Genomic DNA, 72,089 nt, shown 5'->3' with positions numbered 1-72,089 from the left:
CCTGAACGTCATGCGGGCATGACTTAATTCGGTTGGGGAGGGGGGAGATTTCAGGGTTCTCAGTTTATAAACTGTAATGTTAATTGTTAACTGCTTAAATAAAATGGCTTATTTGTAACATTATAATGAAATTACTTCTTTGTGGGTAACTGATTTGGTAATGCTCTGTTTAGTTTAAATGTTTGGGTTATAATTATTAATAACGGAGGAACTAACCACAGGAACCTATGTTGTTCTGTTTGTATGTGTGGGAACCTGGAGTCAGTGCGCGGGTTTTTCGGGAGGAGAACCGAAGACGAAGGACGTGCTGGACCCTTTGGTCCCAGGTTGGTCCCAGCCGGCGGGTCGAGGAGGTCGGAGAAGATCGAATGGTGGACAGCAGGCTTCGATAACTGAGCTCCAACGGTTGTGCACGAACTCATTGAACTCTAAAAACGTTTTAGCCCTTTTTCTTTCTTTTTATATTGTATCGCTATGAATAACCTAGTTCCAGCAAAATTTATAAAGTGTACTCTGTAAAACGTACACTATGTGCTGACTGATATTGTGTGTGCGAGTTTGTACCAGTGTGCGTTAGACAGCATCTACTCAAACGGGAGACGCGGTTTAGCGGGAGGAGGAGGAGGGATTTTCCCCTGGACAAATACAAGCCGATAGCCCTAAGCGTTACACTAATCATTTCAAGTTTTTAACATTTTTACAGATGGATCGAAAGATAATTTAACTGGGAATGTTGGAGTAGCCCATTTTTGTGCATGAAGTATAGACAATGACAGAGAAATTACTTTGCAACCATTTATCAGTATATACAGCAGAATTGGTTGCCATCATTTTAAAATGAAGGTTGGTGGAGAAATTTCTTCACACGTAACATTATAATTGCTCAGATTACTTTTATGTTTTGATGACACTTAAACACGATATTACAGCAGTCGGTCAGATTTACTGTGCACCAGGCATTAATTCATATTCAGGTACTTGTTTATATATTTCCTTCTTATAGGTCCCTGAAGGAGATATTGATGGGAATGAGTGGGTTGACTGTAAGTTACAAAAATTGAACTCTGGATAAAGACCCTTCACTTAACAAATCGGAAGTTCAGAGTTCTGTATGTTGAGAATTAGGAGATTATGGAAAGGCTGATGGGAAAATGGGTACATCTTTACAGAATACATAAACGTGTAAAACAAGAACGGACGAAATTATATTGTCACGAACTGGAATGGGAACATGAATGTGCTGGGTTTATGTGAGAAACAAGAAGGGAAGGAATTATATCCCCATGACTTACTATACTTAATTATTCCTCATGCCATATTGAACATCATGCTTCTGAATCGTGTAGGTTTTTTTTTCATTGCTATTTCAGGGTGAAGCATGTCACGAAATAAATCATGCAGGCTTCATTGAAAATTTAGGGGGCTTGATTGATTTCATTTAACCGTTTTCTGAAGTCATGCCGTGACTTTAATGTAATTTGCATTACTGTGTTTCATTACGTATAATCGATCGGTTTTGTTGGGGGTAATGTACTTTTCATTGGAAAACAAAGACAGCGAAGATTTTATTTTCAAGTTCTCTACACCACAGTCCAGTCCACTTGATTATGGGAATGCGCCTTTAAGATGGAATGACTTCATATGGCCGCAGACGAAGCTGCGGGCGGCATTCTGGAGCAATTTGTAGTCTCCAGTCTATACTGTGTAGTCCCTAATCTCTTTCAACCCCATAGTGTATCGCCTCCAGTCTCTGTCACCCCTTTATTATATAATCCCCAGTCTCTGACTTCCCTATTCTCTATAGTCTCCAATCTCTGACTCCCCTATTCTCCATAATCTCTAGTCTCTGTCACCTCTATACTGTATTGTCCCTAGTCTCTGTCAACCGCATAGTGTACCTTCTCCAGTCTCTGTCACCCCTATTCTATGTAATCTCCAGTCTGTGTAATCTCCGATCTCTGCCACCTCTATACTCTATAGACTGCAGTGTCTGATTCCCCTATTCTCTATAATCTCCAGACTCTGTCACCTCAATACTGTATAGGCCCTAGTCTCTGTCAAACCCATAGAGTGTCGTTTCTAGTCTCAGTCGCCCCTACACTCTATAGACTCCAGTTTCTGTCAACCCTATACTCCATAGTCTCCAGTCTCTGTCAAACCCATAATGTATTGTTTCCAGTCTCTGTCACCCCTCTACTCTATAATCTCCAGTCTCTGTCACCACTATACTGCACAGTCAATAGTCTCTGTCACCCCTATACTCTCTAATCTCCAGTCTCTGTCACCCCTATACTCTACAATCTCCAGTCTCTGTCACCCCTATACTCTATAATCTCCAGTCTCTGTCACCCTTATACTGTACAGTCCCTAGTCTTTGTCAACCCCATAGTGTATCGTTTCCTGTCTCTGGGGTTGTGGACCTCAGTAATGGACCAAAAGCAATGTTGGTGAGGGTTCAGCGGAGGGTTGTCAGGGTGAACTTCTGAACCGTTACGATAGTAATTTTTGTGAAGGAACGGGAAAATAGGATTGGAGATCCTTGGAGAGCCCATTTGTTGTTTCTTCCCCGTATTGTTGAAGTAATTTTGCTGAATTTACCGGAACCGACAAGCTACTAACATTTGGTCACCTGGCTGCTGGAATATGGACACATTTACCAGACATGGAAATAACATTGAAATGCATTTGAACTCCTTCAAAGCTCACAATTGAACAGTGTTTTAGCTACAGAGTCGATCATATAACGTAACCAGATGTTTGACTACAGCCTTCAGTTCCTCCCTGAATTTCCTCTGTGCCAGAGTGTAGATACACGTGTTGGTGCAGGTACAGAGATATTGTAACATGAACCCAAACTGTTGCAGGATATACGTCGGGGTATTCAAATATCTGTTGGTGTAATAGTAATTCTGAACTTGCCAGTTCATAGTGTATACAATATAAGGGATCCACAACAATATGAAATTGGCTGACAGTGTGAACAACAAAGTTATTGACTTTCTCCGGTTCTCCACCTCTGGATCATTCTTTTTCTCTCTGCTGTTCCTGAGCCCCCGGCGAACTCTGTTTGCCGCGATAATATGACTGACTGTTAAAGTATTAAAAAGTAGAATCAAAGCGATCGGCAATAAAGGTGTAGTGATCGTGCTAAACAACTGGAATGCTTTCCACGCAGGGAAAGTTAGGTAATCCATTCCGAAAACGCATCGCCAGGGTATGTTGTCAATGATATCGTAAGGTTCTACCGCAAAGTAGAATGGAACACTTTTCGCAGAATTTCCTAAACACACAATTACTATCACAATAGTCGCAGTCCTCTCGGTGCAGTATCGTTCCCGCAGCTTTTGGCTGCAGATTGCAACGCAGCGATCGAACGTGAAAGCCACCGTGAGCCAAACAGAACAGTCCATGGTTACAACACTCAGGACAAGCGTCACGGCGCAAACCGGCGTAATGAGCAAAGGAAGGGCATAAACATAAATATTTTTGATCTGATCGATTACAACAGAAATAATAACACCCAGTAAGTCAGCTGCTGCCATTCCCACCAGGTACCGGGAGATGCATTTGGAGAGTCCGCAGTTTCTCAGAGACAGGATCACAATCGCCACTAAATTAACTGCAAGGAAGCAAAGAAGAGTGACGTTCATGCACAGACACCCAGATCATGTTAACTTGGATTACAGGCATAGAAATGTGTTAAATCGGATTGAGTGAATCTCAGACATCTGATCATATCCCGGGTGTGACAGGCTTCAATTCCGAGAGCGGAAATGTTCTTCGTACGGGCTCCGTCACTGTCCTTCGGTTGGATGACAACGACGGACCAGAGTAACAGTTGAGCTGCAACTTTACAGTTGTCGGCAAGTTATCGATGAGCGACTTATCGACTCACTCATCCGGACAGCTGAGAATGCTGAAGGTTTTATATATTGCAGGGATAAAATGGACTCAGGGAGATGACATTTTGAGTGGAGGGGCAGGACGGCTAAATGAGTTTCGATGTGCAGGTGGCAAATAAACTTCAATCTCGTACTTTGCGACTGAGAAGCAATATAAGGAATTTTGCTTCCTCATGTTGTATGCTGGATGGTTGAAATGAAATAAATATTGATGTAAATCAAAACTGGGCCTAAGAAGACACGGTGATATAAAAGAGTTTTTCAGTTTACCGTGGCGATTTCAGAGACATGTCGATAAATAAACAGTCGAGTCTTTCCAGTGACATTGAGACGATCTCGAGACATGTCGATAAATAAACAGACGAGTCTTTCCAGCGACATTGAGACGGAGAGAAAAGGAACTGGGTGTTGCCGAAAAACCGGGGCGCTGGCAAAGAGAGCTGCGGCGATGCTGTAGGGTTTGTTTAAATTTCAGTAAACATTTGGGGTTCTGTGTCGATGTGGAATCAGATTTGGAACAACACGTGATAGTAAAGCTGCAAAGACGAGAAAGGTAAAATGCCGGAACAGTATCAATATTAACACTCAGTCAATTGTTAATATTGACAAAGTGATCGGACATGAGAAAGGAGCAGCAATTCCAGGGTAAAATTAAAGAATAAAATAAAATATAACTTTGAACCTGAACCGGAGGAGGCACCGTCTGTAACGAATGCAAGAAGAACAAAACACACACATACAGTAGTAGCCAATTCCAGTTACTTACCAGGGATACCAATCGCTGCCAGTACAGGATAGTAAATACTCGCGATGTAGTAAATTGCTGGATATCCCATTTTCTGTGTGAGTTGGTGATCAGTTGAAAGCAGTCCAACTACTGATCGCTACTGTTGATTGCTTTGCAAGCTCTTATATAGGTGAGGAAAATGCCCTCTGACAATTAATCATACCACGTGGTCAGTCACATCAGTGACAGTCCACTAAACAAACACTTGAGGTAAGACATTTATATGAATTGCGTCATCGTGCAATGAAAATCGCTCTCTTGTTGGAATTACAAAATAACAATTATGTTCAATTCTGTTTATTCACACCTTCAAACGAGAACGTTGTACATTATATGTATTCTATGACAATTCTATGACACAGAGTTGGTGCTTTTCACATGAAATAATCCTCAGTCTCAATATCTTTACAAGGTGGACTATTACCCTCAAATAATCAACAATAGTAACAATAGGCGAAGCACATTAAGATTCTGAGGTCAAGGAAGGCATTTCGTTTGATTGTTCAATTCAATAATCTTTCCCGTATGGTCACACTTCCTTCTTGCTTTCAGATTGGTTTGGAGCCACAAAAGTGGTCAAACCGGAGGATAAATAACTCAGTACACAATAGACAAATGACAGTAGGTGCCCGGGTAGTCCATCCGGCCCTTCTAGCCAGCACCGCTATTCACTGTGACCAAGGCTTATCATACACAATCAGTATCCCGTTCCTGCCCTCTCCCCATATCCCTTCTCCCCGCTATCTATAAGACCTCTATCTGATTCTCTCCTGAAAGCATCCAGAGACTTGGCCTCTACTGCCTTCTAGGACAGAGCCACCTACATACCCACCACTCTCTGGGGGAAAAAGTTTTTCCGCATCTCTGTTCTAAATGGCCTACCCTTTATTCTTAAACTGAGGCCTCTAGTTCTGGACTCACCCATCAGCGGGAACATGCTTCCTGCCTCCAGCGTGTCAAATCCCTTAATAATCTTATGTTTTTCAATCAGATCCCCTCTCATCCTTCTAAATTCCAGTGTATACAAGCCCAGTCTCTCCAATCTTTCAACATATGAAAGTCCTATCTTTCCGGGAATTAACCGTGTGAAACTATGTTGCACTCCCTCAATAGCAAGAATGTCCTTTCTCAAATTTGGAGACTAAAACTGCACACAATACTCCAGGTGGGGTCTCACTAGGGCCCTGTACAGCTGCAGAAGGACCTCTTTACTCCTATACTCAATTCCTCTTGTTATAAAGGCCAGCATGCCATTAGTTTTCACTTCCTGCTTTACCTGCATGCTTGCTTTCATTGACTGATGTACGAGAACACCTCGATATCGTTGTACTTCCCCCTTTCCTAACTTATCTCCATTTAGATAGTAATCTGCCTTCCTGTTCTTGCCACCAAAGTGGACAACCTCACATTCATGCACATTAAACTGCATCTGCCATGCATCTGCCCACTCACCCAACCTGTCCAAGTCACCATGAATTCTCATAACATCCTCCTCACATTTCTCACTGCCACCCAGCTTTCTGTCATCGGCAAATTTGCTAATGTTACTTTTAATCCCTTCATTTAAATTTCTAATGTATATTGTAAACAGCTGCGGTCCCAGCACCGAACCTTGCGGTACCCCACTGGTCACAGCCTGCTATTCCGAATGGGACCCGTTAATCGCTACTCTTTGCTTCCTGTCAGCCAGCCAATTTTCAATCCATGTCAGTAGTCTACCCTCAATACCATGTGCCCTAATTTTGCCCTCTAATCTCCCATGTGGAACTTTATCAAAAGCTTTCTGGAAGTCCAGTTACACTACATCTACTGGATCTCCCTTGTCCATTTTCATAATTGCATCCTCACAAAATTCCAGAAGATTTGTCAAGCATGATTTCCCCTTCATAAATCCATGCTGACTCGGACTGATCTTTCTCCTGCTATCCAAATGTGCCGTAATTTCCTCTTTTATAATTGACTCCAGCATCTTTCCCACAACCGACATCAATAAACGAGTAGATTAGTTATGCATCTCGAAGTCCACCTCCACATAGAAACATAGAAAACAAACAGATAGTACAATACAGGTCCTTCGGCCACAAAGCTGTGCCGAACATGTCCTTTGGTGTCTGAACAGAGGATGCTGTCCAAGTTGCATGCCATCTCGGACAATGTCTTCCATCCACTCAATAATGTTCTGGTTAGGCACAGGCGTACATTCAGCCGGAGACTCATCCACCGAGATGTAACAGAAAGCGTCATAGGAAGTCATTTCTGCCTGTGACCATCAAGCATTACAACTCCTACCTCGGAGTATCAGACACTCTGAGCCAATAGGCTGGTCCTGGACTTATTTCCACTTGGCATAATTTACTTTAACGAAACCAAATTTCCCTCGGGATCAATAAAGTAAGTCTGTCTGTCTGTTTGTCTGACTGTATGTCTCTCTGTCTGTCTGTCCTACCTTAGAACTACCTAGGCATTACCCATAGCAAACTGCAAATAGCCATGTCGAAGACTCTTAAAAGATCCTATGGTTGCCGCCTCCACCGCCTCCGCCGGCAGCCCATTCCACGCACTCACCGCTCTTTGTGTAAAAAACCTACCACTGACATCTCCTCTGTACCTAATTCCAAGCACCTTAAAACTGCCTTCTCGTGCTAACCATTTCAGCCCTGGGAAAAAGCCTCTGATTATCCACACGATCAATGCCGCTCATTATCTAGTACACCTCTATCAGGTCACCTCTTATCCTCCGTCGCTCCGACGAGAAAAGACCGTGTTCACTCAAACTAGTCTCATACACCATGCTCCCCAACACAGAAAACATCGTTGGAAATCTCCTCTGCACCTTTTCGATATTTTCCACGCCCTTCCTGTAGTGAGGCGACCAGAATGAAGCACAGTACTCTAAGCTGGGTTCTCACCAATGTCCTATATAGCTGCAACATTACCTCTCGCCTTTAGACTCAATCCCACGATAGATGAAGGCCAATGCACTGTATGTTTTCTTAACCATAGAGTCAAACTGCGTAACTGCTTTGAGTGTCCTATGGACTCGGACCCCAAGATCCCTCTGATCCTCCATACTTCCAAGAGTCTTACTATTAATGCTATATTCTTCCATCATATTTGACTTACCAAAATGAACCGCCTTACACTTATCTAGGTTGAACTCCATCTGCCAATTCTCAGACCATTTTTGCATCCTATCAATGTTCCGTTGTAACATCTGACAGTCCTCCACATTATCCACAACACCCCCAACATTGTGTCATCAGAATCTTTACTAACCCATCCCTCCACTTTCTCATCCAAGTCATTTATAAAAATCATAAATAGTAGGGTTCCCCGAACAGTTCCCTGAGGCTCAGCAATGGTCACCGGCCTCCATGCAGAATATGACCCGACGACAATCACATTTGCCTTCAGTGGGCATGCCCGTTCTGGGTCCAGAAGGCAATGCCTCATTACTTTCTCCACAAGCCTTACATGGGCTACCTTATCAAATGCCTTGCGAAAATCCATATACTATACATCTGCGGCACTACCTTCATCAATGTGTTTAGTCATATTAACAAAAAAATGCAATCTTGCTCGTAAGGAATGGCTTGCCTTCGACAAAGCCATGCTGACTATGATCATATTATGCCTCTCCAAATGTTCATAAATCCTGCATCTCGGGATCTTCTTCATCAACTTACCAACCACTGAAGTAAGGCTCACAGGCCTATGATTTCCTGGGCCATCCCTACTCCCTTACATGAATAAGGGAATACCATCCGCAACCCTCCAATCCTCCGGAACCTCTCCTGTCCTCTTTGATGATGCAAAGATCATTACCAGAGGGTCAGAAATCTCCTCCCTCTCTTCCCACAGTAGCCTTGATCACAACCCGTCCCGTCCCGGTCACTTATCCAACTTGATGCTTTCCAGAAGCTACAGCACAACTTCTTCCTGAATATCTACATTGTCAAGCTTTTCAGTCCACTGCAAGGCATCTCTATAATCGCCAAGATCCTTTTCCGTAGTGAATACTGAAGCAAAGTATTCATTAAGTACCTTCGCTATTTCCTCCGGTTCCATACACACTTTTCTATTGTCACGCTAGACTGGTCCTATTCTCTCACGTCTGATCCTCTTGCTCTTCACATACTTGCAGAATGCCTTAGGTTTTTCCTTAATCCTATCCGCCAATGCCTTCTCATGGCCCCTTCTAGCTCTCCTAATTTTATTTTTAAGCTCCTTCCTGCCAGCCTTATAATCTTCTGGATTCCTATCATTACCTAGTATTTTGAATCTTTTGTAAGTCCTTCTATTTGTTTGGACTAGATTTACAGCAGCCTGTGTACACCACGGATCTTGTACCCCACCATCCGTTCCACGTCTCATTGGAACGTACCTACTTAGAACCTCACGCAAATATCCCCTGAACGTTTGTCACATTTCCTCCGTAAGTTTCCCTGAGAACATCTATTTCCAGTTTATGCTTCTAAGGTCTAATTTATGTTTCCAAGATCCAATTTATGATTCCAAACTGATATGGGGGTTACGGGCTCATCTCTAATTAATGTACAGAGTTTGTTTCACAAAACTATCTCTTATTTTATTACATTTTTTATTAAATTTTTAAGAGAATTTCATAAAATGAATAGAATAATGAAATGTTTATATTAGCCCTCTCCCTCCCCTTAACCCTTCCCCCCTTAAGATTCCTACCTAAAAAATAGAAAAAAAGAAAAAAAAAGAAAGAAAGAAGAAAGAAAGAAAGAAAGAAAGAAAGAAAGAAAGAAAGAAAGAAAGAAAGAAAGAAAGAAAGAAAGAAAGAAAGAAAGAAAGAAAGAAAGAAAGAAAGAAAGAAAGAAAGAAAGAAAGAAAGAAAGAAGGATTGAAGGATCCCCGCATGCTCCATGGAGTTCAAAATAACTTTACAATATATCTTTATTTTTCCCCCAAAAAACTAATAATTGTATCTTCAAAGGACCTATCTTTTGTAGATCCTATCTTTTGTAGATAGGGATGCCAAATTTTCAAAGATATGTCATATTCATTTCTTAGATTATAAGTACATATTTCATTATTCCAACGGTCCATAGTTAAATATGAATCTGGTTTCCAAGTAACTGCAATAGCTTTTCTGGCTACTGCCAATGTAATTTTTATAATTTTTTTTCTGATATTTATTCAATTTAGGTTTCAGTATTATCCCTTCAATATCGCCTATTAAAAATAATATTGGGCTATGTGGGAGTTGTATTCCCATAATTTGTTCCAGTAAAAGTCTTAAATTTATCCCAAAAGGTTGAATTTTAAAACAAGACCAAGTAGAGTATAAAAAAGTACGGATTTCCTGATTACATCGGAAACATTGGTCAGATAAATTTGGGTTTAATCTATTTAATTTTTGTTGTGTAATATATAATTAATGTAAAAATTGGATTGTACTAATCTAAGTCGGACATTTATTGTATTTGTCATTCTATCAAGACATAGTCTTGACCAATTTTTCCATCAACTTTAATATTCAAATTAATTACTCATTTTTGTCTTGACTTATGAATTCCTGATTTAATTATCTGATTTTGAATCTAATTATACATACAAGAGGTAATTTTTTGATTTTTCCTTTTTGAATTAAAGTTTCTATTTCATTAGGTTTTGGCATTAACATTGTTTGACCCAGTTTATCTCTTAAATAGGCCTTTAATTGAAAATAGCAGAAAAGAGTGTTATTTAATATTTTATATTTATTCTTTAATTGATCCAACGACATCAATATAACTCATTCAAAGCAGTCACCTATATATTTGATCCCTTTTTGAAACCAGTTGTATAAAAGTATAAAAGGAATAAGTCTATTTTGAATTAGGGTTCTCTTTGCTAATAAAGATTTCTTTATCTCATCATCCATATTCACCTTATTCCATAAATCAATCAAATGTTTTAATATAAGAAATTCTTTCATTTCCCGTATCCATTTGGATTCCCATTTATATATAAAATCTTCTTGTATATTTCCTCCTATCTTATCTAATTCTATTCTAATCCATGCAGGTTTTTCTTCATCAAATAAAGATGCAATGAATCTAAGTTGATTTGCTTTATAATAACTCTTAACATTTGGGAGTTGTAACACTCCTAGGTGAAATTTACATGTCAATTTTTCAAACGATATTCTTGACATCGTACCTTTCCAAAGATACTTCCTCACGCATTTATTCAACTCTTGAAAAAACTTCTAGGACAGTTGTATTGGTAATGTTTGGAATAAATATTGTACTCTGGGAAATATATTCATTTTTACAGCATTAACTCTACCTACTAATGTTATTGGTAACATCATCCATCTTTTCAAGATCTTCTTGTATTTTTTCAATAATGGCAAATAATTTAATTTATATAAATTCTTTATATCATTATTGACGTTTATACCTAAATATTTTATACCATTTGTCGGCCATCTAAATTGAGTTACTAATCGACATTGACTATAATCTCCTTTAGTAAGGGGTAGAATTTCACTTTTATCCCAGTTTACTTTATACCCTGATATTTTCCCATATTCTTCCAATCTAAAATATAATTTATGCAACGAATGCAATGGATTTGTTAAATAAATCAGAACGTCATCAGCAAATAAATTAATCATATATTCCTCCTGGTGAACTCTGAAGCCCACAATATCTGGATCCATTCCAATGAATTCAGCTAATGGTTCAATCGCCAATAAAAAATGGAACAGATGATAATGGACAGCCTTGTCTAGTTGACCTTGTTAAGTGAAATGATGTTGAAATTTGACCAATTATCACTACTTTAGCTTTGGGACTAGCATTTAAGGTTTTAATCCATTTTATAAAAGATTTTCCAAACCCATTTTTCCAATACCTTAAATTCCAATACCCATTCCAATCTATCGAATGCTTTTCCTGCATCCAAAGCAGCTGCCACACTCATTTCCTCCTTCTTTTGTGCCAGATGAATTATGCTAAGTAACCGAGGTACATTATCCGCCGATTATCTACTTTTAATAAAGCCTGTTTGATCGATATGTATTGATTTTGGTAAATATTTAGATAATCTATTAGATAAAATTTTTGCTATTATCTTATAATCCGTGTTCAACAAAGAGATAGGCCTAGATAGATAGATAGATAGATAGATAGATAGATAGATAGATAGATAGATAGATAGATAAATAGATAGATACTTTATTCATCCCCAAGTGGAAATTCAACATTTTTCCAGTGTCCCATACACTTATTGTAGCAAAACTAATTACATACAGTATTTAACTCAGTATAAATATGATATGCATCTAAAATCACCCTCCCAAAAAGCATTAATAAATAGCTTTTAAAAAGTTCTTAAATAGTTTACTAAAGTGCATTGAGTGATAACTTAAGCTCAGTCCTAACCCCAGCACTTTAACATGTGGTTGAATTGTAGAGCCGAATGGCGTTGGGGAGTAATGATCTCTTCATCCTGTTTGAGGAGCATTGCATTGACAGTAACCTGCAGCTGAAGCTGCTTCTCTGTTTCTGGATGGTGCTGTGCAGAGAATGTTCAGGTTTTTCCATGATTGACGGTAGCCTACTCAGCGCCCTCCGCTCTGCCACCGATGTCATACTCTCCAGTTCTGTGCCCACGACAGAGCCCGCCTTCCTTACCAGCTTATTAAGACGTGAGGCGTCCCTCTTCTTAATGCTGCCTCCCCAGCACGCCACCACAAAGAAGAGGGCGCTCTCCACAACTGACCGATAGAATATGATGTTGCTTTTAAAGGATCTTTATCTTTTTTTGGCAGTACGATTAGGATCACTTTCGAAAAAGATTGTGGAAGTTTATGCGTTCTTTCCGCTTGATATATTAACTCCATAAAAGGAGGGATTAATAAATCTTTATTTTTTTTATAAAATTCAGGCGGAAAACCGTCTTCTCCTGGACATATCTAATCCTTTCTGTTCTTCCGAATTCAATTTTGGAAGAGTTATTTGTGATAAAAAAAATTCTATCTCAGCAACTTCATTTTGTGATTCTGATTGTTATAATTCGAAGTAATTTTTTTTTAAAGTTTCATTAATTTCTAGAGGTTTATAAGTAATTTTATTTGCACTTGTTCTAATTGTATTTATTGTTTTGGAATCGTGCTCTGTATTCAACTGCAAGAATTTTGTGTGATCTTTCACCTAATTCATAATTTCTCCGTTTCGTTCTCATAATTACTTTTTCTGTTCGATATGTCTGGAGTGAATTATATTGTAGCTTCTTATTGACAAGTTGCCTTCGTTTTTCTGCTGTCCTATATCTTTGGGATTCTTTTTCTAATTGATCTATTTCTACCATATTTTCCTTAAGTTTAGAATAACTTATTATCTGACCCCTCAAATATGCTTTCATCGCTTCCCATAATATAAATTTATCATCAATTGAATATAAATTTATATCCAAAAAATTGGATCTGTTTTTTCATAAAATCAGAAAAATCTTGACGTTTTAATAAAATTGAATTAAATCTCCATCTGTAAATCAATTCTTCCTTATCCATCGCTATCATTGTCATTATCAAGGGGGAATGATCTGACAGTATTCTTGCTTTATATTCCACACTTTTAACTCTATCCTGAATATTCATTGATAATAGGAAAAAATCAATCCTTGAAGAAGTTTTATGTCCATTTGAATAAAACGAATAATCACTTTCTCTTGGATTAATTCTTCTCCATATATCAATCAAATTGAAGTCTTTCTTCAATGATAAAGTTAACTTTATTACTTTTGATTTTGTAACAGCCTTAGTTGACCTATCTAGAACTGGGTCTAAACAAAAGTTAAGATATTCACCTATTAATATTTTATCATGTCCGTCGGCCAAATTAAAAAAAAACCTTGTGTGAATTTTGCATCATTTTCATTTGGTGGATAAATGTTCATAAGAGTCCATAATTCCGAAAAGATTTGACAATGTATAATCACATATCTCCCCACAGAATCAATTAGTACATTTTGTATTTTAATTGGTAAAGTTTTATTAACCAAAATTGCAACTCCCCTCGACTTCGAATTAAATGAAGCTGCAATAACTTATTTCTGATGTTCTGTCTCTGTTAAATCTGTTTCCTGCAAAAAAGCTATATCTCCTTTCATTTTCTTAATATCTGTTAAAACTCTTTTTCTTTTCACAGGTCCATTATGCCCATTAACATTAAAACTTAAAAAAATTAAGTAAATTATTCATTCATAATTCCTTGGGTACTCTCCTGAAAATTCTCCATTTTGCTATGTGTCTTCCCCCTCCAATCATCCAGGCAAAAAAAGAAAAATAGAAGAACGATAGATAGTAAAGAAAAAAATAACAAAATACCCCCTCACTAATGTCGTGCATGAATAGAAACACAAAATTACCCCCCTCCGTTTTACGGGTCATGGCAATCGCCATGATTACACACGTGAATCCTGCAGCAATCGATCAGAAGCTCCTCCAGCTCCCCCGTAACAAAAAAAAAAGATATATACAAGTGAAGAAGAAAAAAGATTAATATCTCTACTCTCAATTAATATTCCTCAATTATTTTTTTCTTGTTCCCCTTCTATCATATACAAAGTATATTTGTATATTCTTCTACTCATAAATGTCCATCAGATCCGATCCCTATCTCAATCTCCATCTTCAATCCATTTCATTTCCATTATTCTTTACCGCATCCCGCGAATATTCGGATGTTCTCGTACAAACTCCTCCGTTTTCTGATGATCAGTAAAAAATCTTTCTTCGTCATCCAAAAAAATTATCAGTGTTGCTGGGTAGCTCAATATAAATTTATAACCCTTTTCCCAAAAGATTATTTTTTCACTGAATTAAATTCCTTCCGCCTATTCCAAAGCTCGTAAGTTATATCAGGATAGAAAAGAACTGTTTTCCCTTCTATCATCGATGGCCCATTTCTCTGTCTGCACCCTGAGCAACTGGACTCAAGATCTTTTCCTTTTCTTGATAACTTAAACATTTTATCAAGATTGATCGTGGATTTTGATCTTGTTGGGACTTTGGTTTTAAAGCTCTATGAGCCCTTTCGATTTCAATTAACTGACTTCCCTCTTCCATTTCCAAGATTTCCGGAATCCATTCTTGAAAGAATTTTATTGCATCTTCTCCCTCTGTACCTTCTTTAAGACCAACAATATTAATATTGTTTCGTCTGCTGAAATTTTCGAGCACATCTACTTTTTCCAACAACCGTTTTCTTTCTGACGTCCAGGCAAGGATATTAACTTCCATCTTGTCCATTCTTTCACAGTTGTCTCCCATTTTTTTCTGCCAACTTTTTAACTTTCTTGTCCATCTTCTTTTGTTTTTCCACCACCTTGTCAAGCGTAATCTTCACATTTCTAATATCTGTTTTTATTACTTTTAATTGATGCATTATTTGTATCAGGGCTTTTCTTATGTATCCAGAAAGTTTTCCACCTTTAATTTCCTCCTTTCTTCTTCTTCTTCATCATCTATTTCCTGATCTGTGTTTTCCAGAGACTCTGATTCTACTTCCGATTCACTTTCAATTTCACTTCCAGTCGCAGTTGGAACTTGTAGTTTTGTTTGCACCTGTTTGTGCATAGTCGTGTCTTCACGCATGCGCAGCTCCCGATGTTTCTTCTTCGAGACCGTTGATATTGCCGCAGCCTCCTGCCCTGCACCATCGGAAGCGATAGGTACTTCACTGGGAAGAGATCCAACTTGAGTACGAGGCTCCGCCAAAACGGCTGGGCCCCTTTCCCCGCCAACTCGCGCTGTCTTCAAATTAGTAATTCTCTTCTGTTTCTGTTTAGGAGGCATATCTAAAGATAATCCTGAATTGTTTATAAGTAGTTTCTAGAAGGTATTTATTAACTCTTCTTCACTTAAACGTTGTTTTATTGGTTTTTACGGGAGAGCTGGATTTCCACGTCTCGGTTCTACGTCATCACGTGACGTCCCGCCCATGCGAAATTGTTAAGCCACACGCTGTTTTTGCTCCTTCTGTGAAACTTGTTTATCAAAAGAAGCCTTTTCCATTATTACAGTATCCAGCAAAATTAAGGATCATTATTAAAAATGATCCAGCTGAAGCATTGCGTTTTATTAATTCCTTGTCTGACGAGGCCGATGGCGAATCTGAAGTTTGAAGATTGAATGATTTATAATACCTTGATGGTCTCGTGGTGTAAAGTGAAGAAATTGGAAGATTTGATGGTCATAAAAGTTTTTTTTTACTTTAAAATGTATTTTTATCTCCGAAAAAATCTGCTTTGGAGGGCTTTAACCTCCGAAGATATAGTGGGAGAACTGTTGAAAGGCCATAGATAATACTGAGCCATCTAGACTTTATTTTTTTCTGTAGCATCTAAATGTACCAACTGTTTTTTGTTTGTTTCGCATGCTTTTGTAAAGTTTCTTTTAAGTCATTATCTGGATTTTCTTACGTTTTAAAGAAAGTCTGAACAATTTTAAGATGGCGGCATTTTTTGTTCTGTGCAAATATTTCAATGACGACAAATTTGAAGCCTGAAGTTGAATGACTTATACTGGTTTGAGTGTTCGCGACATAAAGGCTGATAAAATTAGAAGATTTGATGGTCACAGAAAGTCTTTATTTTAAAATGTATTTTTATTTTTGAAAGTAAAACTGGGTTGGAGGGTTTTTAACCTTCGGAAATATAGCGCGAGAACTGTTGATAGGCTATAGTTAAGTTTGGACATCTAGAACTTTTTTTGTAGTATTTAAATGGATCAGTTGTTTTTTTTTTATTCCGTATGCTTTATTGAAGTTGTTTTTTTAAGTAATTATTTGGATATCCTTGTGTTTCAAAGACAGATTGGACAATTTAAAGATGGCGATTGTTTTTCTTTTGTGCAAATATTCCACGAATTGTTTTGGATGTGTTTTTCTTCCCTTATCTAATATTATGAAGGTTACTTTCAAATTGTAGGTCGTTTGGTTTCACAACAAAAACACTATCCTTCCAAGTTAATTATACTGAGAGATATATTGACTGTAATGAGATTTATATTCGGCAGAGGGAGATAGAAATTACTTTATTATTATTATTTTTTTATTACTCAGCTAGGCGGAGTTGTATTCGCGTCAATGCATTTCTTGGGGCTTGCATCGATTGACATCGACTTGCTTCTGGGCTTTGTAGGTTGGATGTTTTTTTATATTTTTCTATCCCAATTATGGAATCCCGGAGTATACGCTAATTATTTTTATTGTTGTTCTTCTCCGCCATTTTCGACCACTTTATCCTGACATGCGTCAAACTACTTTTTTTTAGATACAAAGTTTCATGATGACATCTAAACAGTTAAATGTTTTAACTTGGAATGTCCGCAGTTGGAATATCCCTATTAAGCGTAAGAAAACATTTAAAGTTATAAATCGATTCCAGCCTGATATAATTTTTGCTCAAGAGACGCATATCAGGTTATGTAATAAAAATCGATTTTTTTAAATTTTGGAAGGGTTCTCCATTTCATGCAAATTCCCAGAGTAAAACTAGAGGTTTCTCTATTTTTATTGACTCTAATATTCCTTTTAATCAAGAGGATATTATAGCCGATATTAATGGTAGATTTTTTATTGTTAAAGGAATAGTTTGTAATAAGAGAATAGTTTTGGTTAATATTTATGGACCAAATGTTGATGATCCCTTATTTTTAAAGCATTACCTGATTTAAATGAATATATGTTATTAATGGGTGGTGATTTTAATACTTGCTTAAATCCTTTAATGGATAAGTCATCATCCAAATCATCAACTTTCTAACCGTTAGGCATCACTTATTAATTACTTTTTAATTAATTAATGTTTAATTGAGATCTGGAGGCATATGCATCCTACTGATAGAGAATATTCCTTTTCCTCACATGTTCATAATAAATATTCGAGAATTGACTATTTTATAATGTTCAGAAATGTGGGTATGATGCGATTGCTATCTCTGATCGTGCTCCTTTAAATTTAATATTTGAATTGAAAGATGTTGTTTCTACTAGACCATTTTGACGTTTTCCAGAACATTTATTACAAAGTACAGAATTTGATGAGTTTATTGAAACTCAGCTGAAAGAGTTTTCTCTCTTTAATAATATTGGAAACGTCTCCAAGATAACATTTCTAAACAAATTAAAGAATTAGATAACATTAATGCAAACCCTCCAAATGTTGGTTCATATAAAAGAAAGTAGAACTACAATCACAGTATAACTTATTGTTAACATATCATACTGAAGGATATTTGCTTCGATTGAAAATTCAATTTTATATTTCTGGGGATAGAAATAATAAGCTCTTAGCTTCCCAACAAAGAACAGTTAGAGCTAAAAGGCAAATTTTACTGATTCGTAAAATTAATGGAAATATAGTAAATAACTATGAGGATGTTAATAATACTTTTCAAGATTTTTACTCTGATGTTTATAGATCTCAATTATCAGCAGATTCCTCCAAAATGGAAATTTTCGTACATAAGATTAAATTTCCACAAATTTCTGATGAAGATCAACAAATGCTTGATGCTACAATTACTGAGCATGAAATTCAGACAGCTAATTCATCAGTGCAATGAGATAAACCTCCCAGTCTTGATGGTTAATCGGAGGGATTTTTCAAAATTAGTTGTAAGATTAGTTTCTCCGAATCTTTTGGAAATATTATATGAATACTTTGAGAAGGTTAATTTACCTTCTTCTTTTTATGAGGCATCTATTTCCGTAATATTTTAAAAAAGATAAAGACCCTGTTGAATGCTCATCATATAGACCAATTACACTATTAAATGTGAATGCAAAAATTGTTTCTAAAATAATGGCTAATCGCTTGGAAAATATTTCTTTTAAAATCATCTCCATTGACCAAACGGGCTTTATTAAAGGCCGTTATTCTTTCGCTAATGTTCGGAGATTGATGGAAATTATTTATTCACCATTATCTAAGCAACCTCCTTGTGTTATCACTCTTTGTGCGGAAAAGGCATTCGATAGAATTGAATGGCCATATTTGTTCACAGTATTATAAGTTTGTTTTTTGTATTAATTTTAATAGATGGATTCAATAATCTATAAGAACCAAATTGCCGCCGTCATTACTAACAATTATAGGTCTTCTTTGTCGTGGTACTAGACTGGTATGTCCATTAAGGCCTTTATTATGTAATCTTGTATTGGAGCATTTAGCTATAACATTATGGGAGACCAAAAACATTCTTGTTATTTCTATAAATGGGACCATACGTAAGATTTCACCTCATGCAGATGATCTTTTGTTTTATATTTCGAATCATGCTGACTCAATTCCTAATCTTTTGGAAACACTTAAAGATTTTGGATTTTTTTGCGGACATAAAATTAATTTGAAAAAACGCAAATTGTGTCCATTAAATGCTCCTGTTAGTACATATAATGGTATTTCTTTTAGAATTGTTAATACAGTTAGATATTTAGGTATTAAAATTATTAAAACATATAAAGATCTTTATAAAGCTAATATAGTTCCTTTAGTAGACTCCATGAAATTACTATTTTCTAGATGGAATCCACTTACTCTTTCTTTAATAGGTCGTATACATGCTGCCAAAATGATGATTTTACCTAGAGATCTATATAGTTTCCTAAATATACCTATCTTTTTAACTATTTTTTAAATCAAATTGACTCTCTTATTTCTTCCTTTATTTGGAACAATAAGAGACCAAGAATTAACAAGCACCATTTGCAAAACCCCAAACAAGATTGTGGATTTACACCTCCTAATTTAAGACTGTGTTATTGGGCTGCAAATATTAGACAATTATGCTTTTTTGTTATATTGACTCATGTTATATTTGGGTTGATTTGGAATTAAAAGCTGTTAAACAATTTCATTTAACTTCAAAATTAGGAGCTTCATTACCTTTACAGCTCTGTAAAATTCCAAATTTAAATTTTTACCCGGTTATTAAACAATCTTTAAGGATTTCGATTCAGTTTCGTAATTTTTTACATTGTAAACAATTTAAGTTGTCTTGTTTTTTATAAATTTTCAAATTGTCCAATTGCGTCTCAGATCGGAGTTCTGAGAGGCGGAACTGCGCAGGCGCGTGAGGAGGCCTGGGAAGGAGGAAAGATATAAAAAGAACGCCGTCTTAAGAAGCTTGCAGCTCCGTTTGCGGGCAGCGGTGTGAGCCGGGAGCAGAGTGCAGGGCTTGGGCTCAGGGGGCTTAGGCAGAAGAGGGCACAGTAGGCTTATCTTTTAGTTCTTGTTATTTTTCAGTTTTTCGGGAAGTATGAGTGTGAGGGCAGCTTGTTGTTCTCGGTGTCGGATGTGGGAGGTCCTGGAGTCTCCGAGCCTCCCGGACATCCACATCTGTGCCAGGTGCACCGAACTGCAGCTCCTGAGGGACCGAGTTAGGGAACTAGAGCTGCAGCTCGATGACCTTCGCATGGTCAGGGAGAGTGAGGAGGTGATAGAGAGGAGTTACAGGCAGGTGGTCACTCCGGGACCACGGGAGGCAGATAGGTGGGTTACAGTCAGGAAGGGGAAGAGGCAGGTACTAGAGAGTACCCCGGTGGCTGTACCCCTTGACAATAAGTACTCATGTTTGAGTACTGTTGGGGGGACAGCCTACCTGGTGGAAGTGACAGTGTCCGGGCCTCCGGCACAAAGGTCTGCCCTGTAGCTCAGAAGGGTAGGGATAGAAGAAAGAGGACCATAGCAATAGGGGACCTGATAGTCAGGGGTTCAGACAGGCGATTCTGTAGAGCTGATCGGGAGTCACGGATGGTAATTTGCCTCCCTGGTGCCAGGGTTCGGGACATTTCTGACCGCGTCCAAGAAATCCTGAAGTGGGAGGGTGAGGATCTAGAGGTCGTGGTACATGTAGGTACCAATGACATAGGTAGGAAAGGGGAAGAGGTCCTGAAACGAGAGTATAGGGAGTTTGGAAGGCAGTTAAGAAGAAAGACCGCAAAGGTAGTAATCCCGGGATTACTGCCTGTGCCACGCGACAGTGAGAGTAGGAATAGAATTAGGTGGAGGATGAATCTGTGGCTGTGGGATTGGAGCAGGGGGCAGGGATTCAAGTTTCTGGATCATTGGGACCTCTTCTGGGGCAGGCGTGACCTGTTCAAGAAGGACGGGTTACACTTGAATCCTGGGGGGACCAATACCCTAGCGGGGAGGATTGTTGGGGCTACAGGGCAGACATTAAACTAGTAAGATGGGGGGCGGGAATCAATTTGAGAAAACCAAGGGAGAGGAGGTTAGTTCACCAGTAGAGCAAGTAAATAGACAGTGTGTGAGGGAGGAAAGGCAGGTGATGGAGAAGGGATGCGCTCAGCCCGAAGATTTAGGAGAGAAGAAAGAAAAGGATAATAAATTTGAATGCATTGTTTGGGACTAAAAGAGATGAGGCGGTGGAGAGTATCTTAAATGTATCTATTTTAATGCTAGGAGCATTGTAAGAAAGGTGGATGAGCTTAAAGCGTGGACTGCTACCTGGAATTATGATGTTGTAGCTATTTGTGAAACATTGTTCCAGGAAGGGTGTGATTGGCAATTAAATATTCCTGGATTTAGTTGCTTCCGGTGTGATAGAGTAGAAGGGGCCAGAGGAGGAGGTGTTGCATTGCTTGTCCGAGAAAATCTTGTGGCGGTGCTTTGGAAGGGTAGATTAGAGAGCTCCTCTAGGGAGGCTATTTGGGTAGAATTGAGGAATGGGAATGGTGTAGTAACACTGATAAGAGTGTATTATGGGCCACCTAATGGGGAGCGTGAGTTGGAAGAGCAAATGTGTAAGGAGATAGCAGATATTTGTAGTAAGCACAAGGTGGTGATTTTGAGAGATTTTAATTTTCCACACGTAGACTGGGAAGCTCATTCTATAGAAGGGCTGGATGGTTTAGAGTTTGTGAAATGTGTGCAGGATAGTTTTTTGCAGCAATACATAGAAATACCGACTAGAGATGGGGCAGTGTTGGATCTCCTGTTAGGGAATGCGATAGATCAGCTGACAGATGTATATGTTGGGAGCACTTCGGGTCCAGTGATCACAATAGCATTAGCTTCAATATAATTATGGAGAAGGACAGGACAGGACCTAGAGTTGAGATTTTTGATTGTAGAAAGGCTAACTTTGAGGAGATGCGAAGGGATTTAGAGAGAGTGGATTGGGTCAAGTTGTTTTATGGGAAGGATGTAATAGAGAAATGGAGGTAATTTAAGGGTGAAATTATGATGGTACAGAATCTTTATGTTCCTGTTAGATTGAAAGGAGAGGTTAAAGGTTTGACAGCACCATGGTTTTCAAGGGATATTAGAGATTTGGTTCTGAAAAAGAGAGATGTCTACAATAGATATAGGCAGCCTGGAGTAAAAGAATGCTCGAGGAATATAAAGAATATAAAAGGAATCTTAAGAAAGAGATTAGAAAAGCTAAAAGAAGATACGAGGTTGGTTTGGCAAATAAGGTGAAAGTAAATACGAAAGGTTTCTACAGTTATATTAAAAGCAAGTGGATAGTGACGGATAAAATTGGCCCCTTAGAGAATCAGAGTGGTCAGCTATGTGTGGATCCGAGGGAGCTGGGAGAGATTTTGAACGATTTCTTCTCTTCGGTATTCACTAAGGAGAAGGATATTGAATTGTGTAAGGTGTGGGAAACAAGTAAGGAAGTTATGGAACATATGACAATTAAAGAAGTACTGGAAGTACTGGCACTTTTAAGAAATTTAGAAGTGGATAAATCTCCGGATCCTGTCAGGATATTCCCCTGGACCTTGAGGGAAGTTTGTGTAGAAATAACAGGAGCTCTAACGGAGATCTTTAAGATGTCATTAGAAACGGGGATTGTGCCGGAGGATTGGCGTATTGCTCATGTGGTTCCATTGTTCAAAAAGGGTTCTAGAAGTAAGCCTAGCAATTATAGACCTGTCAGTTTGACATCAGTGGTGGGTAAATTAATGGAAAGTATTCTTAGAGATAGTATTAATAATTATCTGGATAGACAGGATCTAATTAGGAGTCGCCAGCATGGATTTGTGCGTGGAAGGTCATGTTTGACAAACCTTATTGAATTTTTTGAGGAACTTACGAGAAATTTTGACGAGGGTAAGGCAGTGGATGTAGTCTATATGGACTTCAGCAAAGCCTTTGACAAAGTTCCACATGGAAGGTTAGTTAAGAAGGTTCTGTCGTTAGGTATTAATGCTGGAGTAATAAAATGAATTCAACAGTGGCTAGATGGGAGATGCCAGAGAGTAGTGGTGGATAATTGTTTATCGGGATGGAGGCCGGTGACTAGCGGGGTGCCTCAGGGATCTGTTTTGGGCCCAATGTTGTTTGTAATATACATAAATGATCTGAATGATGGGGTCGTAAATTGGATTAGTAAGTATGCCGATGATACTAAGGTAGGAGGTGTTGTGGATAATGAGGTGGATTTTCAAAGCTTGCAGGGAGATTTATGCCGGTTAGAAGAATGGGCTGAACGTTGGCCAATGGAGTTTAATGCTGAGAACTGTGAGGTTCTACATTTCGGCAGGAAGAATCCAAATTGAACATACAGGGTAAATGGTAAGGCATTGAGGAATGCAGAGGGACAGAAAGATCTAGGAATAACAGTGCATAGTTCCCTGAAGGTGGAGTCTCATGCAGATAGGGTGGTGAAGAAGGCTTTTGGAACGCTGGCCTTTATAAATCAAAGCATTGAGTACAGAAGTTGGAATGTAATGCTAAAGTTGTACAAGGCATTGGTAAGGCCAAATTTAGAATATTGTGTGCAGTTCTGGTCACCGAATTATAGGAAAGATATCAATAAATTAGGGGAAGTGCAGAGACGATTTACTAGGATGTTACTTGGGTTTCAGCACTTAAGTTACAGAGAAAGGTTGAACAAGTTTGGTCTCTATTCATTGGAACGTAGAAGGTTGAGGGGGGATTTGATCGAGGTATTTAAAATTTTGAGAGGGGTAGATAGAGTTGACGTGAATAGGCTGTTTCCATTGAGAGTAGGGTAGATTCAAACGAGAGGACATGATTTGAGATTTAAGGGGCAGAACTTTAAGGGAAACACGAGGGGCTATTTCTTTACTCAGAAAGTAATGGTTGTGTGGAATGAGCTTCCTGTAGAAGTAGTAGAGGCCAGTTCAGTTGTATCATTTAAGGTAAAATTGGATAGCTATATGGACAGGAAAGGAGTGGAGGGTTATGGGCTGAGTGCGGGTAGGTGGGACTAGGTGAGATTAAGAGTTCTGCACGGACTAAGAGGGCCGAGATGGCCTGTTTCCGTGCTGTGATTGTTATATGGTTATATCGAAACTTTTCATTTAAACATTCAATATCCGACCCTATATTTCTCCTATGGAAAAATAAAGGGATCCGTTTATTTTTACAGATTTATTTTGTAATGGTCGATTGATGACTTTTGAAGAGTTAATCAAATCCCCTCTCGCTCATACACATTTTTTGCAATATTTTCAGGTTAGACATTTTTACAACAGTATTTACCTAAGTTTCCATATTTACAAGAATCTGATTTGTTGGATACCATTTTGAAATGGAATCCCTTAGTGTAAGGTTCCATTAGTTAAATTTATAATTTACTCTTGTTACAAAAATATAACCTATCACTAAAGATTAAACAAGTTTGAGAGAGTGAACTTAATATGTCCTTTGTGAATGAAGATTGGGTTCGAATTTTGAAAAATGGAAATTCTTCATTTATATGTGCCAATCACCGTTTAAATCAATTTAAAATTGTCCATCGTTATCATTTAACAAATGAGAGACTATCTAAGCTATTTAGTGTAGATAATTACTGTGATAGATGTAAAACTGAAGTGGCTACTTTGTCATATATGTTCTGGTCATGTTCTTCATTGAAACTATTTTGGAAATCTTTATTTTCTCCAATCGCTAAAGCTTTGAAAATTAATTTACAACCTAATAGACTCACTGTTCTATTTGGAATAGTTCCGCATAATATTCAGGGTATTTCATCTTCAGAACAAAATGTAATTGCATTTGTTACATTGTTGGCAAGAAGGGCTATTTTATTAAAATGGAAAGATGTCTCTTCTCCTCGCTTAGTTGAATGGTTTTCTCAAGTAATGTTATGTCTCAGCTTGGAAAATAACTAGAGGTAGAACTTTTGAACCTTGATTTGATTTTGAGAGAAGATGGGGTTCTTTTGCCAGATATCACCATTTAATTTGAATTATTCTATATGGTTTCTTTCCAATTTTATTATATTTAAAAAAAAATGTGAATTGGCGGTTGATGACTTTTCTATATATCTAGATGATGGTTAAACGTATTGCTTCCGGGGGTTGATTCCTAATGTTGTTTTGTTTTCCAGTTAATGTTTTATTTTTCTTAGTTAGATGGGGTTCTTTCATTTTCCTTCTTTTTTCTATATATAATTTTTTCATTTTTATATATTACGATTAGGTTTTTTTTTCAGCTCTGTTTGTTGTATAAATATAAATATATTGAAGTTTTGTATTATTCTATAGTTGTTGAAGATTATGTAGTAATAAAAAGATTCTAAAAATGAAAATGAAATGGAAGTGAACCTAGCAAGATGATTGGAGTTTAACTGTGAAATGTTTATGCCACATGATTTAAAACTCTCCCAGGCACTGCCAGCGAAAAAGCGTTATCTTAGGTGTAGCCTGTTGCCATTGCACAGGTCTTTCCTGCCAGTGAAGAGAGCTCAATGATCCCGATATCTGAAACTACCCCGCTGCACCAGCTTCGCTGCAAGTTTAACTGTACTGCCTTCCCAGTTCTTCGCCCGGTTTCACGTGGCACATGAAGTAAGCCTGAAATCAAAATAATAAAGGACCTTCCACTGACTGTGCATCATATAGACCTATTTCATTATTAAATGCGGATGCTAAAATTCTTTGAAAAATGATGGCTAATCAGCTGGAGAATTTTTTAGCTAAAAATGAACTCTCATGAACAAACACGTTGTGTAAACGGCCGTTATCCCTTCTCTAGTGTTAGGAGACTGTTAAATGTTATATATTCATCCTTTTCTGAGACACCCCACCACCCAAACCACCACACCGCCCCAACCCCCACCCCCGAGATACACACACTAGCCATGGGTAACAAAGGACATTAATGATATCCTGAACCCTAAAAAGTGGGCGTTTAGAGATGGAAATAGGGAGGAGCTGAGGACAATACAGAGGGACCTGAAAGCCAAGATCAGGGAGGCTAAAGACAGTTAAAGGAGGAAGATTGAGTGGAAACTCCAACAGAACAACATGAAGGAGGTCTGGAGTGGGATGAGGACCATCACTGGGCTTCGGCAAACTAGCAACGGAGAAGCTGAAGGCAGTACGGACAGGGCCAACGAACTTAACCTGTTCTTCAACAGATTTGACATTGTGGCCCCTGCCCATCCCCCACATGATTCATTTGTTGTCGGCCCCCAACCAACACATACTCCACTCTCCCCTCCTACCCCTCCTCACAGCCACAACCCTGCCCTCATGACTACACACCTCCGTCACCTGAAGCCACCACGGTGGGTTTCACAGCTGAACAGGTGAGGAGACAGCTGAAAAGTTTCCACCCAAGCAAGGCTGCAGGCCCGGATGGTGTCAGCCCCAGGGCGCACAAAGCCTGTGCCCCCCAGCTATGTGGAGTACTTCACCATGTCTTTCACCCGAGCATGAGTCTCCAGAGGGTTCCTGTGCTGTGGAAGACGTCCTGCCTCGTCCCTGTACCGAAAATGCATGGCCCCAGTGGCTCCAAAGCCTACAGACAGGTGGCGTTGACCTCCCACATCATGAAGACCCTAGAGAGACTTGCTCTAGAGCAGCTCCGTCCTATGTTTAGGCCACACATAGACCTCCCTTCAGTTCGCGTACCAGCCCCGACTAGTAGTTGACGATGCCGTCGCCTACCTGCTGAGCCGTGTCTACGCCCACCTGGACAAGCCGGCGAACACTGTGAGGGTCATGTTTTTGACTTCTCCGGTGCGTTCAACACCATCCACCCTGCTCTTCTGGGTGAGAAGCTGACAGTGATGCAGGTGGATGCTTCCCTGGGGTCATGGATTATTGATTACCTGACTGGCAGACCACAGTAAGTGCGCTTGCAACACTGTTTGTCAGACAGAGCGGTCAGCAGCACCGGGGCTCCACAGGGGACTGTCCTGTCTCCCTTTTTCTTCACCATCTACAACTCTGACTTCAACTACTGCATAGAGTCTTGCCATCTTCAGAAGTTTTCTGATGACTCTGCCATAGTTGGATGCATTTGCAAGGGAGATTAGGCTGAGTACAGGGCTACAGTAGGAAACTTTGTCACATGGTCATCTGCAGCTTAATGTGAAAAAGTCTAAGGAGCTGGTGGTGGACCTGAGGAGGACTAAGGCACCGGTGACCAGTTTCCATCCAGGGGGTCAGTGTGGACATGGTGGAGGATTACAAATACCTGCTGATATGAATTGACAATGAACTGAACTGGTCAAAAAACACTATGGCTGTCTACAAGAAGGGTCAGAGCTGTCTCTATTTCCTGAGCAGACTGAGATCCTTTAACATCTGCCGGACGATACTGAGGATGTTCTACGAGGCTGTGGTGGCCAGTGCTATCATGTTTGCTGTTGTGTGCTGGGGCAGCAGGCGATGGCAGCGGACACCAAAAGAACCAATAAACTCATTCGTAAGGCCAGTGATGTTGTGGGGGTGGAGCTAGACTCTCTGACGGTGGGGCCTGAAAAGAAGATGCTGTCCAAGTTGCATGCCATCTTGGACAATGTTTCCCATCCACTCCATAATGTACTGGTTAAGCACAGGCGTACATTCAGCCAAAGACTCATTCCACTGAGATGTAACACTGAGCGTCATAGGAAGTCATTCCTGCCTGTGGCCATCAGACTTTGCAACACCTCCCTCGGAGTGTCAGACACCCTGAGCCAATAGGCTGGTCCTGGACTAATTTCCACTTGGAATAAGTTACTTATTATTTAATTATTTATGGTTTATATTGCTATATTTCTACCTATTCATGGTTGGTGCGACTGTAACGAAACTCAATTTCCCTCGGGATCAATAAATTATGTCTGTCCGTATGTCAGCCATTTGACAGAGCTGAATAGAGACACTTTACTAATGTTTTAGCGAAATTCGGCCTTGGTATTAATTTTAACGTGGATCAGAATGATATATAAAATCACTGTTGCTACTGTTATTAATAATAACTGCATATCTCCCTTTTTTTCGGCCTTCGCGGGGTACGAGACGAGTATGTCCATTAATTCCCTTGTTACTTAATTTGGTGCTGAAACCCTTGGCTATTGCACTGCGTGAAGCTGAAGATATTCATGGAATTTTCATAAATGGGAATATTCATAAGGTCTGCCTTTATGCTGACGATCTCTTAGTTTATATTTCGAATGCTGAAGAATCCATTCCCAGTTTATTGAAACTATTAAACGATTTTAGAAAGTTTTCCAAATTCGGGATAGCACTTCATAACCTCGCCTTCCGGGACTGGAATCCGGCCCGTTGTTCACTACTTAACAAAGCCGCTAGATGGCGCTGTGCTGTCAGCCTCAGGCTTTCCTTGTGATGGTTAACTTCTGGATGGAAAACGAACGAGATCTAAATTGTGCTTTATGATGTAGAATCGGATTGAACGGAACACACGCATCGCATTCCGTTCGGCACAAGTGCACTTGTTATCCTCACTACAGCCCGTTCGGCTATTACTCATGCAACACAAGTAAACTTACACTGATCTTTCTGCAGCAGCTAAAAATATTTTATTTTATTTTTATATGATTTATTGCAATTAGTTACATCACTCGCCTATCTAATCTTTCCTGCTGATGACGTCCTTTATGCAGTGTTGTGACCATGGTGACCATGGTGATACATGTGCGCCCTACTTCAAGTCGTCAAGTCATTTTATTGTCATTTCGACCATAACTGCAGGTACAGTACACAGTCAAAACGCCACAACGTTTTTCAGGAAATGGTGGTACGGGAAACAGTACAAAAATTTCACTGAACAACGTAAATAAAACATAGTAAAAAAATCTACACTTGAGTACAGACCTACCCAGGACTGCATAAAGTGCACAAAACAGTGCAAACATTACAATAAATAATAAACAAGACAATAGGCACAGTAGAGAGCAGTACGTTAGTGTCAGCCCAGGCTCTGTGTACTGAGAAGTCTGATGGCATTTAATACAGTTATATTTAAGTATACATTTAAATGCAAACTTAATACATTTTCAGCTACTGAAGGCTTTTCTGACTCCCCCAAAGCCTCCATGATGAAGGCAAGCATGCCGCGCTCACCCTTCACCACCTGGTCTACACGGCACAGAACAGAGGAACGTCTGTTAGCACAGAGTTGAGATGGGATTTCTGTTGCCTGCGAGTGGTGAATCTGTGTCCAGACGTTTTCCTGTCGGGAAAGTTTCTACAGGTGCTCAGATTTGTTCGACTCTGTAAAGTCACGGGATATTCAGGAACGCAATCAGAAGTCTCATTCAAGATTTAACCGGCTGAGCTTGTCGCCAGAAGCGTTGGACCCAGTGGAAAGACAAGACAGGCTACTAAGCTGGGCTCTCCGAGGAAGGCTCACCGCACATTTCACCCACATTGAACACGCTTCGTCTTACTGGTTCACCTGATTCTAACAATTTAGAATTGATCGATAACTAAAGGAGACAGCGTCTGCTGTTCTTTTTGTCTCTCTCTTTTAACAGTGAAACAGAACTGCACTAACCCTCGTCACTGAAAATGCTTCACGGTAACAGCAAAAGAAGGTATTTCTAATTTTCCTCGACGAACTAAAGATGGTAGACAATGAGACAATGAGTAATAATATTTGACACTTTGTGTTTGTTCAGTGGATTGTGTCTAATGATCCCAATGGGAAAACTGACTGATTTAACCTTGTTTTCGACTGATGCATAAGAACTCCTCAAACTAGTGCATGTTGGCAGTTGGGACAATTTGTACAACTGATCGCTGTTTGAGTTAGAAAATGGGATATTCCACAATTTATATTATCGTCAGAATTTACTGCCCGGTGCTTGCTGCACTCGCTGTTCCAGGTAATGCCATGTCTTTATATCGCGCTCGGGGCATCGTAGATTAATAGTATTTTAATGCTCAAGGTGCATATTCCGTCCAGTGTATTTACTGATTTGATTTCATACGGGGATATAATTGGGGTGTCTGATACATTTATATAAATTAATGTAATATCGATAAGCATACATTATACGTTGTAGTACTGTTAAAACAACTATATGCCGGGAAAGTTCGACCACATTCACAATGCTGGTCGAGTTCAGTAGGTCAGATAGCGTCCATGGAAAGGAAAACCTTTTCGTCGTTTCGCGTCGAGACCATTCACATGGACTTCCCCAGGGAAGCCCGCAAAGATACACCTTCACGCAGCCTCATGACAGTGACAGCAGTGACTCTTCAGGCTCGGCCGGCATTGAGACCGCACTATGCCGAGATATTTCTCTCTCTCTGACCTCGGGCAGCCCCGGCACAATTCCGCTCATAATAACCTGAATGTTTTCTGCTGGGAGAAAGAGATTCGATGTGTACTAAGTATTTACTATATCCCAACGTTTCATCAGCTGTTACCTCTCCCTCCGTGCGAAATGGATACTTTCCCTGTTATCCTCACAAACTGAGGGACTTGAAACAAAAGATCCTCTCTATGTAGATCATATTTCTGGTGCAATATCATATAAAGGTTGTGTATCGTTACTCAGCGAAGGAAATCAGCGGTAATATCGTTTCACGTCGCTTTTTAATTGCAATGGAATTACTTAAAGCTGTGTACAACCTTCTGAGGTACCTCCATCCTGAATATATCAGATAAGTTATCTTCATATCTGTTGTTTGATGTTCAATCAACAATCATAGCTCTTTCTCCGGGGTTTTCCCAAAGCCGGAGAAAACGCAGTCATACAAATGCAATATTTGTTCTAATTATTTCCCCTTGTTACCCAAACAAGAATGCCTTTTGTCCTAAAACCAGGGGCTGCGGCCATTACTCCATTACCTTATCCTTTCCAACGCTACAATCGGCTGAGGGAGTAACAAAATGTTTATTTGTTCCACTCGAATGTCCCTCGATTGCTGGGGGAAGTAGCTGTGCGACTGTCGTGAGAAGAAGGGGAAATTCACAGACCGTGCAGATTGCACCTCTCGCCGTTCCCCGCAAGTATAATTATTCAACTTAAGATACAGCAGGGAGCCACAGTGACTGAGCTCTGGGACGGTGGCTGTGCAGAGCAGAGTGCTAAAAGTGACTGTAGTGTTGATTGGATATCCTACATTCAGAGGAACAGAGAGGAGTTTCTGTGGGCGCGATAGATCCAACCCGATGGTTGTCTTCCTGGTGCCAGGATCACGGAAGTCCCGGATCTGTTCCGAGGTATTCTGAAGAGCGAGGGTGAGCATCCGGAAATCCAGGTACATTTTGGTGCCAGTGACACAGGTGGTAAAGTTGAGGAGTGACTGAAGAGAAAGGTTAGTAAGCTTGCTAAAAGATTGAGAAAGAGGACTTCCAGTAATCTCTGATTTGCTGTCTGTGTCACGTAACAGTGTGAATAAGAATCGGATGATTTGGCAGTTGAATTCGTGGAGGAGGCACTGGTGGATGGGCGGAGGTTCAGATTCATGGATTTTCGGAATTTCTGCTGGGGAAGACACGACCTGAGCCCGAATGGGAGCCAATATCCTTACGGGCAGGCTAGCTGCAGCTGTCTGGTTGATTTCGATTCGATGGCAGGCGAATGGAAACCAGAGTGATGGTGTTGAAGAGGAAGCAGTTCGTTTACAAACAGAGGTAAAGAGTAGTGAGACTCCAAGCAAGTGTAGTATAATAGGAAGGACGAAACTGCAGTCAACCAGACATTTGGCTGGTGCTGAGTTGCAATGGGGAGAGCAAAGGAATATCAAGTGTAAAACCACACACACACACACACACACACACACACACACACACACACACACACACACACCTTCTTGGAAAAAGATTACAGTCGTCACTCCGGGCCCGAACTCTTCATCAGTACTAGAGAGATAAAGATCAGGATGAAGGTATGAATGGTGTAGGCAGGAGTGTAGGAACGCGAGGTGAAAGGTGAAACTAGCAGAGAACATGGGTGAAGGAAACAGCTGGATAGTCAATTCGTGATATTGAAAACGTACTGGAGATGAGGGAATGTAATAAGAAAGGACAGATTGCCATGGACGAAAGAAAAATGGAGAGGATCATCAGAGAGAGGTGATGGGCAAGTGAGGAGATAAGCTAAGGGAGGAAAATGGGAATGGGAAATCGTGAAGTATAGGAGTCAGCATTACTAGAATTTCCCGAAATGGATGTTCATGGCATCAGGTTGGAGGCTGTCTAGCTGGAAGATAGGGTGTTGCTCCTCCAACTTGAGGACGAGCTTCACGCGGCAGTAGAGGAGGTCATGGGCTAACATGCCGGAATATGAATGGGCAGTGGAAGTAAAATTGGGGGCTGCTGCGAAATGCAGCTTTTTTATGCGGATCGAGCATAAGATATAGGCAAAGCGATCTCCCAATATATGTCTGGTCTCACCGATATAGTAGAGGCCATACCGGGTGCGTACGATATGACTGACGTTTCTCGTTGAAGGACAGTTTGTGACAATGGATGGTGGTGTGGGAGGAGGTTTGCGGACGGGTGTACCACTTGTTCCACTTGCAACGAAAAGTGCCAGGAGGAAAATCAGTGGGGATGGACAAATGGGCGAGGGAGTTGCAGAGCGTCAGGGGTCATGGAATTTGTGAAGTTACCGTTAACTGGGAGAAGGTCTTGATCAACTGAAAGATCTGAAGGTAGACGGGTCACGTAGACAAGGTGGATAACTAAATTGTGGAGTGTTAGTAATTATGTGTTAAGAGTCACCGGATTCTGGAATCATTCGACTCTTAAAGAAGGGAAAGAGGCAGAATAAGATAAATTTTAAGCAGGTTAGCCTGAACACAGGGGTTGAGAAACTGGTGAAGACAATTGTTCAGGATGTGGTTTCAGGTTTCTTGGAGGTGCGTGATAAAATAGGCGATGGTGTCCTCAAGAGAAAATCTTGCCTGACAAATCTGTTGTAATTCTTTGAAGAAATAAAAAGCATAATATAAAAAGAGTTGGTGTGTACATAGATTTTCGGAAAAAAACTTTCACAGGGTGCTACACATGAGTCTGCTGAACAAGCTACGAGCCCGTGGTATTATATGGAATCCTCCAGCATTGATAAAACAGCGGTTGATGGGCAGGAGGTAAAGGGTGGGAATATAGGGATCCTTTCCGGTTGACTGCCGGTGACTGGTGTTATTCAACAGGGACTGGGTTGAATGAGATTGATTTAATGTTATATTTAAATAAACAGGTTGATGGAATTCATGGCTTTGTTGTAAAGATTGCTGACAATATGAAGACAGATTGAGAGGCAGGTAGTGTTGAGAAAGTAGAGAGGCCACAGAAAGATTTAGAGAATGAGCGAAGGCGTGGCAGATGGAATTTGGTGTCGGGAAGTGTTTTGTCACATGAAAGTGTTGGCTATGATCTGAAAGGAGAGGAACTACAAAAGTATGAGGTGCGCAAATAAAATGATTCTAGGATGAACGGCTTATCATAGGAAGAGAGTTTGATGGGACACTTTTCATTAGAAATCGGAGGAGTGAGCGGTGACCTACTTAAAACCTATCAACTCATGAATGGCATTGATAGAGTGGATTAAGAGAGGTTGTTACACATGGTCGGGGAGTCTGTGACCAGAGGAAACGGCCTCAGAACAGAGGGAAGCCCATTCAGAATGGAGATGAGGGTGTGGCGTATCCTTTACCCAGAAAATGTGAAATTGTTGCCGTCGTTTTCAGGGGCTGCTGTGGATGCCGCGTCTTGATGTCTATTTAAGGAAGAGGTTGATTGGTGAGAACATGAAGGGATTCGGGGGTTACAAGAAATTGGCACAGAGAGGAAAGATGTATCGGCCATGACCAAATGGCCGTGGAGACACGATGGGTTAAATGAACAAATTATGCTTCTTTGTCTTATGGTCTAATGTGTATTACAATAACTGTCTCATTCGTTAGGTGGTTCAGTTTTTTTTTTCTTTTTCAATGTCAATACAACTATATAAGCAACAATTTATTGAATCCACTGAACTTAATGTCCGGCTATTGTTTCTAAATTAATATTGATGTATCTGTGAGCATGTTGATTTCCCACGAATGTTTCGGTGATTAAGTATGCCTTGGTAGCGCTTACATTAAAACTCTCATGATTTACCAGATGTAATTTTGTAGTTTCTGTCTTCCTAATAAAAGTCAGGAGGCCTCGCTGGTATCTCCGTTCTTCTGGACAGAGCGCACAAAGTGTAACGTCTGTCTTTAACGTTCATGGTTTGTCTCCCTGTGACCAGCTAGTCCTGAGAGCTGTTTCACATCTTCTGAGATCAGTAGGCTGCAAATATCTCCTGGTTTACAGTGAAATGCATCCATGACATTTTTTTTTTTATTTTATATGAAATCTCATTAAATACTCTTTTAAGGCAGTGTAATTAGGTTATACGGTCTCTCCACTACCTCTGCCCTTCTCCGCAAGACAACATCCTATTCGGGACAATGTTTTATAACCTCGCCTTACAGGAAAGGAAAACGGCCCTTAGTTCACTCCTGAACAGAGCCAACTGTGGGCGCTCTGCTGTCAACTCCTGACTTTCCTTCTGATGGTTAACGTCTGGACGTGAAACTGTAGAAATCAAAATTGTGAATTAAATTTCAGAATAAGCTTGATCGGGCCAACCATACCGCATCTTGGTCAGCGCCCGTGGACTGTTGCCCTTGCAGAGACTCGGGACAGTGGTCCAATCCATTACTACTCACACAACGGAAATCACGTCATTCCGATCATCACATACCAATCATGCGGTACCTGATAGTAATTGTTTTTTTTTTCTATATAACTATTGCAGTTAATTTAACGGCGATTGTGATCTTGCTCCGGGGGAAATGCGGACTGTCCAAAGGCATCACTCTCTACCTTGTGGCCATGGCGGCAGCCGATCTAATGGTGGTGATCGTTGTTCTTATATTAGAGAGGATAAACTATATCTATTTGTTTGCTCACTTCTTGGTCGTAACGCCGGCGTGTTCTGTGCTACTTGTCGTGACTCTCGCAACTAGGGACTGCTCCGTTTGGTTGACTGTAGCTTTCACTTTTGATCGGTGCGTCGCCATCTGCTGTGAGAAGCTGCGGAACCGATATTGCACCGAGAGAACAGCGACTGTGGTGGTAGCAACAGTGAGTGCGGCGTGTTATGCCCAGGCCATTCCATATTACTTTTCAATGAATCGATGGCGTTGTGTCCCCGTGGCTGAATACTTCACCTCACCCCTGTGGAAAGCCTACCAGGTATTTCACGGCATCACAACACCGTTACTGCCAATCTGTTTAATTTTGTTATTTAATGTTTCCACCGTCCACCGGGTGATAGCGACAAACAGGGTTCGCCAGGTACTTCGGAAAAGCTGCGGAAATCGTCATGATCCAGAGGTGAAGAACCGGAGAAAGTCAATGATACTGTTGTTTGCTCTTTCAGCGAATTTCATATTACTTTGGATGCCCTATCTCGTACATTCGATGAACTGGCAAGTGGAAAACTATTCCTACACAGACAGATATTTCAGCAAACCGACCTATATCCTGCAGCAATGCGGGTTCATGCTGTCTTTCCTCAGCATGTGCACCAACACTTGTATCTATGGGCTGTCACAGAGAAAATTCAGGGACCAGCTGAAATACGGATTGAAGCACCTGTTCGCAGCAACGGGCGAAATCTGTAAATAAAAGCAAACGGGATTATTTCCTCCTGCAGCATTTGGAGTAGTATTTGATTTGAGCAGCATGCAACCGCTATTTGTAAATATAATTATAGAAACATAGAAAACCTACAGCACAATCCAGCCAACGAAGTTGTGCTGAACATGTCCCAACCTCAGAAATTATTAGCTTTACCTATAGCCCTTTATTTTTCTACACTCCATGTACCTATCCAGGAGTTTCTTAAAAGGCCCTATCGTATCCGCCTCCACCACCGTTGCCGGCAGCTCATTCCACGCACTCACCACACTCTGCGTAAAAAAAACACCCCTGACATTTGCTCTGTCGGTATTCCCCAGCGCCTTAAACCTGTGTCCTCTTGGGGCAACCATTTCAGCCCTGGGGAAAAGCCTCTGACTTCCCACACGATAAATGTCCCTCACCATCTTCTACTCAACTCTGTACAACTGAAAACTGAACTGAAAATTATTATTGCGTTCACGGAAGAATTATGCCTCGCATCTCCTGAAATTGCCGTCCACTCTCTTTGATTCCGTAGTATCTAATGTATAAAACGGAATTAATCTCATCATTTTCCCACAATTGTTGCAAGGACGTGCCTGGGGAGGAACCCAAGTTCAGGACACAAGCGCGGAGACAGAGTCGTGAGACGTTAGCACCTTCGTGAACGTGGAACAAGTATACGAGAGAGTCTTCCTCTAACTTCCATCCACCTTCGTCCCTGGTTTCTTCCCACTTCCTTTACAGTGTTGATGAAAAGCCTCGAATCGAAACATCGTCATGTTATGCCTCTGTATAGATACATTCTGTCCTGCTGAGTTACTTCTGTATTTTCTATTGGTTACTCTGAAATGTGGCCGAAAACGCCCATTTCCGCCCATCATCTATCAGTTATTTAGGTTCGCGCTGGACAGATCCTGCAATTATTTCCTTCAGAATCCCTAACACAGGGGAAAAGATTATGACACGATTCTAATCGCCACAGTCACTCACTCAGTCACACCTGATCAGCGGCTTTTCCTTGTGGGACCACTTTCGCCCGTAGCTTATTGTCTCTCACTCCCAGTTGGAACGAACGGGTACCCACAAACCGTCCCTCTTTCCAGAAATGTGACCGGATTGCTGCATGTTTGCAGCCTGTTTCTGTTTTTATACAACAGCACAGTTTTATATTCCAGAGAATAGATTACATCAATGCAAAACTATGTACAACGGCAGTAATCTTCCCAAAAAGCAGACAAAAACCTAATGTTGTGTGTTTGTTAGTGTGTGTGTGTGTGTGTGTGTGTGTGTGTGTGTGTGTGTGTGTGTGTGTGTGTGTGTGTGTGTGTGTGTGTGTGTGTGTGTGTGTGTGTTGTGTGTGTGTGTGTGTGTGTGTGTGTGTGTGTGTCTGTGTGTCTGTGTGTGGGTGTATGTGTGTGTGTGCGCGTGATTTTTTTTGTGTCTGTATACATTGTGACACACTTTTCAAGTAACTGCATTTTCAGGCAAAACAAGGAGTCAGCGCATTCAATCCCGAGGTCCCAATAAATTCACAATCCAGTCCCGATGATTGATTGAATGTCCGAATCCTCAGCGTTGGACCATCAATTCACCAAGTCTGCTGGCGAAATGGAACTCGTGGTGATGATCTGGTGTCCACTCTACTCGCATTTCCATCAGAAGTTGCAATCCTCCACCGGGATTCAGGTGTTGTTGTATTCCTCAGATCATCACAGCCGGGCCAGTTCGTGACGGATGGATCTTCAGACCATCGGACACAGGAGCACAATTAGTCCATTTGACCCATCGAGTCCGCACCACCATTCAGTCATGATTGATTCTTTGATCCCTTCATTACTCCCACTCCACGGCATCTTCCCCGTAACTTAGGACATAAAACACTGCAATGAACAGTACATTACATGCCTTTCGGCCCACAACGTTGTGCGGACCATGAACCGTACCCAGAATTTCCCTAGCGTATAGCCGTCTATTTTTCTGAGCTCCATGTACCTATCTAATGTGCTCTTAAAAGACCCCATTGTAACCTTTGATGCCGTTGCCAATCATTCCTCGCCTTGAATACTCCCAACGACCTGGCCTTCACAGCTGCCTGTGGTAACAAATTCTACAAAAGCACCACACACAGGCGAAAAGGAGTGCTCCGCGGCTCAGTATAAATCGACGGTCTCCATCTCGAGGCGTCTTGTCCGAAACTCCCAACCCATCGAAAACACCCTTTCAACATTCTAAAGATTCCAGCTCATGCTTTACGTTCGAGTGGGTAGAAGCCCTGAGCCATCAAACATTCCTCATATGATAACCCTTTCGTACCTGGAATGACCATGAGCGAACATCCTGTGAATTGTCTCCAACGCCAGTGCATCATTTCTCAGATAAGGAGCACCAAACCGTTCACAATACTCAGGATGATGCTACCGCAGTGATTTAAAACGCTTCAGCATCACATCCCTGCTTTAATATGCCAAACCTCTTGAAATGAATGCTAACATTGTATTGGTGTGCGCACATCCGACTCAACCTGCAAGTTCACCTTTATGGCGTTCTGTACAAGAGTTCCCAAGTCCCTTTGCATCTCAATACTTATTGACTTTTCTCCCCGTTTAGAAAGTAGTCCGTACGTTTATTGCTTCCACCAGATTGCGTGACATGCATTTTCCAAAATTGTATTTCACTTGTCACTTCCTTGCTGATTTTCCTTATCTGTCCTTCCACAGCCTACCTGTTTCCCCAAAACAGACTGCCCCTTTACCAACTCTGTTTCACATGGAATCTTGGCAACAAAGCCAGCTATTCCATCATCTAAATCATTGATACACAGCATCAAAGGAAGCCGTCCCAACAGCGACCCATATAGAGCACAAAGAGACTCCGGCAGCCCACCAGGAAAGGATGCTTTCATTCCCTCTGGCTGCCTCCGAGCAGTCAGCCAATGCTCTAATGATGATCGTAATGTACTTGCAATACTCTGGCGCCCTCTCTAGGGCCTGCTCGGTCATCAGCATTCTCGTCATCTACCCGACTTGTAATCCCTTCAGAGTATCCTATCAGGTTCGTCCGGCAACATTTTCCCTTAAGGGAACCTGTCAGCCTCGGCTGTACTATTTTGAGTACAGTATTAGCTACCCTTTTTGATTTTTTACCCCTAACGCACCGGTACTCACCGTGCTGGCTGCTATTCTGTCCTGTCAACTCCCTGTCCTGCCCGAAAGTCTGACTGCACTCTATCTTTGCTTTTCAACATGCGCCCAATTCAGAGTCCACTCATTCTGGGTTCCACGCTCCTGCAAAATTAGATGAAACAGTCACTAGAGCAAACACGAGGAAATCTGCAGATGCTGGAAATTAAAACAACAACACACACACAAAATGCTGGTGGAACACAGTAGGCCAGCAGCATCTATAGGGAGAAGAGCTGTCGACGTTTCGGACCGAGACCCTTCGTCAGGACTAACCAAAAGGAAAGATAGTAAGAGATTTTAAAGTAGTGGGAGGAGGGGGAAATGCGATATGATAGGAGAAGACCAGAGGGGGTGGGATGAAGCTAAGAGCTTTAAAGGTGATTGGCGAAAGTAATACAGAGCTGGAGAAGGAAAATGATCATGGGACGGGAAGCCTCTGGAGAAAGGAAGGGGGGGGGAGCACCAGAGGGAGATGGAGAACAGGCAAAGGACTAAATATGTCAGGGATGGGGTAGGAAGGGGAGGAGGGGCATTAACGGAAGTTAGAGAAGTCAGTGTTGTGGCCTATAATATATTGGTGAGACCCGACGCAGACTGGGAGACCGTTTCGCGGAACACCTACGCTCGGTCCGCCAGAAAAAGCAGGAATACCCAATGGCCACACATTTTAATTCCACGGCCCATTCCCATTCTGGTATGTCTATCCATGGCCTCCACTATTGTCAAAATGAATCCAAACTCAGTTTGGAGGAACAACACCTTATATACCGGCTGGGTAGCCTCCAACCTGATGGCATGAACATTGACCTCTCTAACTTCCGTTAATGCCCCTCCTCCCCTTCTTACCCCATCCCTGACATATTTAGTTGTTTCTTTTATTTTTCTCTCTCTCTGTCCATCACCTTGCCTGTTCTCCATCTCCCTCTGGTGCATCACATCCCTGACTGTGTCTTTAAGGAGCTGTGCATGGAAGCACTTCAGGCTGAAGTAGTCCCATGGGAAAATCTGGGTCTCCCAGTGCTCCAACCTGCCGCATGATGAACATTCACCGTCTACCTAGACTACTCTAAGTATCGCTGATACAGTCAAAAGAGGTAAGTTTCACAGAAACCTATCCGGGTGACGTCACCGGAGCAGACACCGCTTCTGATCCGAAGCCTCCTTTGAGACAAAGCCTGACACTACTTCAGAGAATTCCAACAGATTTTTCAGGTAGCATTTCCGCTTCAGGAATTCTGACCTTGCAGAATTTTAACGTGTGCCCCCAAGCACCCCGAAACCTCATCCTCAGTGATCGGCTCCGACGTCTTCCAACCGTTTAAGACAGGCAAGCTGACCGATAATTCACTTTGTTCTGCCCCTATTCCTTTCTAAAGAGTGCAGTGACATTTGCAATGTTCCAGTCCTCAGCGTCCATTCCAGAATCTCTAGATTCCTGAAAGATCTTTGCTGATGCCTCCACAATCTCTTCAGTTATCTCTTTTCAGAACTCTGCAGTGTCGTCTCTCTGGACCAGGTGACTTACTTACCTTCACGCTTTTCAGCTTCTGAACACCTTCAGCTTAATAATACCACCGACAGTCACTTCTGCCTCCTGACAGTCTTGAGTTTCTGTCAGTCAGCTGATGTCTTCCTCAGAACAATCTTTCTGTAACCGCGTTGATGTCATTGGCTAGCTCAGTTTCATATTTAATCTATTCTGTCCTTAAAAACTTCCCAGTGTTCAACATTCCCAGCAAATATTTGCTATTTTATGTACCTTCTCTCTTGAGTTTAAACTGTCTTAGACTTCTCTCGCCAGTCACGGTTACCTAATCGTCCCGTTAGGATACCAATTTTTATATTCGGGATGCACCTTCCTTTCACTTTCCGAATCTCACCCAGAAACACCAGCCACTGATGCAAAACACCATCATACTTCCCAGTGTCTCTTCGCAAACTATTCTGATGAATTCCTTGCTGATACTAATCCAGAACTACCCTTTCCTTGTAGGCTCAACCACGCGCTGCTTCAAAAGACATATTGTATGCGTTCTAAAACAACGTATCTTGGGAGACAGCACTAACGGACCTTTTCAACCTCCCTACATATTAAAGTCCTCAGTCAATTGTACAATTGCAACATTGCCCATTACATATTTTAGATCTCTTGTTGTAATTTGTTGTCCACTTCCTGGCTGCTGTTTCGATATCTGTATATAATGCCCTTCAAGGTTATCTTACACTTGCATTTTTTAAACTATCTGTAAGGATTCTATATCTGCCACTTTCTAAGGATTTGACTTCATTTGTACCAACACAGCAGACTACCAGCCCCCTCCGCAGATCTATCTATTGCTTTCGATACAATGCATATCCTTGGATGCCCTGCTCCGTACTCTGTTCCTTTTTCGGCCATGACTCAGAATGTCCACTGTCTCATACCAGCCAATCTCTAGCTGCGCCACGAGATCACCGACCTTATTCCGTGCACCGTGGCCATTCACATATCACACCTTCAGTCACATATTCATCATCTTCAGTGATGTACGGTCCCTTTCCCGTTTAAGATATCTCACTAACAGCCATTTTCAAAGGTTCAAAGAGTCATTTATTTTCAAAGTCTGTCGCCGTATACAACTCCGGATAGCAACGAAACAAAGAAAGAGCATGAAAGCCGTTCACAGAGAAATACCAACCACCCCGGGACAAAACAAAGCAAGATCTTCGCCTCCCACCACCGGAAACATATCTAACAGAGCACAACAGATGATCAACCCCAAACACCCCGGGACAAAATCGCAAAACAAAATGCAAAAGGAAAGTCGATTTAAAACACTAAATACAAAACCCTTTAGACTGAAAAAAGGTCACAGTCCTTAAACGCAATAGACTAATCTGTAAATGGAGAACCACGATACCTTCATCCAATAACAGCCACATTCATGGAAAGGGAGGCAGAAGCCACACGAGCGCAGAAGCCGAACTACCTGCCACAGCGAGCTACACAGCGATAGGCCGCTCACAAACTCCTCTTGTATCGATCAAAGGGAAAGGAGGCGGTGCTGAACTCGCAACCGCCATTCTCCCTCAGAGCCTGACAATAAATTACAACTACTTGTGCATTAACTTCCTCATTCTCCGGTATGAGCCTAAATTCATCGAGCTGCACCTTCATTTCCTTAACCCATTCTCCCAGGAGCTGCAAAACTCCGCACTTTGTACAAATCTGTTTATCTGCAAGATTGGAGGTCTCCCAAAATAGCCAACTCCCACATATAGTACAAGACAGTGTCCCTGGAACCACTGGCACTGCACTAGTACGCCTAACAAACACTCCTGCTCTCCCCACTTCCCTACTGAGCCACAGACACTGACAAAGAAATGCAATACTCGAATTGGTAGGAAATATGTTCAGAAGCAGACGCTTCGAGTGTGCTGTCAGTGTGGATATTGACCACCGTGGATGAGTGTGCTCCAGTGACGTAGAGATACGAGTTGCACGTGATCAGCAACAAAAACGCCTCTTTACTTGTGACTTTACTTTTTATTCTTTGACTGTTTATGGGCGGTTAGGGAAAAAAAAAGCAGGTGTGCAGACAAATATCCGGTTGTGTAAGTTCAGGAGTTCTGCTGTTATAAAATAAAGGTACTGATCGGTAATTGCACATTTACTCCGTGCCTCCCGGATAATTTCTACAAGGGGTGATTATTGTAAGTGAGTTAATTTGGTTAGACAATTAGTTGCTAGTTTAATTAGTTTGGCACAACTCAGTGGGTCGAAGTGCCTGTCTCAATGTGTGCTGTTCTGTGTTCTGTTATATGTTTTACGCTCTGGGTCCCTGAAACAAAATCCCTGAGTTGGGCGACGCTTCGCCCCCAAACCCTACCCTTAAACGTAATCCTAAAATCCAAGGGAGTAACACCAGTCGGGAATCAATTCTGACTTGGTCGCCTGTCCTAGGCTGTTCAGAGATTAAAGACCCGAAAGACCCAAATACCCTAAAAAACATTATTGATGATGTGTCCCAGTGCACATCCAGTTAAATAAGCCGAATGGTGTGGGACCAGGTTAATAAACGGTACGGGAGAGATTAATGTGTCTCCACAACCTTATCCACTGCAGCCACATATATGAATCGCCGAACCCTATCCTTAAACGAAATCCTAAAATCCAAGGGCCAACACTTACCTCTCCCCGACTAACCTTGGCATCACAAACTAACATATTTAACACCATGTCCTATCCTCCCCTCTCTCTCTCTCTCTCCCAAGAGGGAGGCATGCATCTCCATCTCTTAACCCTACCCCTAAACCTAATGCCTACTCCCCTCCTACAAATCCTATAAATCCTAACCCATACCTCAGGTCCTATTCCCTACAATCCAACATCACCCATATCAATCAAAAGTCATCACCTCATCACCTTAGCATATTCATGACCATGATTAATAAAACTTTTGTAAGACGGAAGAATATCCCAATAAAGGCAGGTGTTGGTCCAATTTAAAGAAGACGTGGGCCAGAGCAAAATGAGAGGATTGCGTGAAAGTGAATTTCGAGTGACGTGATCAAGAAGCACAGGAGGGATGATCTTCCCACTCCTGAGTAATCACAGCCTACTCCCCTGCTACAAATCTCATAAAACCTTGCCAGTGCAGTGTACACCGGTTAATTAAGCCACGTGATATTGGACACGGATAGTAAAAGGCACGGGCCAGATTAAAGTGGCTACACAACCCTATCTGCCCCAGCCACACATAGCTTCCGACACTAAACTCCAACACGCACTTTCTTAAAGCCCCATACATACATCCACAAACTAGCCCTTTAAACTAGTTCTAAAGGCTAAGGGCACACAATACTACCAGACCGGACGGCACCACGTCTATGCATGGCCACAACCCCAAGAACAAGCTTAGCTAACACCAGGACCGTTCCACGCCCCTCTCTCCCCATAGGGAGGGCTGCATTTCTATTTGCCAACCCCATTCTTGTCATTTCCTAGGCCTTCCTATACATGCCGATAGACCCTGACCCAGGAGTAATTCACTAAAATCCAACATCACCTCCACATCAATCACAGGAAGTAACCACATCACCGTAGCTTACTAACTACCATAAACATTAACATTTGTGTTAGGAGGAGGAAAACTACAATAAAGGCAAATATTGAACGCAGTTAATGAAGCTGTCTACCAGAGGAAAGAGTCGGATTTGATTGACACTGAATCTCTGTGACGAAATCAAGAAGCGCAAGAGGCATGATTTCCCACTGCCCGCATAATCACAACATAACTATTACTTTGTGGTGAGGAGGTAGGAACAGACAAATGTCTTTGTTTTGCATTACTGGACACATGGTGTTCAGTGTTGAAAAAAAGCAAAACAAAAACACACAAATATTAATCCTTTCTACCTATCTGTAATCACCCAAAATGCCTGTTCAAAACCTCTAAATCTTGAGTTAATCCTATTATCCTATTTTACTCTACCTCTAAACCCAGGCAGCGCATTCCAGGAATCTATGATTTGTTGAGTAAAATAACTGCCTCCACATACCCCCTGATCCGAACCACTCTCACCGTCAATGCCTGCCCGATGGTATTAACCATTTCAACCTTAGAAAACAGGTTCACTCTGTCCACTGTATCTACGCCTCTCGTAATCTTATAAACCTCTAACGGATCTTCCATCAGCCTGCAACTCTCTGGAAGAAACAACACAACTTTATCCAGACTGTAATGACAGCACATGCCCTCTAAACCAGTCAGCGTCCTGGTAAATCTCCTCTGCACCCTCTCCCAAATATCAGCATCCTTCCTATAGTGGGATGATCAGAACTGTAGGAAATACTCCAGATGTGGCCGAGCCAGAGTTTTAAAATGCTGCAGCTTAATCCCCTGACTTTTGCCCTCAATGCCCTTCTCCGAGCCTCTGCCAGGATCATGCGTCAAGCTGACGGCTATCGCTCCAAGGCCCCACATTACCGCCAGGGACAGGGGGGACCTACCCCGCAAGGTGTATTCACACAGACTCGACCCCTTCCCGCTTCATCGGCCCATTTCCAATTGCCAAAATCATCAGCCCTTCTGCCGTACGTCTCAACTCCCCTCCATCCTCTGCCGCATGCACCTCACCTTCTATGTGTCCCGCATAAAGCGTATCATGAGCCACCCCTGTGCCCTGTCCCCAACACCTCCCCTCCCTCACGGCTCATCGATGGGTCAGAGGTGTTCACGATGCGTCGACTGCAGGTCTTTCGTAGCGGGGAGCGTGGACTCCAGTACTTTCTGGACTGGGAGGGCTGCGGCCCTGAGTAGAGGTGCTGGGTCCCCACCCGTTCCATCCTGGAGGCCTCTCTCATCAGGGACTTCCATCGCCAGCACCCAGCTCTCGCTGCCGTGACGCCAGGAGGCGGGGCGGGCGGGGACGGGGGTACTGTCAGTAAATCCAGTTGAACTCTGTTTTTTTGTGTGTTCCCTTCAGCTGTCAGTCTGTGGTTTTTCATTGCCATGTGCTCCTGTCCCCGCTCCTGCTCGACTCGAGCCCCTGTGTTACTGAGTACTCCGTCTCTCATCTGTTTCTCATTATTACCTGTATTGCTGCCACTTGTGTCTCATTGTGTTCCACCTATCACCTGCCGCTCTGTTTATTGCTCAGTGTATTTCAGTCCGGTGCTTTCACCGGTTTGTTGCCGGATTGTGTCAGTGAATCTTCCTGAGCGTTTCCAGCATTCGTATCTGTACCCTGTCCGTCTGAATATCGACTCTGCCTGTTTCCCGATTCTGGTGTTTGGATTTCTTTGGATGTTTTGATTTTGACGCTGAACTTGTTTGTACCTCGGGATTTGTGACTCAGTATATATCACTGTGTGCACTGTACTGGGTCTGCGATTGGATCCCTGCTCCAGAGCCCTGACAGAAATAGCGAACATGAATTGCTCTACAATGACCGCAATGTATACGTACAATATTTTCCCCACACTCAAGTACCTATCCAATATCGCAGACATTTTCTCTGTCCAGTGGTTTGTCCTCCTGTGCTACAGACGAGCTCTTGGGATGAGATGTTGGGATTACACATGCCTGAGGTTTTTAATATCATTTAGCGACTCCACAGAGACAGATTTCAGCAGATTTAAAAGTAAAGATTTTTAATTTACTTACAAACCAATTACGTCAAGCAGGTGCAATCCTCGCTGTGACAGATTCAGAATAAACTGATGAATTTATATTTAAACCATTTGTGGGAATTAGTTTGTCCCAACAATGCTGACTGAACCTTCCGAGGTGTCTTATCAGTTAAAGGTGATAAGATGCACCTTTTGTCATATGCACCATTTTTCAGACACAGAATATGGAAGTAAAACATGTCATAGTAGCCTGTGAAACTGTATTGAATCACGAACTCTTAGCAAATTCCTCAAGAGCATTTAGGGGCCTGTAACGAGGGTGTCTCCTAAATAATGTCTGTTTGTGGTGATAAATAAACACTTTCCTATCCATGAAACTTCAGCGAGTCAGTCATACTCAGAACATTTGTTCAATCCAAAGGGATTGTGGAGAGTAAACGTAGTACTCTGTCGAGTATCACTGTGATCTGTCCCCTCTGGCCTGTCCTATCCGGGACCAAAGGGATTGTGGAGAGTAAATGTGGTACTCTGTCGAGTATCACTGCGATCCGTCCCCTCTGGCCTGTCCCATCCGGGACCAAAGGGATTGTGGAGAGTAAATGTGGTACTCTGTCGATTGTCACTGTGATCCGTCCCGTCTGGCCTACCCTATCCGGGACCAAAGGGACTGTGGAGAGAAAACGGTGTACTCTGTCGAGTATCACTGTGATCCGTCCCCTCTGGCCTGCCCTATCCGGGACCAAAGTGATTGTGGAGAGTAAATGTGGTACTCTGTCGAATATCACTGTGATCCGTCCCCTCTGCCCTGCCCTAGCTGGGACCAAAGGGATTGTGGAGAGTAAATGTGTTACTCTGTCGAGTATCACTGTGATCCGTCCCCTCTGCCCTGCCCTATCCGGGACCAAAGGGATTGCAGAGAGTAAATGTGGTACACTGTCGAGTATCACTGTGATCCGTCCCCTCTGCCCTGCCCTATCCGGGACCAAACGGATTGTGGAGAGTAAATGTGGTACTCTGTCAAGTATTACTGTTACCCCGTGTTACTCTGTCGAGGGGCTGTCTTCCTGCCCCTTATTATTCTTGTCTGTGATTGCAGTGCGACAATCTCTGGTCCAATGCCCATCTTTCTACAAACCTCGTCTCTGTTGTTAGCCAAGTGTCCTCTTCATCTGCACCGTCCGCACGATCCTGCGTCCCGTTCTGGGTTCTTCATCGGGACCCGAACTCCATCTCCTCACTACCGGTTCTCTGTGCACACTCTCGCTTTTCCCCAGTCCCTTTAAAGAGTCCATATTCATCAGAATTTATGTCACCTTGGGCCAGGTCTGACGCAGCGAATTGAGATTAGTTAACTTAAAGCAGTGGGCAGGCTTGGGCCTGAAAAGTTTAGAAAAGTCTGCACTGCCAGCTGGACACACTGATCTGTCCAGGGATTTGCCGGCATTGGACTCTCACATATCCTTAAAACGAGCTATAAAGTACGCAAGGGATTCTCCTTTTTTCTGTAGTTATCGGGTAAATTCACCAAAATCCGCCTGCAGTCGGGCTGTCATTCAAATGGGTTTCCTTACCTCAGTGACCCACCGTGCCTGGCTTGTATTACATCAGCCCCTCTGGTGGCTCCCGGTCAACATCGAGCGTCTGCCTGGGAAAGGGGATCCCACTCCCTGTCCCTGCCCGAGAGGTTCCATATATAACCCTGAGGAGTGGCACAAGTCCCCAAGCAGGGTCTGGAAAGGGGAACCCACTCCCTGTCTCTGCTCGAGAGGTTCCATATATAACCCTGAGGAGTGGCATAAGTCCCCGGGCAGGGTCTGGAAAGTGGAACCCACTCCCTGTCTCTGCTCGAGAGGTTCCATATATAACCCTGAGGAGTGGCACAAGTCCCCGGGCTGGGTCTGGAAAGTGGAACCCACTCCCTGTCTCTGCTCGAGAGGTTCCATATATAACCCTGAGGAGTGGCACAAGTCCCCGGGCAGGGTCTGGAAAGTGTAACCCACTCCCTGTCTCTGCTCGAGAGGTTCCATATATAACCCTGAGGAGTGGCACAAGTCCCTGGGCAGGGTCTGGAAAGGGGAACCCACTCCCTGTCCCTGTCCGAGAGGTTCCATGTATAACCCTGAGGAGTGGCACAAGTCCCCGGGCAGGGTCTGGAAAGTGGAACCCACTCCCTGTCTCTGCTCGAGAGGTTCCATATATAACCCTGAGGAGTGCAGGCCAGTTCCCGGGCAGTTTGAGAAGTCTGTGTGAGCCAATTATGGAACGCCAATATTTTCTTTAGCAGGTCAGAAGCATCGCTGATCATACTCCACATCTCACTGGGGTCCAGGGCTTTGAAATTGGAATATCTCCCACCATTATTCGAGTAAACTGTCTGAAATTTCCCTGAAAGATCTGTCTGCTGTCTCAGATCTTATTCCCTTTGATGTTGTTGTCTGCCGTATCTGTCCCCGGCTAACAGGTGTTAATTCGGGGAGCCTTTCCGTCCCGGCCCCTCCGGGCGTGGAAACAACAGCCGATGCAGAGGGAGCCTCGGCAGGTGGTTATCGAGGCCGCTGATGGACGTCTGCAGCTACTTCAATGTCCTCTGAGGGGTCTCCAATTGATCACACAGGGGAGGGGAGCAGAAGGAGCCGGCAACTGTGGCCACCAGAAATATTGGTGCATATTGGACCAGTAACATAGGTAGGAAAGGTGCGGTCCTCAATAGATATACAAACCTATTAGGGAGTGACAGAGAACACTGAAAAGAGACCTCAGGCGTAGTGATGCCTCGATTCTGCCTGATCCACGTGCCAGTGAGGGTAAGAACAGGATGATCTGACCGATGACAGTGTGGCTGTGAACTGGTGCGGAGGGGCAGGGCTTCTGATTCCGGGATCATTAGTGAACATAGGACCTGTACAACGGGGACTGTTTACAGCTGAATTGGGGGGGGGGGCGGGGGGATAATTACGAAGAAAGCATGGCAGTGCCTCTACTTTCTTTGAAGTTTGCAGAGCTTCTGCATGACATCGAAAACTTTGACAAACGTCCACAGATGTGCGGTGGAGAGTGGGTTGTGAGCTCTAAATGTTCACCACCTGCTGGGTAAATTGTTTTGTTCTGATCTGAATGGTCGTCCCATCACTGTGACCCCAGTTACTGGAAACATTCCTGAATCAAACTGGGAAGCCTCGGATTCTCTGTTTCAAACATTCGGACAAACGGACACACACACACACACACACACACACACACACACACACACACACACACACACACACACACGTGACAATCATACCGGTGCCCAAAAAGAACAGGGTGAACTGCCTCCATGACTATCACCCAGTGGTGCTCACATCTACTGTGATGAAGAGCTTTGAAGGGTTGGTCCTGACCAGAATCAACTCCTCTCTGTGCATGGACCTGGACCCACTGCAATCTGCCGATCGCCACAATATGTCTACAGCAGATACAATCTCACTGGCTCTCCACTCAGCCTTAGATCACCTGGACAATAGCAATACACAAGTCAGGCTGCATTACAGCTCAGAGTTCAACACAATCAGACCCTCAAATGTAATCAACAAGCTCCAAAACCTGGGCCTCATTACCTCCTTCTGCAACTGGATCCTCACCAGGAGACCCCAGTCTGTGTGGATCAGAAATAACATCTCCTCCTTGCTGACAATCAATACCGGCACACCTCAACGATGCGTGCTCAGCCCACTGCTCCACACTCTCTACACCCACTTCTGTGTGTCTATCCTGTGCCCAATATATTGATGTAGTTACAATGAAGGCACAACATCGGCTATATTTCATTCGGAGATTGAGGGGAATCGGTCTGTCACTAAAGACTCTTGCAAATTTCTACAGATGTACTGTGGAGAGCATTCTAACTGGTTGCATCACTGCCTGGTGTGGAGAGGCCACTGCACAGGATCGGAAAATGCTGCAGAAAGTTGTAAACTCAGCCAGCTCCTTCATGGGCTCTGGACTCCACAGCATCCAGGACACAGTCAAAAGATGATGCCACAAAAAGGAGGCATCCATAATTAAGGACCCCCATCACACAGGACATGCCTTCCTCTAATTGCTACCACCAAGGAGGATGTACAGGACCCTGGAGACACACTCACTGGTTCAGGAACAGCTTCTTCCCCACTGTCAGATTTCTGAATGGACAATGAACCCATGAACCTCAGGATTTTCCCTCTTGTTTTGCACTATATTTCAAATTTAATTTTATAAATACTTATTGTAATTTATACTTTTTATTACTCTGCATTGCCGTCACAAAACAACAAATTTCACCACATATGCGGGTGATATTAAATCTGATTCTGAAACACAAACACACACAGCTGGGCTCAGACATACAACACTCCCACATTCCTCCCTTTGTGACACCCTGCTTGCTCCGTGGCCCCTGGTATGAAGCTCAAACTGTTGCAACATCTGCCTTTAAATTCATGGCTGAGGCTGTGTTGTATCCGTTCACTGTTTGAGTTCGATATTAAATGAAGAGCATTGAATGGGAAGGAAGGTTTGAATAGAAGAATAAAAATCTCCTCTGAAGGTATATGGGGTCCTGGTGAGAGCGTACATGGAACACTGTGCACAGGTCTGGTCTCCCTCCTGGAGTCAGCCTGTGGGATGAAGAGAAGGTTTCAGAGATTGATTTGGGGGGTGCGGTAGTGTCCTCAGAGAGATGACACTAACTGGGCCTGTCTCAAAATTGGAGAAATAACAAGTGGTCTAACTGAGACAGACACAGTCTCACAGGGTATTGACAGGGTGGGGCAGGAATGGCGTGTTTCTTCACTGGGTGTTGAATAAGGTCACAGACTCAGAATCCGATGTCATCTGACAGGACTCAGATGGGGAGTGCGGAAAATCTTTGTTTTCTTTTTCCCCCACAAGGTTTCTAAATTCACAAGGAACATTGAAGGTTCAGCGAAGATGGGACGTTGCAAGAAAGTTTCGCTGAGGTGAAAGATCAGCCATGATCGGAGTGAAAGGCAGAACAGGGGCAAGGGGCCGAATGCACACGACTGCTGTTGTTTCTTATTTTCGAAAGCAGGAATTTACCTTTGCGCCTTGTTCTCCCTTGGTCTTCAGCCCGTCCGATTACCCAGGGGAGCGGTGAGAGCACCGGAGATCCATCGGCTGCCGTTGCGGGTCAGATCCAGGCTCCCAGCAGCAGGAAACAGGTCTGGGAGGAAACTCCCGACAAAAGGCCCCTGATTCTCGGCGGGAAAAGACCGGCCACCCTCCGTTCAGCTGAAACATCTCACGGAATCTCTGCCACGGGAAGGATTCACCCGGCCGGTGTTGCAGCCTTTACCCGAAGTGTAGCTCCCGATCTCCGGCCTCTCCCCAGGTCCACTCGCTCTCAGCTCCAATCCTCGGACCGATATGCAGCATCCCGCCCACTGACACCCCTCAACCAATAGGAGCAAGACTCTCCCAGCAGTGCCGCTGATTGGCTGTAAGTGTGACTGACGGGCTGCTACCGGGAGCTGGAGATGTCAGTCACAGTTTGTTCTCGGAATCGAAGGAATTTCCCCGAAACTTAAACTTCAGAGTAAACTTTATTATCAGAGTGCAGATAGCTCACCACATACAACCCCGAGAAGCATTTTGCTGCGGACACATAGAAGATCGACAGAATAGTAACTATAACTGGATCAGTGAAAGATCAGCCAGAGTGCGGAAGACAATAAACAGTGCAAATACAAATATAAATAATTAGCAATAAATAACAGGAACATGAAATAACCGCAGCGGCTGCTGATGGATCTCCGGAGCTCTCACTTCTCCCCTGTGCAATCCACCGGCAGAAGGCCAAGAGAGAACAAGGCGCAAAGCGGAACTCGTGTTTTATAAAATAAGAAACAGGAGGCGTGGATATTCGGCCCATTGCACCTGTTCTGCCCTTCACTCAGAACATAAAACCATAAGACACAGGAGCAGAATTAAGCCTCCTGGCCCATCGAGTCTGCTCCGCCATTCAATCATGGATTATTCTTTTTCTCTCCTGAACCCCAGTTTCCGGCTTCTCCCCGTAGCCTTTGCTGTCATGTCCAATCAAGAACCTATCATCTCCTCCTCAATGACGCCCAACGACCTGGCCTCCACAGCTGCATGTGGCTATGAATTCACCACGCCTTATCTAGACATTTCTCCGCATCTCCGTTTTGAAAGGGCGATCCCTACCCTGAGGCTGTGCAACAAATTCCACAGATTCACCACCTTCTGGCTAATAAAAATTCTTCGCATCTCAGTTCTGAATCGGCGTCCTTCAATCCTCAAGACATGTCCTCTCGTACTAGACTCCCCCACCATGGGAAACAACTTTGCCACATCCACTCTGTCCATGCCTTTTAACATTCGAAATGTTTCTGTGAGGTTCCCCCTCGTTCTTCTAAACTCCACGGAGTACAGTCCAAGAGCGGTCAAATGTTCCTCATATGTTAACCCTCTCATTCCCGGAATCATTCTAGTGAACCTTCTCTGAACCTTCTCCAACGTCAGCACGTCCTTTCTTAAATAAGGAGCCCAAAACTGAACACAGTACTCCAAGTGATGTCATACCAGTTCCTTATAGAGCCTCAACATCACACCCCTGCTCCTATACTCTATTCCTCTAGAAAGGAATGCCAACATTGCATTCGCCTTCTTCACCACCGACTCAAACTGGAGGTTAACCTTAAGGGTATCCTGCACGAGCACTCCCAAGTCCCATTGCATCTCAGAACTTTGAATTCTCTCTCCATTTAAATAATAGTCTGCCCGTTTATTTCTTCTACCAACGTGCATGACCATACACTTTTCAACATTGTATTTCATTTGCCACTTCTTTGACCATTCTCCTAATCTATCCAAGTCTCTCTGCAGACTCTCTGTTTCCTCAGCACTACCGTCCCCTCCACCTATCTTTGTATCATTAGCAAACTTAGCCACAAAGCCATCTAATTCATAATCCAAATCGTTGATATACAATGTAAAAAGAAGCCGCCCCAACACGGACCCCTGTGGAACACCACTGGTAACTGGCAGACAACCAGAATGGGATCCTTTATTCCCACTCTCCGTTTCCTGGCAATCAGCCAACGCTTTATCCACATATGTATCCGCAGTGCCATGGGCTCTTATCTTGTTTAGCAGCCTCATATGCGGCACCTTGTCAAAGTCCTTCTGAAAATCCAAATACACAACATCTACTGCATCTCCCTTGTCTAGCCGACTTGTACTCTCCTCAAAAAATTGCACTAGGTTTGTCAGGCAGGATTTTCCTTCAAGGAAACCATGCCGAGTTCTGCCTATCTTGTCATATGCGTCCAGGTACTCCGTAACCTCATCCTTGACAATCGACTCCAACAACTTCCCAACCACAGATGTCTATCTAACAAGTCTATGATTTTCTTTTTGCTTCCTTGCCCCCTTCTTAAATAGCGGAGTCCTCCGGAACCAGGCCAGAGTCTAGTGACTTTTGAAAGATCATTGCTAATGCCTCCGCGATCTCCACAGCTACTTCCTTCAAAACACAAGGGTGCATTCCATCTGGTCCTGGAGATTTATCTACCCTGAGACTATTCAGCATCCTGAGTACTTTCTCTGTCGTAATTGCGACTGCGCACACTTCTCTTCCCTGACACCCTTGAGTGTCCGGTATACTGCTGATATCTTCCTCAGTGAGGACTGATGAAAATACTCATTCAGTTCCTCAGCCATCTCCTTATCTCCCAATACACTTTCTCCAGCATCATTTCCTATCTGTCCTGTATCTGCTCTCACCTGTATTTTTATATACTTGAACAAGTCCTGCTGTTCCTGCCTCAATCCTGTCAATATCCTGTGAGATTGAGTCTGTCCCTTTTACTTATCTAATTCTGAGACGGGCACAATGCGATCAGTCTCAGTCAGACCACCTCCGATTTCCCTCATTTTGATATGATGATTGGTTGTGGGAGCATCTCAATGGACGGTAAGTGAGTCTAGTCATCCTGTGTTGTTCCCGAGCCTGATGGTTGAGGGGTAGTAACTGTTCCTGAATCTGGTGGTGGGAGTCCCGAGGCTCTTGTACCTTCTACCTAATTGCAGCAGCGAGAAAAGAGCCTGGCCTGGGTGGTGAGCATCTCTGATGATTGACGCTGCTCTACTCCGACAGCTTTCATGTCGATGTGCTCAGTGGTTGGGAGGATCCACCCGGGATGTACCGGGCCGAATCCAAAACCTTGTGTCTGTTCATCAACAGAGTGATGAACGACTTTGATCATCGTGCCAAACCTTACCTGGGGAGAGGGAAATTGCTAATGCCTCCGCAAACTCCACAGCTACTTCTTTCAGAACACGAGGGTGCATTCCATCTGGTCCGGGAGATTTATCTACCCTTAGACTGAGGGAATTGGCAATCGAGATTTCGAGTTCAGACAGTCCAGCTGAAGGAACTCGACCTGAAAGTCGATTTTCCATTTCTCTCCACAGATGCTGCCAGACCCGCTCTGTCCCTCGAGTTTCTTACTCGAGATTCCAGCATCTGCAGTCTCCTGTGCCCCTCTTTTCAGAACTTGTCCCTTTCAGTCCGGCCTCAGACTGAACCAGGCTCTTCTCTCCGGATTTATTTCGGTTCTGCTTCTTCTTCAGCCCATCACGCCTACCGGGACACAGGCCGTCAACAGCAGCTCGTCAGAGACCCCTGTCCAGGGCGAAGGTTACCGGCCCTGTGGATTCTCCTTTCACCGCAGGACTTCAATCGTCTTCCAGGGGAAGGACCTTCCGATCCCAGGGATGAGGCCTTTGGAGGTTCATTTGACATTTCTGTGCACTGCCACTTTTCGGGACCAGGTTGCAAACCCCAGGCCCAGCGCCACGTCTTTCGGAGTCGGGCTCCGACAGTCCACGGCCAAATTTTCATTTATGTTCTGATCTGTTTAATGTGTTGCTGATCTCAACCTGCGATGGAAATTACCACTGTTACTTCCCACTGAACACATCCAGCAAAATCATGTTCATTCCCTGAGACTGCAGCGCGCGTAGTGGACAATCGCGGTACTGCAGGGGATCAGCAGCTCCCCGAAAGTGAAAGCATTCTGAATCAGGAAGTGCTGGAGTTAACATGGCTTCGAAAGGACCGGTCGAGAGTTGGACCGAGGAGGCAATTTGTCCCGTCTGCCTGGATTTCTTCACCGATCCGGTTATACTGGAGTGTGGACACAACTTCTGTCGCTCTTGTATCACACAGTGTTGGGAAAGGGAGGAGAGAAGCTCCTGCCCGGAATGTAGAGAGGTGATTGCCGACCGCACCCTCAGGGCCAGTCGGGCCTTAGCAAATCTGGCTGAAAAAGCTCGAAATCTAAACCTGAATCCAAAAGGGAAGGAAAGTAAACTTCACTGCGAGGAACATGAGGAAGAACTGAAGCTGTTTTGTGAAACGGACAAGACACTGATCTGTGTGGTCTGTGCAGTGGCGGAGGAACACAGAGAGCACCGCTTCAGGCCGATTAAAGAAGCTGTTAACATCTACAAGGTAAAACTAACCCGAATTTGATACTCACCCCATCGTCCACTATCCACGACACAAGCCTCCATAAACAACACATCATCCCCCCACCGTTCGCCATCTCCAATGGGATTCTGCCACGAAGCACATCTTTCGCTTCGTAAAAGGTGTATGTAAAAGCCCACTCCCACCCTCCACCACTGCAACTCTCCGCTCTCTACTTAACTCCATTTTATCCACTCGCTCCTCCCCACTGATCTCCCTCCCGACACCGATACCTGCAAACGGGACAAGTGCTACACCTGACTCCTACCGACCCCGCCCTCGTCACGATTCATGGCCCCACACAGCCCCAAATCACTCCGTTTCCTCCATGGTCGATTGTCCTCTCGTATTAGATTCTATTTTCTCCAGCTCTTTACCTCTTCCACCTGTCCGCTCTCAGCTTCTCACTTCATCACCCTCCCCCACGTTCCCCCTCACGTTGTCTCACCCGTCACCTGTTAGCTGGTTCTCATCCCCAAACTTATTATTCTGTCTTCTGTCCCATTCCTTCCCAGTCCTGATGAAGGGTCTCATCCCGAAACACCGACTGTTTATTTCCCCTGAATAGATGCTGCCTGACTCACTGAGTTCCTCCGGCATTTTGTGTGATAATCGGGTTTGATCACCTGTTTCTTTTGATGCATCTTTGTTTCTATTTCCTTCACTCTCGGACTTCCAGGATCAGCTAAAATCTTCCTTAGACTCTCTCACAAAAAAGAAATCAGACTTCCAGGAAAAGGAGCAGCAACAGAAAGAGAAGATTTCCGGAGTTCAGGTGAGGCTTCCTGAGCGGAATTTCTGATTTTACTGTCGAGTTTTGCTCCCTTTAATGCAGAATAGCCGAGTATCGCAGCTCCAGTGACCTGGGTTCGATCCTGACCTCTGCTGCTGTCTGTGTGGAGTTTGCATGTTCTCCCTGTGGCCATGGCAGTTTCAGACACATTCCAAGGACCTGCTGGATGAATGGTTAATTACAATTAATCCTATGAAGGATGTATGTGGAGGAGGGTGTATGTGAATCAGGTGGGAGTTAAAGGGGAGAATACGTTTCAGGAAAACGTGAGTGAATGGGTATGTTTCAGAGCTAGCATGGACACTAATGGACCAAATGGTCTCCTTAATGTCATCAGGAAATACAACACAGCAATACAGTAAATTCGTCTTCACCTTTCATTCAACAGGAACAGTCACACAGCCTTCAGTCCCACATCATATCCCAGTTTGCTGAACTGCGTCGGATTATCACTGAGAAAGAGCAGAGCTTACTCAGGGATCTCAGGGAAGAAGAGGAGAGGATTCTCAACCCAATGGAGAAAAATCTTCTAGCTCTTCAAGAGACTATAAGGATTATTCAGGAGGAAATCTCAAAGTTAAAGGAACAGATGGATCAAAAAGACGGTGTGATATTTCTCAAGGTGAGGGATTATTTTTCAATTTGTTCCTGTCAAAGGGCACTAAATGAACAGTGGTATATTTGAAATAACCACAGCAGAGCGGCCAATTCTAACAAATCAGTTGCCGCTGCTGGTGTCCTCACACAGAGTGTTAGTCTTGTATGACGAGCCTCCAATCACATGGATAATGACCTTCCAAAATGTCAAAGATATGTATTCGATCCTTTATCTGCAACATACAATCATGAAGCAATGAAACTTCAGCGTAATTAATCGCAAATTAATCAGCAACTAAGTGGTTAACAAACAATATGATATCCATCCGTCCTCAGCACAAAACTGCCCAGAACAAAGCACGAATACGTAACCTACTCCCTTCACTATTACCACACCCCACACTCGTGACTAGTTACCATAACAATCACGTGACACGGAATACAATGCAGACTGGGCTATCAAAGACAGAAAACAGATGTGTTGCTGCTAGACACAGCATTTACAAATGGCAGTAAACTGTTTTTCACCAGACGATTGATACAACTATTCAGGGTTGTTGTTGTCCTAAAATTGGTCTTAAAACAACTCCTGTACATCGTAGGACAGAATGTAATCATTTCTGAAATGATTTACTCTGATTATAACACAGGGCTGCTGATTGTGCCCTTAATTATCTCATTCAATATCCTCTAAAACTCCCATTAACACCCAGATCCAGTCACAGGCTGTGAGTGTGTCTGGTGCGGTGGGTGTGAGGGTCTCTCTGTCAATCAGTGAGAACAAAGAATGTGACCCACACATCAGACTTATCTTCTGTGTCTGGTTTCAGTCAGATTAGGGAAACTTTCACTGTTTCTTTAATTTTTCAGATAAATTTCACATTAGAAACGTAGAAATATAAACATTGAAAACAATACAGGCCCTTACTGTGCCGAAGATGTCCTCACTTTAGAAACTACCCTGGGTTACCCATAGCCCTCTATCTTTCTGAGCTCCATGTACCTCTCCAGGAGTCTCTTAAAATTCCCTATTGTATCCACATCCACTGCCGTTTCCGGCAGCCCATTCCACGCACTCAGCACTATCTGCGTAAAAATGTTACCCTGACATCTTCTCTGTACATTCTTCCAAGCACATTAAAACTGTGTCCTCTCGTGTTAGCCGCTTCAGCCCTGGGAAAAAAGCCTCTGACTCTGATCAATGCCTCTCACCATCTTAAGCATCACCTCTCATCCTCCATCGCTTCAAGGAGGAAAGGTCGAGTTCACTCGACTTACTCTCATAAGGAACTCTCCCCAATCCAGGAAACATTCTTGTAAATCTCCTCGGCACCCTTTCTATGGCTTCCACATCCTTCCTGTAGTGAGGTGACCAGAACTGAGCACAGTGCTCCAAGTGGGGTCTGACCAGGGTCCGATATAGCTGCAACATTACCTCTCGGCTCCATAACTCAGTACCATGATTGATGAAGGCCAATGCACCGTATGCCTTCTTAACCACAGAGTCAATTTGTGTAGCAGATTTGAGTGTCCTATGGACTTGGACCTCAAGATCCCTCTGATCCTCCATACTGCCAAGAGTCTTACTATTAATACCATAGTCTGCCATCATATTTGTCCTACCAAGTGAACCACCTCACACTTATCTGGGTTAAACTCCATCTGCTACTTCTCAGCCCAGTTTTGCATCCTATCAATGTCCTGCTGTAAACTCTGACAGCCCTCCACACTATCCACAACATCCCCAGCATTTGTGTCATCGGCAAATTTACTAACGCATCCCTCCATTTCCTCATCCAGGTCATTTATAAAAATCACAAAGAGAAGGGGTCCCAGAACAGGGCCCTGAGGCAGACCACTGGTCACCAACCTCCATGCAGAACATGACTCGTCTACAACCACACTTTGTCTTCTGTGGGCAAGCCAGTTAGAACCATAGAACACTACAGCACAGAACAGGCCCTTCAACCCTCCATGTTGTGCCGACCTATATAATCCTTTAAAAAAAAAGTTCTAATCCCACACTACCCCATAACCCTCCATTTTTCTTTCATCCATATGCCTGTCCAAGGGGCTCTTAAATACCCCTAACGTTGTAGCCTCCACCACAATCCCTGGAAAGTCATTCCAAGCACTCACAACCCGCTGTGTAAAAAAAACTTACCCCTGATGTCTCCCCTAAACATTCCGCCCTTAATTTTGTACCTATGCCCTCTGGTGTTTGCTGTTGGTGCCCTGGGAAACAGGTACTGACCATCCACCGTATCTATGCCTCTCATAAACTTGTAGACGTCTATCAAGTCCGCTCTCATTCTTCTATGCTCCAAAGAGAAAAGTCCCAGCTCTGCTAACCTTGCTTCATATGACTTGTTCTCCAAACCAGGCAACATCCTGGTAAATCTCCTCTGCACCCTCTCCATAGCTTCCACATCCTTGCTATAATGAGGTGACCAGAATTAAACACAATACTCTAAGTGCGGTCTCACCAGAAATTTGTAGAGTTGCAACATGACCTCTCTACTCTTGAACTCAATCGCCCTCTTAATGAAGCCTAGCAAACCATAGGCCTCCTTAACTACCCTATCAACCTGTGCAGCGATCTTGAGGGATGTATGAATTTGAACCCCAAGGTCCCTTTATTCATCCACACTCTTAAGTAACTGACCATTAATCCTGTACTCAAGTCTTCTGGTTTGTCCTTCCAAAATGCATCACCTCACACTTGTCCAGATTGAACTTCATCAGCCATTTTTCTGCCTAGCTCTGCAGCCTGTCTATATCCTCTTGTAACCTTCGACCACCTACAGCTCCATCCACAACTCCTCCAATCTTTGTGTCATCCGTAAACTCATTCACCCATCCTTCCGCCTGTACATCCAAGGCATTTATAAAAATCACAAATAGCAGGGGTCCCAGGACAGATCCCTGTGACAAGTGTGGTTGAACAAATCAATGTCCCCTTGGATCCCTTGCTGAAATCCATATACACTATATCTACTGCTCTACCTTCGTCAATGTGTTTTCTCAAGTCCTCAAAAATTCAATCACGGTCGTAAGACACGACCTGCCTTTGACAAAGCCATGATGACTATTTCTAATCATGTTATGCCTCTCCAAATGTTCATAAATCCTGCCTCTCAGGATCTACTCCATCAACTCACCAACAGCTGAAGTAACACTAACTGGTCTATAATATCCTGGGCTATCTCGACTCCCTTTCTTCAATAAGGGAATGACATCCGCATCCTTACAATCCTCTGGAACGTCTCCCCATTGATGATGCAAAGATCATCGCCAGAGGCTCAGCAATCTCCTGCCTCACCTCCCACAATTTCCTGTGGTACATCTCGTCAGGTCTCCATCAGAAACAGGCTATTCGGTCCATCATTTTCAATCAATTTCCCTGCTTCAGAATTCTCCTCCCACTTACTGACCACACCCAGCCACAGAGCCCCGAACTTGATGGTCCCTCACGTGCTTATCTAGTTTTCCCATTACATTCAATCTCTGCTGTTCCACTTCAACCACTCCTGTGGCAGCGAGTTCCACTTCACTAAATTTCTTATGGGATTTATTAAAATCCATCTGGAATTTCATCTCCCACAATTCTTCCCGTAAAGAGAGGTACATCCCCCGCCCTCCCGCTCACAAATAAATCCATCACTGATCATAAATTCCTACATCTTATCACTCTTGACGTCTTATCCAGATGATAATGCACAGCCTGTCCTGTCTTCCCTGGAAGTTTCATCCTCTCAGTAATGGACTGACATTCAGAAACTTTCCCTGTAATTTACCCCGTGGTTCCGTATTGTCCGTGAGTGCGAGTGATTGCGGGAGTGGGAATTTTCATCACCTGGTAATGATTTGGATGAAATTCAGGATGTGGACAGTAAGTCCAAGTCTAATCAGATTTGTGTTTGATTTATTTCAGGAGGAAGCTCATCGGAACAGGAGGTAGGACATACTCTTTATTGAAAACCTGCATAGTTCAAAGTTTCAGTTTATAACCAGCAGTTTAATATTTACAGGATTAATGATGACGTCCAGGAATTGTCAGTGACAGATGAGGCCCAACCGTTTGAAAAATTCGATCACCCCTATTTGTTGAACACAGTGCTGAGGGAAACAGTTGATGCCATTAATCAAGGTAAAACTTACAAAGGCTCATTTCTCTTTGTTCAATTATGTTCCAACTTGAAGCAACGATTGGCTGTGATAATGGACTGAAGGGGAACTGAATATTCCACATGAACCCCACCGACTGGGAGGCATCACTGTCACATGGTCAGCTGGAGATGTCAGACCCCTGAACACACCAGCACAGGGTCACAATACAACCAATACTCGGGACTGGCAGATGAACCACTGTGTCCTGATCCCAGGCACACTGTACTAACACACGAAGACATGAATTTGAATCCTACCACAGGAGCTGGGAATTTAATACTGACGATGATATTGTAGGGAATAAAAGCGGTTATCAGTGTGGTGACCGGGCTTGTCAGGGAAATACACAAGTCCTTTATGTGCGCTGTGAGTGCAGACTCTGACTGACACAGGTCTTCACCCCACCCCGACCTGAACCCATAACTCTCACTGATGTTAGATGGAGAAGTGGGGAGCTGTAGTGACGGGGACTTAATCGTCAGGGGAGCAGATACTGGAGAATCTGTGGATGTGAACGGGACACCCGAATGGTATGTTACCTCCCAGGTGCCAGGGTCAGGGACGTCTCGTATCGTGTCCGCAGCATTTCAGAGAGGAAGAGAAAAATTACACAGGACGTAAAAGCAAACTGGTCCTGAAGATAGAATTTAGAGAGCTCAGTATAAAACCGAGAAGCAGTACCTCCAGGGTTGTAATTTCTGGAATGTTGTCTGTGCCACATGCCGGTGAGGGTAGGAACAGGATGTTTTGGCAGATAAATGTGTGGCTGAGAAGCTGGTGCAGGGGCCAGGGCTTCAGCTTCTTGGATCATTGGGATCTCTTCTGGGGGAAGTATGACCTGTTCAAAAGTGACGGGTTGCACCTGAAACCGAGGGGGAACAATATTCTCTCAGAGAGGTTCGATAGAGCTGTTAGGGAGGGTTTCAACTAATTTGGCGGAGGGGTGGGAACGAGAGTGAAGTGACTCTGGATAGGACTGATGGTAAAAATACAAAGGTAGCGTGCAGTTAGACTGTCAGATAGGGCGGACAGATGCCAGTACAGAATTGCAGCCAGCAGGGTGAGTATCAGTGCATTAGGGACACAGAATCAAAAAGGGTAGCAAATACAGAACTCAAAGTGTTAGATCTCAATGCATGGAGTATAAAAAATAAGGTTACAGATTGTCGGGTGTGATGTTGTAGCCATCGCTGAATCGTGACTGAAGGATGGTTGCAGTTGGGAGCTGAATGACCAAGGTTACACAATGTATCGGTGGTATAGGAAAGTAGGCAGAGGGGTGACATGGCTCTGCTGGTAAATCAGTAGAAAGTTGTGACATAAGATACGAACATGTTGAATTCTTGTGGGTTGAGTTATGAAAACTACAAACGTAAAAGGACCCTGATGACAGTTATATACAGTCACCCCAACAGTAGCTGGGATGTGGAGCACAGATTACAACTGGAAATAGAAAAGGCATGTCAAAAGGACAAATGTTATGTTAGTCATGGGAGATTTGAACATGCAGGTGAATTGGGAAAATCAGGTTGGTAATGGATCTCAAGAGAGTGAATTTGTTCAATGCCTAAGAGATGGCTTTTTAGAGCAGTTTGTCCCTGAGCCGGCTGGGAAATCAGCTCTACTGGATTGGGTGTTATGTATTGCACCGGAGGTGATTAGGAAACTCGGCACGAGTTAATCAGTCTGATGGCCTGGTTGAAGAAGCTGTCCCGGAGCCTGTTGCTCCTGGCTTTTATGCTGCGGTACCGTATCCCGGATGGTAGCAACTGGTACAGTTTGTGGTTGGGGTGACTCTGGTCTCCAAAAATCCTTCAGGCCCTTTTTACACACCTGTCTTTGTAAAACAAGCGAGCAAACAATATCAAATTGTTTCGTATTGTAAAAAATAGAGATGAGAGTGGATACAGGCTCGCTAGAAAATGAGGCTGGATATATACTAACGGGGACAAAGAGATGACAGGTGAACTAAATGAGTACTTTGCATCATCTTCACTGTGGAAGACACTAGCACTGTGCCAGTTGTTGAAGGGTTTGAGGGGAGAGAAGCGAGTGCAGTTACTGTTACAAGGGAGAAGGAGCTTCATAGCTCACCTGGACCAAGTGAACTGCACCCTAGTGTTCTGAAAGAGGTTGCAGTAGACATTGTGGAGGCATTTCAAATGATCTTTCAAAAATCATTGGCGCCAAAGGACTGGACAATTGAAAATGTCACTCTACTCTTTTAGTAAGGAGGAAGGCAGCAGAATGGATATTATAGACCAGTTGGCCTCACCTCTGTGGTTGGGAAGAGGTTAGTGTCAATTGTTAAGTCTGAGGTTATGGAATACTTGGTGACACTGGATGATAGGACAAGTCAGCCAGGATTTCTTAAGGGAATATCTTGCCTGATAAACCTGTTGGAATTCTTTGAGGAGATAACAAGTAGGATAGATAAAGGGGATGCAGTGGATGTTGTATATTTGGAATCGCAGAAGGCCGCTGACAAGGTGCCACACATGAAGCTGCTTACCAAGTTAAGAGCTCATGGTATTACAGAATGTTATTGGCTTAGTTAGAGCATTGGCTGACTGGTAGGAAAGAGCAAATGAGAGTAAAGGGATGCTTTTCAGGTTGGCTGCCAGTGACTGATGGTATTCTACAGGGGTCATCATTTTATGATGTATATTCGTATACCACCCTCTCTCTCTCTCTGGGAATGTTATCCTATAGATCCCTCATAAAAACGTTCTGTCCCACTTTCAATCTGAGCTCTCTGGTTCTGTCCTCCCATTTCTCGGAAAAAGACTCACTTTATGAATGTGTTCAGGGGTCATCGCTCAACATCCTACACTCCAGCTAAATAGCCCAAGCTTATCCACTCTCTGCTTTTAACCCAAGCCCCCAGTCCTGGTAACATCCTCCTGAAGCCTCCTGTCCAGTGTAATGACATCCCCCGATAGTCGGGAACCGGAAATGCAGACAATACTCCAAGTGTGGTCTATCATCGACATCAAAGACCTTACTTCAGTTCATGTGGACAGTGTGGAATAGGGTGACGAATACAGGACTGAAGGTGTTGTGTTTGAATGCACCAGTATACGGAATAAGGTAGATGATGTTGTAGCACAGGTAGAGATTGGCAGGGACAACGTTGTTGGCATCACTGAGTTGTGCTGGAAAGGAGATCCTGGCTTGAAGCTCAACACTCAAGGATACACCTTGTATTCAAAGGACAGGCAGGTAGGCAGAGAGGCCGGGGAGGCTCTGTTGGTAAAGAATGAAATGAGATCTTTAGAGAGAGGTGAGATAGTATTGGAAGATGTCGAATCATTATGGGTAAAGTTCAAAAACTGCAAGGGTAAAAAGACCCTGATGAGAGTGATGTACAGGCCTCCAAACAGTAGCCATGAATAGAAATGGGATACAAATTACAGCAGGAGATAGAGAAAAGGACAAGGAGTTAAATTGGGAAATTCATGAAGATGCTGCATTCGAAGAGAAAGAATTTGTACAATGCCTCCATGATGGCTTTTTAGAACTGCTTGTGGTTGAGCCCAATGGGAGAAAGGCAATTCCAGAGTGGGATTTGTATAATGAACCAGATATGATTTGGGAGATTATGGTAAAAGAACATTTAGGAACCAGTGATGATAAAATGATAGAATTCACCCCAGAGTTTGAGAGGGAGATAACGTCAGATGTATCAGTATCAGAGTGGAGTAAAGTTAGTTACGGAGGCATGAGGGAGGAGCTGACCAAAGTAGATTGGAAGGGGACACGAGCAGGGATGATTGCAGAACAACAAAGACTGGAGCTCCAGGGGCAATTTGGATAAATAAAACCCAAAGATGAAGAAGTATTATACAGGGAGGATGAGGTAACCGTGTTTGACAAGGAAAGTCAAAGATAGCATAAAAGCAGAAGAGCAAAAATCAGCCGGATGTTGGAGTATCAAGAAGATTCTGTTCATCAACAGAAAGGAATTACAAAGCCAGAAGGAGTGAAATTGAGATATGAGGGAAAGCTGGCCAACAATACTCAAGAGGACACAAAATGTAAAGAGTAAAAGAGAGGTGAGAGTGGATATTGGACCCCTAGAAAATGACACTAGAGAGGAGAAATGTGAGATAGACATGGCAGAGGTACTTATTTAGTATTATGTGTCACTGTGGAAGATACCAACTGTATGTCAGAAATGTGAGAGTGTCAGGGGACAGAAATGAGTATTGTTGCTGTTACTGAGGAGAAAGTATGTGGGATGATTGAAGGTCTGAAGGTCCTGGACCAGATGGACTACACCCCAGTGTTTGGAAAGAGTTAGCTGAAGGGAATATAGGGACATTAGTGATGATCTTTCAAGAATCACTAGATATTTGGTCATTCAAGATGACTGGAAATTGCAACGGTCACTTCACTCTTTAAGAAGGGAGAGCAGTTGGGGAAATAAAATTATAGGTGGGTTGTCTGGATGTGGTGTGCTTGGGAAGATGTTGGAGTCCAGTGTAAAGGACGAGCTTTCGGGTACATGGAGGCACATGATAAAATAGAGCAAAGACAGCATGCCTTCCCTGAGGGGGAAATCTTGCCTGACAAATCCGTTGGAATTCTTCGAGGAACACAAAGCCAAGAGAGACAAAGAATGATTTGGATGACAGAATTGTTGCCTTTGTGGCAAAGCTTGCAGATGATATGAAGATAGGTGAAGGGGCAAGTAGTGCTGCAGAAGCTCGGAATCTGGGGAAGGACAGAGACAGATCAGGAAAAGGGCAAATACGTGATAGATGGATTATCGAGTAGGGAAGTCGTGCATGCACTTTGGTAGAAAGAATAAATGCATAGACAATTCTGTAAACAGGAGAACATTCAAAAATCTGAAGTGCAAAGGGACTTGGGTGTCCTTGTGCAGGATTCCCGTAAGGTTAACTTGCAATTTGTGTCAGTGGTAAGATCGGCAAACTCAATGTTTGCTTTCATTTCGAGGAGATTAGAATACAAGTGGAAGGATGTAATTCTGAGGTTTTATAAGGCATAGGTCGGACCACACTTGCAGTATTGTGAGCAGTTTCTGGTTGCGTATATCGGAAAAGATGTGCTGGCATCGGAGAGGGTCCAGGAGGTTCACAAGAATGATTCCTGAAATGAAAAAGTTAACATATGATGATGTTTCTGACGGTAATATGATGGTTCTGGGCCTGTACTCACGGGAGTTTAGAAGATTGGTTGATTTATTAACCCCCTCAACCCACTCTCCCGCCTCCTCCCGATAAATTTTGAGACTCTGACTGATCAGGAAGTTTACTTACCTACTTCTGCTTTAAAAATCAAACAGGAGAAAATCTGCAGAAGCTGGTAATCCAAACTACACAGGTCCTGATGAAGGGTCTCGCCAGATCTCTCTGACACCTGTCTGGAGAGAGTTGATGTTGGGAGGATGTGGGTGGGTCGAGAACGGTAAGCACAGCCTCCGACTATAGGGATGTCCATTTAGGACAGAGATGAGGAGGAATTCCTTTATCCACAGGATAGTGAATCTGCCACAGGCAGCTGTGGAGGCCAAATAACTGAGTATATTTAAAGCAGAGTAACACACACAAATTGTTGGGGGGAACAGCAGGCCGGGAATTTTCTATAGAAAAGAGTAAACAGTCCATGGTTCAGACTGAAACACTTCATCAGGACCAGTGTTGCTTAAGGGTTCCTGCAAATTCATCCCCTGTCCTAATGAGGGTCTGAGGGGGATGGGGTTGTGGGAAAGGGGACAAAGTCATCCTCATCTGCCATCTTTGCCCCCTCCAGCTTCTCATTCCGTGTACACACACAGTTCACCCACGGGGTTTCCACCCCTCTCCCTCCTGGTTCAATCTGCCATTCATCTCTCCCCTACTGGTTCCCATCATCACCTCCTTTACTGCCTCAAACCATCACACTCCCCCACTTCACACTCACAAATGAATGTGAACATTGAATGACGGGCCTGTTCCTGTGCTGTACTGCTCTATGTTCTCTGTTCCCAGTTTAGAAGAATGAGAGGAGATCTGAGGGAAACATGAAATTCTTTCAGGGGTCAACAGGTTGGAGACGGGGAGGATGTTTCCCCTATCTGAGGAGTTCAGGGTCAGGGGCAATTCTCAGTACCAGTGAGGGGTGAGGGGGTTTGGGGTTCTTAGCCATTCAGTTCGCTGAGCCATCGCCGTACAGCATAGAAATGTGCCCTTCGACCCATCACCTCTGTGCTGACCTATTTACCCATCCACATTCATCCCATTGGCCGGCATTAGGTCAGTCTCCCTCTGTGTCTTGCCTGTTGAAGTGTCTGTCCGAGTGTCTCTGAAACACAGAGGACGGGAGGCCTGTGGCCTGCAGAGGTCGGTATTGGGGACACGGTTGTTTGTCATTCATATTAGTGATATGGATGACATAGTTAGTAGGTTTGTGAGAGACACTAAAATTCATGGTATAGTTGACAGGGAAGAGGATTATCGCTGTTTACACGTGGCCGTTGATCAACTGCAGAGATGGGTACAGGGAGAATGTTTTAAAATACATCTTGCCAGGGACGTGGAATAAGAAAGGTTGGAAGGAAAAATGGGCTTTTGTCGAGTCAAAGGTTCGTGTCGGCAATCCGACCGCGCCTGAGGCCCAGCGGCCTTTCCCCGATCTCCGGGGCCGCGCTGCCCGAGTCTCCCCCCACCCCATCCCCGGGGCCGCGCTGTCCGAGTCTCCCCCCCCCCCGATCCCCGGGGCCGCGCTGTCCGAGTCTCCCCCGATCCCCGGGGCCGCGCTGTCCGAGTCTCCCCCCGATCCCCGGGACCGCGCTGCCCGAGTCTCCCCCCGATCCCCGGGGACGCGCTGTCAGAGTCTCCCCCCGATCCCCGGCGCCGCGCCGTCCGAGTCTCCCCCCCCCCGATCCCCGGGGCCGCGCTGTCCGAGTCTCCCCCCCCATCCCCGGGACCCTGCAGCCCGAGTCTCCCTCCGATCCCCGGGGCCCCGCTGCCCGAGTCTGCCCCCGATCCCCGGGACCCCGCTGTCCGAGTCTCCCCCCAATCCCCGGGCCCGCGCTGTCCGAGTCGCCCCCGATCCCCGGGGCCGCGCTGTCCGAGTCTCTCCCCGATCCCCGGGGCCGCGCTGTCCGATCCCCGGGGCCGCGCTGTCCGAGTCTCCCCCCGATCCCCGGGACCGCGCTGCCCGTGTCTCCCCCCGATCCCCGGGGAAGCGCTGTCCGAGTCGCCCCCGATCCCCGGGGCCGCGCTGTCCGAGTCTCCCCCCGATCCCCGGGGCCGCGCTGTCCGATTCTCCCCCCGATCCCCGGGGCCGCGCTGTCCGAGTCTCTCACCGATCCCCGGGGCCGCGCTGTCCGAGTCTCCCCCCGATCCCCGGGACAGCGTTGCCCGTGTCTCCCCCCCGATCCCCGGGGACGCGCTGTCCGAGTCTCCCCCCGATCCCCGGGGCCGCGCTGTCCGAGTCTCTCCCCGATCCCCGGGGCCGCGCTGTCCGAGTCTCCCCCCGATCCCCGGGACCGCGCTGCCCGTGTCTCCCCCCGATCCCCGGGGAAGCGCTGTCCGAGTCGCCCCCGATCCCCGGGGCCGCGCTGTCCGAGTCTCCCCCCGATCCCCGGGGCCGCGCTGTCCGATTCTCCCCCCGATCCCCGGGGCCGCGCTGTCCGAGTCTCTCCCCGATCCCCGGGACCGCGCTGTCCGAGTCTCCCCCACCGATCCCCGGGGCCGCGCTGTCCGAGTCTCCCCCCGATCCCCGGGGCCGCGCTTTCCGAGTCTCCCCCCGATACCCGGGGCCGCGCTGTCCGAGTCTCCCCCCGATCCCCGGGGCCGCGCCGTTCGAGTCTCCCCCGATCCCCGGGGACTCTCTAATTCTCTGATTCTCCCCCCAGTCTCTGTCACCCTGGATGTGGAAACAGCGAATCCGGATCTCGAGGTGTCCGAGGATCGGAAGAGTGTGAGATGGACCGGGATCTGGATGTATCTCCCTGACTCTGGGAAGAGATTCACAGACTGGGAATGTGTGCTGGGATCGGAGGGATTCACATCGGGGAGACATTACTGGGAGGTGGAGGTGACGGGGAATCGGTTCTGGTGGCTGGGAGTCGCCGCAGAGTCTGTGGAGAGGAAGGGACGGTTAAGACTGAGACCGGAGACCGGATTCTGGGTCATCAGGCGGTATGGTGACGTGTTATATCGGGATTGTGACGTGTTCGGTCTCCCCTCCCCCGAGTCCCGTCTCGCTGCTTGTCCCATCCCCGGGAGGGTGGGAGTTTATCTCAGTTACGAGTCCGGGACAGTTTCATTTTACAACGTGGAGGCCAAGTCCCATCTCCACACCTTCACTGGGAATAAATTCACGGGGAAACTTTATCCTTTCTTCGCGACCGGGGATGAGAACCAGTGGCTGAGAATCTGCTCCGGTTCTGCTCCGGTTCCGCTCCGGGTCTGTAAACGGGTCGGGTCCCGGAACCGGCGTCAGGAGTAAAGTCCCTGTAAATATAAATGTGCGGAGAGTGCAGCTAAATACGTGGCTAAGGGCATGGTGCAGGAGGGAGGGCTTCATGTTTCTGGTCAATTGGGCTTTTTTCCCGGGAAGGTGGGGCCTGTTCCGACAGGACGGTTTGCCCCTAAACTGGGCGGGGGGTGGGGGGGAATAACATTCTTGCGGGTAGATTTGCCAGTGCTGCTCCGGGGAATTTAATCTAGATTTGCAGAGGGAGGGGAACCAGAGTGTTAGAGCAGATAGTGAGGTGCAGAAGGATAAGGAACATGAGAGGACTGCATGTATAAACGGAAATGAAAAATAAAGCGGATGATATACATATTCTCAGGTACATCTATTTCAATGCACGGAGTATTGTCGGTAAAACAGATGAGTTTAGGGCTTGGGTTGAAACGTGGAATAACGACATTACTGCTATTAGTGAGGGGCAGAACTGGCAGCTTAATGTTCTGGTAAAACTGGAGAACGGCCAATTTTGTGGAAATGAAAAAGGATCTAGGAAGAGTGGATTGGGATAAGTTTTTTTTCTGGCCAGGATGTGTTCAGTAAGTTCACAGGCATAAGAAATTAAATAGAGATTGGGTTGGAAATGTTATAGCAACTTTATTTAATTCAAAATCGAGAGGAGTTGCAATTTCGGTTAATAAATCTTTACCAATTAAAATACAAAATGTAATAATTGATATGTGATTGTACATTGTACATTGTGAAATTTTTTCAGAATTATGGACTTTTTTGAATATTTATGCACCAAATGAAAATGATGCAAAATTCATACAAGAAGATATTTTGAACTTGGCTGACGCAAATGATAAAATATTAATAGGCGGAGATTTTAATTTTTGTTTAGATCCAGTTTTGCATAGATCAACTAAAGTTGTTACAAAATTAAAAGTAATAAAACTAACTTTATCATTAATGAAAGATTTAAGCCTGATTGATATATGGAGAAAAATTAATCCAAGAGAAAGAGATTATTCATTTTATTCAAATAGACATAAAACTTAGATGGAGATTTAATACAATTTTATTAAAACGTCAAGATTTTGGTGATTTTATGAAAAAACAGATTCAATTTTTTTTGGATACAAATTTACATTCAGTTGAGGATAAAATTGTATTATAGGAAGCGATGAAAGCATATTTAAGGGGTCAGATTATAAGTTATACATCTAAAATTAAGTAGGAAAATTGGGAAAAGATATCATAAAGTTAGAAAAAGAATCTCAAAGATATATGACAGAAGAAAAACAAAGACAACTTGTTAATAAAAAACTACAATATAATACCCTCCAGACATATCGTACAGAAAATGTAATTATGAGAACTAAACCGAAATATTACGAATTAGGTGAAAGATCACATAAAATTCTTGCTTGGCAGTTGAAAACAGAACAGGCTTTTAAAACAATAAATGCAATTAGAACAAGTGTAAATAAGGTTGCTGATAAACCTTTAGAAATTAATGAAACTTTAATTTTTTTTTAATACTGAACTATATCAATCAGAATCACAAAATAAGATTACTGAGATAGATAAATTTTTATCACAAATAACCCTTCCAAAATTTAATTTGGAAGAACAGAAAGGATTAGATATGCCCTTTACATTAAAAGGGGTTGAAGAAGCTTTAGGATCACTTCAGAGTAAAAAATCCCCAGAAGAAGATGGTTTTCCTCCTGAATTTTATAAAAAAAATTAAAGATATATTAATTCCTCCCTTTATGGAATTAATATACCAAGTGGAAAGAATGCATAAACTCCCACAATCCTTTTCAACAGCGATCATAACTGTATCGCCAAAAAAAGAGATCCTCTAAAACCAACATCATATAGGCCTGTTTCTTTGTTGAATACAGATTATAAGATAATAGCAAAAATTTTATCTAGTAGAATATCTAAATATTTACCAAAATTAATACATATGGATCAAACAGATTTTCTTAAAAACAGACAATCAATGGATAATCTAACCTGGTCACTTAGTATAATTCATCTGGCACAAAAAAAGAGAGGAAATGAGTGTGGCATTTGCTTTGGATGCAGAAAAAGCATTTGATAGATTGGAATGGGATTTTTTGCTTAAGGTATTGGAAAAATATGAGCTAGGAAAATCTTTTCTACAATGGATGAAAACCTTAAATACTAATCCTCAAGCTAAAGTAGTTACAAATGCTCCGATTTCAACACCATTTTGCTTAACAAGGTCTGCCCGTTATCACATGCTTTATTTGTATTGGCAAAAGAACCATTAGCTGAATTAATTAGAAAGATTCAGATATTGGCGGTTTTAGAGTTAATCAAGAAGAATATAAGATTAATTTATTTGCTGATGATGTTTTGATTTATCTAACAAACCCATTACAATCTTTGCAAAGATTATCTTTTAAATTGGAAGAATACGGGAAAGTATCAGGGTATAAATTAAATTGGGATAAAAGTGAAATTTTACCCCTTACCAAAGGAAATTATAATCAATGTCGATTAGTAACTTAATTTCGATGCTCAATAAATGCGATAAAATATTTAGGTATCAGAGTTGACAATGATGTAAAAAATTTATATAAACAAAATTATTTGCCATTATTAAAAAAAATAAAAGAGGATCTTGATAAATGGATGATGTTACCAATAACATTAATAGGTAGA

General features: G+C 43.4%; 1 protein-coding gene across 1 annotated transcript; it reads left to right on the top strand.

The window, feature by feature from the left end:
* The first annotated feature begins 56,689 nt into the window (after positions 1 to 56,689).
* On the top strand, positions 56,690 to 69,512 carry LOC132390527 (E3 ubiquitin-protein ligase TRIM39-like). The gene is made up of 4 exons (XM_059963145.1): positions 56,690 to 56,814; positions 60,724 to 60,746; positions 60,821 to 60,939; positions 68,827 to 69,512. The coding sequence occupies exons 1-4, from the start codon at positions 56,707 to 56,709 to the stop codon at positions 69,420 to 69,422; spliced, it is 846 nt and encodes a 281-aa protein (XP_059819128.1). The 5' UTR covers positions 56,690 to 56,706; the 3' UTR covers positions 69,423 to 69,512.
* Positions 69,513 to 72,089: the final 2,577 nt, after the last annotated feature.

Source organism: Hypanus sabinus, unplaced genomic scaffold (genome assembly GCF_030144855.1).
Source record: "Hypanus sabinus isolate sHypSab1 unplaced genomic scaffold, sHypSab1.hap1 scaffold_943, whole genome shotgun sequence".
Classification (NCBI taxonomy): domain Eukaryota; kingdom Metazoa; phylum Chordata; class Chondrichthyes; order Myliobatiformes; family Dasyatidae; genus Hypanus; species Hypanus sabinus.
Note: the sequence above shows the minus strand (reverse complement) of the source record. Positions and strands in the feature narration are given on the sequence as shown.

Bases quoted from the DNA above. Each gene is read 5' to 3' on its own strand.
- LOC132390527 (XM_059963145.1), top strand. From the start codon at position 56,707: ATGGAGAAAAATCTTCTAGCTCTTCAAGAGACTATAAGGATTATTCAG. The intron at 56,815-60,723 runs GTGAGGGATTAT...GATTTATTTCAG, and splicing joins ACGGTGTGATATTTCTCAAG to GAGGAAGCTCATCGGAACAG. The intron at 60,940-68,826 runs GTAAAACTTACA...TTCTCCCCCCAG, and splicing joins AGTTGATGCCATTAATCAAG to TCTCTGTCACCCTGGATGTG.